This window comes from Diabrotica undecimpunctata, chromosome 11, assembly GCF_040954645.1.
Source record: "Diabrotica undecimpunctata isolate CICGRU chromosome 11, icDiaUnde3, whole genome shotgun sequence".
Classification (NCBI taxonomy): Eukaryota; Metazoa; Arthropoda; class Insecta; order Coleoptera; family Chrysomelidae; genus Diabrotica; species Diabrotica undecimpunctata.
In genome coordinates, this window is record NC_092813.1 from 21,672,686 (window position 1) to 21,734,092 (window position 61,407).

Sequence of the window (61,407 nt, forward strand, 5' to 3'; positions counted from 1 at the left end):
CGATTCTGCTGGCTTAAGGTTTAAGCTAGCAGAATTCAAAAAAAAACTTTTTGTTGATGGCATATTTTTTCACGCATTTTTCACTAATTTATTACCACCCTAATATTTTTTTACCATCAAACCACCCTTAAGGGGAGCGATTCTGCTGGCTTACGGTTCAAGCTAGCAGAATTAAAAAAAAATTTATGATATACCACAGTGTTCTGCTAGGTTTTTACGAATTTATTACAACTTTAGTAATTTTTCACCCGTTACTACCCCTTTAACAAAAATTAAATAAATTTGTTTTTTCAAAAATACTTCAATACATTTACACGGTGTGTGTGTGTGTGTGTGTGTGTGTGTGTGTGTGTGCGAGTGTGTGTGTGTGTGTGTGTGTGTGTGTGTGTGTGTGTGGATTGGAAGAGGTCCGTTAGCCACATATTTTTATTTGTTAGTTTTTAGCATAATATGTTAGGTTCCTTATATCTATCACTGTTCCATTTAAATGGCAATATTTATTTTTTTTAATCAGTAATTTAATTATTCTCGTATCACGCAAACCAAATAAATACTTTATACTGATTGAAAAACATTCTTGTTGTAGACTGTAATATAATTGGTCTATATATCTCCTGTTAATTTTGCATTCGGAAAATATGATACAAATCCCTAATACACTTAGAAACATTACCACAAAAACAAACTAGTGAATTCACTATTTCTAATTTATGCAGATGTGTCACATATTTTCTGTGTCGAGTTTTTAATCTCACAATAGTAGAAATATCCCACTTTGGTAGGTTATATTTAATTACATATTCAAGTGGCGAAAGGAGTTGTTGATGCAAAGAAAAATATAAATTTTTTGACATGCTTGAAATATTTTTCCATTGTTCTTCCCATATTTTATATATTCTATTTTTAAAGTCATTTATTGCATAATTCAATAAAATCTAGGAACTCACCCTTTGTTATTCCATCTTTAGCCAACCAGTCTACTTTATCATTACCTATTATACCGGCATGTCCTAATACCCATATGAATACCACTTCCACTTTAGACGGATTATTTTTTATACTACATAAAGTTCTAGATTGGTATGAACTGAAATCTGTATTTTTAATTAACGTCATTTTAAAGATTATTTTGTTCACAATCTGGCATCCGTATACAGGTTTGCATTAACTATGAGACAGGTAAAAATATACTCGAATAGAATCCTGCAGAGAATTAAGTTTCTGTTAATAGTTTTTTAAATTTATGACTAGAGGCCACCACATGACGGCAGAAAAAAAGTCAACCTTTTGTTCCATAAGGATTGTCTAACTAGTCCTATTTAAACAATGCCTATATACTGCACATCATTTATAGACAGACCTGAACTTGATTTTGCAGAACCATCAAAGACTACTCGACATATAGTCGTCAAACTAGACTGTTTTCCCACAGCATGATGCGGTAAAAAATATCCGTTATCATTGTTAAAATCCGTTTCAGACATATGTCCTAATTCTATATATTTATTCACAAAATTAACATACATATTTTTCAAATCTGTATTTTTGTTTAAACGTTTTTCCAATAAGTCAAATCTATGCAATGCCATAGTTTTAGAATCCCCTAATTTATTTATTGTATCCTTAAATGGTATTTTAAATACATATTTCCCGAACAATCCTTTTTAACCGTTTTCTTAAAATAATTTTCGCAAAACATTTCTTCGTTTGAATATATTTTCTTTTGCGAACCGAATTCTTTAACTTTCCAGAACTTTACTACTTGATTATTTATTGAATCATTATTAGTATTATTATAAGTATTAACATTAATTTTTATACTCTAGCGAATTAAGATATAAATTCCCAGCAATTATTCAACCAAATTCTGTATTTTGCAAAATTGGCATATTTGAACCCAAAGTTTTTCTACCTGATAACAAAACAGACCAAAATACTCTCGATGCTAGCAATTAATCTATATCATTAGACACACTAAAATCTGGATCTGCCAACTTTAAACATAAGGAGATTTTTAAATCATTTTTATTAAAAGACCTAATCGGTAACATTCCCGTAATATTGGGATTAACCAAATAATGAGTCTCCACAGTGAAATATCCTTCGCAAGAACTTAGCGTGACAATAGCTTCATTATTAATTTCTGCTAGCGCCTCTCCAACACCCTTAACCAAATGTTCTATCCTTTGACATTTTAAATCTAAAAGTTTACAAATTACTCTGAGAACCGCTATCCAGTAATCCGCGGCAAACAATCAGTTTAACAATGCCCGTCGATAATAAAACCTCAGAAATCTCATTAGAGCTGACAAATGGGTGGAAACGTGAAGAGCAGAACTTAGATGACGCTGACCGCTGTCTGAGCGTTCAATACAGTTGTCGATGTTTTGATTAGATTGTGCCATTATCTCGGCATTTTTGTAGTAATATCTGGAGACCAAATAATGCCTCCCTTGTACCAAGCCTCATACGAAATCCAAATTGATTGCCACTCAGGTTTCTTTTGCATTCTCTGTATATTCGTTGATGTACAATTTTGAGTAAACTTTTCAGAAAATTGATCATCAGGCTAATTAATCTGAATCTATTTGCTTTATTTTTCTTTGGTATAGGTATAAATGTCGATCGAAGCCAGTCTTCTGGTAAGATTCCAGTGGTATATATTTTGTTAAATAATAGTGTTAACCTCTGAAGATTTTCTTTATTGATAAGCTTTATCATCTCTACGTATATTTCATCTGGACCTGAGGCTTTTCGTGGCTTTGTCGTATTGATTGTTTTTGTAACTTCCGATGTTAATATACCAAGTATTGTTTCTTGTACTATATTCATTTGTGGTTCTGTTCTCTCGTCATCAAACAGATCGTTGATGTATTTTTTCCATATATCTTCTACATTTTCTGGACTAGATACTATTTGGTTGTTATCATCTACTAAAGTTGTTGTAGTGATTTTTTTCTTCATACTTGTGACTTCCTGAATCGTTTTGTATGCATTACAGTAGTCATGCTTTTTTAGTAAATCTCCGAGTTCCTTACAGTTGCTGCTCATCCATTCTTCTTTGGCTTTCCTGATTTTGTGTCGGATGATTTTCTGGGTTTCTTTGTATTTTTCTTCATTCCAATTTTTGGAAGATTTCCTTATGTCCATCAGTTCTAGGACTTCCTCTGTCATCCATGTATTCTTTGTTTTTCTGATGTTGTCTTGTAGTTGTTCTATTTGTATAGTTGTGATTGTTGTTTTGAAGGTGTGCCAAATACTTTCTGTTGTTTCTTCCGCGGGTGCTTCATTGAACTTTTTTTTGAGTATATCATCGAGTGTTTTCTCTATTTCTGTCTGTACTATTGGATCTTTAAGTTTTTCGAAGATAGGTTTTACCAACAACAGGATTGTGGTCGGAACCGATGTTCGCCCGGGATATGTTTTAACTCCCCCAAATCCATTTCTATAACGTTTGTCGATTAATATATAATCTATCTGGTTTCTTATTATGCGGTTTGGATTATCGCCACGTGCTTTCCATGTATATAATCTTCTTTTTGGTTGTTTAAACCAGGTGTTTGCGATCATTAGATTTTCTTTTTGGCAAAATTGGACCAGTAATTCTCCTCTATCATTTCTTTGGCCAAAACCAAAGTTTCCTACTACGTCTTCGGTCCGCCCTTCACCTACTTTGGCATTAAAATTTCTTATAATAATGTGTACAGCATTTTTCTTTGTGATCTTCATTAGCTGTTTGATCTCTTGGTAGAATTCTCGTACTTCTCTTTCTGGTTTTTCTGCTGTAGGAGCATATACTTGAATAACTAAAGTTACTATTACGAGGAGTGGTATTAACATGCAGCATAGCTACTCTATCAGATATAGGTATAAAGTTTTTTATACCTTTACTGCTTTTCTGGTCAAATATAAATGCAACTCCGTTATAATGATGAGGATCGTCATTACCAGCATAGTATATTACATGGTTATCGATGTTTGTCTGTCCAGATCCAGGACATCTAACTTCACTGACTCCGAGAATGTTGACTCCCATTCTTTTCATTTCTCTCACGATGTTATAAAGAGAGATTTTGCATAAAGAGAGATTTGCATAAAGAGAGATTTTGCATTCCAGGTTCCAATTTTTAACTTGTAGTTTTTGTTTTCCACTTTCGGGTGGTTCCTAGCATTTGTCGTGGGGATTTTTAGCACCCCCTGACCATCTAAGGTCTGCCACGGACTAGGGGCCTTTTGTTTTCTGTAACTTGCCATAGTTACATTATCTTGAGAATATTTAGTGTGTTGGTTTCTCCTCTCCTTACACACCGCAGTATTATAACCGAATAAACCAATATCTGATTATCGGCCACACGTATCTGATTCCAAGCCTATTAAGAAGTCATTCTTCCCCAGCCTTGGAGTTAGTAATGACATAGCTACTGCCCTATACCATGTCCTCAGTTAATCCGCGGATGCTTATTTGGCGAAAGTTATTCGCACCTATCCTGTATAATATACAGGACGTCCCCTATCAGCCATATGGGACGCGCCGTGTCGGGGTTGAGGACCTTCCCGCCCAGCCATATTTCTAGAAACATTATTTGTGTTGTGATAATTTAAATGCAATAATGAATTATGCAATTTATGACATTTTATACATTTTTGTAGCTTGCATTTCCATGTTGGATGTGAATTCCTTAAACAATTTAAACACAAATTTAATCTTTTAGCAGTTGAGATTCTATCATTTACATTTATATCGGACGATCTTTTTGACAAAACTAACATTTGATATTATATTTATCTTTCAATAAATACAAAACTTCGAGAACTTACATTGCGAACCTTTGCATTATTGTTTGTATAACCAGAAGATATTTGAAGCATCTCCAACACTTCACATTTCTCTTTTAAAAATCTATTAAAATCGCCCATACTGGGTAAATCATTATCATGTTTAAAACATTCCCACTCCTTTCTGGTGGTAGCATCAAATTTAGAACACTTTATAAATATTATTATACTATCCCAACTTTTTGTATCTAAGCCTAAACTATTTAATGACCGTAAATGTTTAGTGATGTTATCAAAAAAATTTCTTAGTTCAATATAAGACTCGTTATTAATACTAGGATGATCAAAAATTGCTTTTAAGTGGTTGTGAATAAGCTTCTTATTCTCATAACTCTGTGTTAACATTTGCCAAGCTATTTTATAATTTGTTGACGAAACCTCTATAGATTTTATTATTTGCTGAGGATCCATTTCAAGAGAAGATCTCAAATAGTAAAATCTCTGTATATCTGTTAAAGATTCATTATTGTAAACCAATGCCAAAAAACAATCTTTATATTCGAGCCATGAGTTTTAATGACCATTAAAACTAGGCAGTTTTATAGGGGGTAACTTAACCAATGCCTAAAAACTATTATTATTAACCCCTTGATTTGATTCACTATAAACTGATGCATTCTCAGTATTATTTTCTATTTTAAAATTATCGCAAAGTGTTTGCATATCACTAACAAGTTCAAAATATGAAGTCTCAAAAGTATTAATTTCATTCATATTATCATTACTCTGCTCTATTTCATCAATTTTTTCTTAAATCTCATGAAACTCTTCATACAAGAGTGAAACCTTGCTTAACTTAAACTCTAGTTCTGGGATCAAATTTTTAGAGAAATAATTCTTATCAATATTATCAAAATAATTCTTGTAAGTTTTCCTTTAACTACTCCATTTTTGGATTTTAAACTCTTTAACTCTTGCTCAGCCATTGTTGCACAAATGAAAAATACAATGAATCAAAGGCACTTACCTTATATGGTTTTATAACCTCAAATCAACAGTGACTTCCTTGGCACTGAATGTCGTAGCCTTGTGTAACCTTTTCAAATTGACATCGGCTTACTGAATGTCGTAACCTTATATAAACCCTTTCAAACTAATTATTGTACACCCTATCGGCATAGACTTAAAACGGATGAACGGTTGCCTACTCCGACTAACAAATTATGAACATTAAGCCCAAAATTACGTCACGAGAGTACAGTAATTTTAATCGTAACATTGTTAATCGGCGTTTTTGTCTTTGATGTATGGAAAATAGTAAAGATAGTTATGAAATAAAGATGTTTAGTGGATTATAATACCTAAAATATGGAAAACTTGATTGTTGATATGTAGGTAGTTTGGTACTTAAAATTAATCAGAATAAAGTCGTAGATTTACGTAAATCTAAGACTTCAATCTCCATTCTACACTGAAAATTTGTCGCGTATATTGAATTTCCATCAATACTGGATTAACTATTGAATGGATTACCGAATTACATAAATAGTTTTTTCATTTTTTTTAATATCTTTCCTTGATTGATCATTAATGTCTTCATCTTGTTTTCTTTTGGCACTGGTAACCTTGCTTTTGGAGCAGTTATTAAAATACTTGATTAGCATAAATATCCTTTGTCTGCAGTATGTTTTTACGAGACAAAGGGGTATATCCGAACAATGACTGGAAACATACTCTGCAGTTCGATGTATAATTTTATTACCCCGATTTAGGTTTTCACCATGAAAATTTTGGAAATATTTTTCCATTGTCGTTACTTGGTTTACCCATTCCGATGATGCATTTATGAGTCCACCAAATGATAAGTGTTGTACCCAGGATGGTACAGAATAATTATGAACATTTATAGTTTGTTTCTCATAGGTATGCCTTCCTAAATGCTATGAAACCAGCAATATATATTAACCCATCTGTTTCGGTTTCTTTTGTTATATTAGCTATTTGTGACACGTCTGAACTACTGTTACTTTGACTTTGCAGATCCATGAACTCAGTATCTTCACTTGTGGGTACTTAAAGTAGAACCATATTTATCTTGGCTAGTTGAAAAGGTTTTGCAACGATACATTCTTCTTTTTCTTGATTACCATAATGAGAAACGTTGGTAGTTCTATGCGCCATACCTGGATTGTTTCCCAGTATTATCATTCGTACTCGGTAAAGGGTATTTAGAGGTGACGGATGGTCATGTAATCCACTCCATGTTCTCAACTAAAAATAAACAATAATTAAACATATGCTTAACATAGGTAACAAATTATTTCTTACCTGTGAGAAAAAGTTTTCCAGACAATCTTGGTTTAATTTGTGTGTTTATTAATAAGAAATTTTGTATTTCTCTTTCAAATCAGTAAATAATGACTGAATAGATTTGGAGGATATTATAATGCCTCTTTGGAAAATTTGTATGGATTTTTTTCCAATGCACACCATTCTAGTAACAGTATCAATTACTAGAGCCAATAACCTATTTTGTTCTTCCAAAAGGTCGTTTACATGTAGTTGTAGCAGATGTAAAGAAATTTATTAAATCAAACCAATTATTAATAAGGTCTATAAACTCCCCAAGTTTTTGTGCTGTGATTTTTTTTATCTCTGGCTGTATTTTGGAAATAATGTTTTAAGGCTGTTGCAGTTGTGTGAGATAGTAATTCTGCAGCAAGTGCAACGTTTTGTCTCCGCATTTTTTTACCTTTAAATGATCTAAAGTCAGCTTATATATGGAACTTATTTCTGTTGTTGCAGTATTTTCAATGAACTTCCATCTTCAAGTTCAAATCCTGTGTCGACTAACCAGTTTCTTGTTAATTTTAGGAGATGGAGAGCATCATGAAACATGTAGATATTTGCTTTTGTGACTGGATGTATAAAATGTGTGATGTCAACTGAAATATTTAATTTTTTCCAAAGTCCTTGATTGCCTCCCCGCAATCAGACACGCATGCAACTACATTATATTTTACATTGTGCAACTCAGTTATTATGGTAGACAAAATATTTTCAGTCATACTTGAATCAAAACCAATGTAGACTGGTTGCTTCCATTCATCAAAAAGTTCTCTTGCCATCACTGCTTGCATGTACCTATGAGGGTCAATCACTTCATCCTCTTTTTGGTCATATTCATACCGTGCACAGACTTTCATTTCATCATATGACAAGACGGTTACTCTTTGTAGTTCAGTTTTTTGATTTTCCAGCAATATACATCACCTGAAGTACATCTTATAGAAGACCATATCTAAGATTAATGTGTGCAGCCCATTTTTGTAAAGTTGCTATTCCAGGTAATGGGTACTTAAGGGTCTTCTTCTTCTTAGCCTTCTGTCGTCCATGTTTGGACATAGGCCTCTCCCAACTCCTTCCATCGGTCTCTATCCTGAGCAACATATTTCCAATTTGTTCTGGCTATTCTTTTAATGTCATCAACCCATCTCATCTGCGATCTTCCTCTTGGTCGTTTACTTTCGTAAGGTCTCCAATGTTCTATTGTAGTATTCCAACGTTAGTCTTTTTTTCTAGCAGTGTGGCCCGCAAAGCTCCATTTAAGTTTGGCAATTTTTGTTGCTATGTCCTCAACTTTTGTTTTGGATCTTACCCAGTGGTTTCCCTTTTTATCTGACAGTCGTATACCTAACATTGCTCTTTCCATTGTTCTTTCTGTTGTGGCTAGTTTATTTATGTTTACCTTGGTTAGGGTCCAGGTTTGACATCCATATGTCATGATAGGAATGATGCATTGGTTGAACACTTTGCTCCTCAAGTATTGGGGTATTTTGCGGTTCTTAAGTATCCAACTAAGTTTTCCAAATTCTGCCCATACTAGTCTTGCTCTTCACGTGCAAAAGCACGTGATGTCTGATGGTAGTTATGTGGTAGTGATCCATATTCATTGCTATCACACACGAGCCTTAATTTTTTTAAATGGGCCAAAATGAGTTAGAATTGTATCAGATACTAAATGTCCCTTTGCAGCCTCGAATACCTCATTGCATTCCTTTATCCACATAAATTTTGTATCCTTTTTGGTTAATTCATAAATGTAAAGATTTTAAAATTTGTGACAAATTTGGATTAAACCTCGAATAATAATTTGTCATTCCTGCAAAAGCTCTTACCTCTCTAATATTTTTAGGTGCTGGAATCTTTACTGTTACTTTCACTTTCTCTTTACTCTTTTTTAACTCTTCCGATGATATGATATGCTCTAAATATTTGATACTACTTAAAAAAATCTACATTTACTACTATTTAATCTAAAACCTGCTTTATCCAATCTTCTTAAAACTTTGTATAAATTTGCAACATGTTCAACATCATCTCTCCCTGTTACCACTACATCATTTAAACAATTCACTGTCCCTGTACAATCTTGCAACACCTTCTCTACTGTCCACTGGAAAATTTCACAAGCTGGCTTGGTACCATAGGGTAAACGGATAACTTTAAATATACCATACGGTGTGCTCCAAGCAAGAAGTTTTGCTGTCTCTGGTTCCGCATGTAATTGATTGTACGCATTTAACAAATCTAGCTTTCTGAAACTGTTTCCCTTCTTGCAACGCTGCAAATTGCGTTAGGCACTTGCTCTATCACTTTACTTTCTTTTAATTTCTCAATTTTCTTTAACTACTTCTCTCCTAAATCCAAGATACTCCAATGTCTCCTAGGTGATTGTGATTGTATAAAGGTTTTCTTTCATTCTCACACAGAAAGATTTGAGGAGGACAAACACACAGATAAACAATCAACTCTTCTTTATGATTTACAAATATCACTGACATTATTATGTCACTTGTTTTAGCAACTTCTATTATGATTACTTTTATTTATCTATCAGCAATTACACTATTTACAATCTATTCCTAATGGTACTTTGCAATACATAAAACAATTCATATTCTTCACCTAGTTATTTCACCCTTTGTTCGTTTCACCTCATCTCTTAAAGGCAAGCAATTTGTGCTCTCCTTCTTTTAAGCGAATCTACCATGTCCATACTCTTACCTGCAAGACTGTTATGATTTCGAGACCCATCCTGATTTTTCTTACCTGTAATGGTATTTCCCTGAAATAGGCTCCATCGAAACTCCGAACGAAGGATCTGTTTGCTTGACTCAGGAGATACCATCATTTCAGTATATTTTTGATTATATTGAAGAAGACCTTTAATATAATGGTCTGTTGTAAAGATTTTCGTAAATATGATACTTACACGAATGCGTTACAGGCTAGGATCCCTACACCTTGTACCTATTACATAGACTAAACACTTAAAAACTAGAAATACCACAAAGAACCAAAATATTACTTAATATTAAATTAACTGCACTAATAAAATGTAATGTGTGAAGAAGAAGAAAGCGACCAAGAATGTATTGGAAAGGCAACCGACAACTGACGAAAAAATTAAGTAAGGAAAGACTACCTATACACTGTAACGATGATATGAAAACTCATGAAACTAAGAAACTCAGAACATTAGAGAATGGTTACTTTTGAGAAAGCAATCTCTCATTATCCAACTAACTTAAAAATATTTTTGTTATAAGTAAGCCATATATAATATATGTAAATATATTATGAAGTAAATCGTATCGGTTTGAAATATGGAGACATAATTTTGGATCAAATTATACACGAGTTATTTATTTGGTGGAATTAACCCTGTTCAACATCAAGGTTTTGAGTTCTCAAAATTCATAACGTAAATAAAACATTTTCAGAATAAACAATATCCACGTATTCATTGTACCATGATATCCACGATATAACTAACTAAATAAAATTAGTCGAAAATATACGGATAAAGTGGACTGTTGTGATATAATATTCTTAAAAAACGTAGAGGTTTTTATATAATTAAATCAAGAAAATAAAAAAGAATAGTAGTTCTGAAGTGAGGAAAAGTGTCATGATAATTTAAACCTGTGTATTATTTGTATTCTATGTCTAACGTCAAAATATCCACGTATCCAATAAAAAAAAAAAAAAAATTAAAACGTCATGTGACCAATCTAGAAAACGACATAATACGATTACGATGTTAAAGTTATAATTCCAACAAAGTCACTCCAAACTCCAATCGACGGGAGCCGAGGAATGGAAGAAAATATTGTTACCGAATTCTAAATGCTTTGCTGAGGGTATTTGTAGTAATAGTCATCTGAATTTTGGGTCAAATGAAGGCAAAAGTTTCATGAAAAGAATATATCACCTAAAGTATCAATTGTTAGGAAGTTTTTACCAGCAAGTATTACCGGCGTTCAGTAAACGACGCTACTGGTCCTGCTATGAAAATGCTGATGTTTTTTGTGAAAGTAGAAGCTTTACCATGTTTATTTCAAGGTAGGAGTTTGTGCTTGTGGTACATAAAAGAACACACGGAGTATTAAGTAACAGGTAAGTGAAATATTTTCTATAGCTTATTTTTAACAGTAATTAATACATATATAACTTTGTTCCTGCTATTATATGCCACCGTCTTGGAACGTAACACTTTTATTAAGCATCATTTTCTTACTGCATTATTTTCCTACTGCAATCATAATCATGTACCTATTAAGCGGCCCCTAGGCAGTCAATAATAGCGTCAATATTATCGTACCATATATTGCATAATAATTTAGTAGGCCAACACAAACGAATCAATATTATTGTACAATAAATTAGTTCCCGACTGAAACTTGTGATATTAACATGTGGAATTAAAAAACGGCGAGTTGAGTGGCTATCGCATTAGTTGTACATAGCTTCACAAGAGATGAAAAGAAATACACGCAGGTGAATGAAAGAATGGTTCAAAAAAAGAAATAAGTAAACTCATGAAAATTTATTAGGTAAATGATTTAAGAATTAGCGAACCTAGTGGTTTTGATGAACTTTCTTCTTTGATGAACTATTAAGAATCGTTATACTTGAAATTCAAAAAAGGGATACTGTTATGCGAGATGCTATCTCACCAAGTTAGCGTTTATCAATACCATTACGTTATCTAGCTACTGGAAATACCTTTGACGATTTTAAATTCACAAGTGCTGGGTTACCACAATCCACAGGAATAATTGTAATGGAAACTTGCCAAGCTATAATAAACTACCTGAAGGATTACATAAGGGTAAATAAGATTATTTCTTTCTTTCTTTCTCCCCTTCCTTTTACCCTATCAGGGTGTCGGATTTGGGCTAGCTATTTTAATTTTCATTTACCCACCTCTTCCATTCTTTTCTGTTTCCTGCCATTATTTTCAATTCCTCGAATGATTTTTATTTAAGTTTTCCCGCCTCTACTACTTGCTGTATCCATTTTTTTCTTGGTCTGCCTCTTTTTCTTTTTCCGATGTTTTTTGCTTCATAAATTTTTCTTGTTATTCTATTGGATTGCATCCTCATCAGATGCCCATACCAGTTCATTTGTCTCTTTGCTATTTTGTTCATTATCGGTTTTTGGTTGGCCATTCTCCTAATAGTCTCGTTGCTTAATCTATCCCATTTTGTCTTTCCCTTAGATGTCTCATCTCCATTGCGTTTATCCTGCTCTTATGTTTTTCCAGAATTGTCCAGTTTTCACTTGCATAGAGCACAGTCGGTATCACTATTGTGTTATATATTTTTATTCTTGTTTCTCGTGCAAGTTCTCTTTTTCCCATTATTGGGGCTAACGCATAATATAACTTGTTTGATTTCTTTGCTCTATTTGTTATTTCCCAGTCTATTTTTCCGTCATTAGTTATTATACTTCCCAGGTATTCGTAAGTTGTTACTATTTCCAATTCTGAGTTTTTAGATTTTATCTTTATTTGATTATCTTCCTTATCTCCTTTGCCGCTGATTATCATTATCTTACTTTTTTCCTCGTTTATCTCCATTTTAAGTTCTTGTATTTGTTCTACCCATATATCCATTAGTTTCTGCATTTTATTCTCGGAATCTACTATTAGTAGGTACTATGTCGTCTGCATACATTAAGGACTCTATTGTTACCGGTTGTAATCTGCGGTAACCTATTATTGTCTGTAGTTGATTAGTTCTGACTCTAGTGTTTCTTATCAATTCGTTCATTACTATTATGAATAGCAAAGGCAAAAGCAAAGACTATCTCCTTGTTTAATACCTCTCTTCCAATTAAATGCTTCCGATCTTTCCCCTGTTATTTGTACCCTTCCTTTTACCTCTTTGTAAGTACTTTCTATAATTTTTATCAATGCTTCTTTCTATTAGGTTTCTAATGATATATATGTTGTCATTTGTCTGTCTTCCCGGTCTAAATGCCGTTTGTTCTTCTCCAATACCATTTCTACTTCTTGTCTCAGTCTCTTCTCTATTATTTTCGTATATATTTTAAAGCATACCGATGACAGACATATTGCTCTACAGTTGTCGCAGTTTACATATTCTCCTTTTTTGTATATTGGCACGAAGATATTGTTCTGCCAGTCTTTAGAGATCGTTTGTTTTTCCCACGCCTCTTTATGTATTTTCCATAGCCAGTTTATTCCTTCTTCTCCCATGTATTTTACCATTTCCGCTTAAATTTCATAATCTCCACCTGCCTTGTCTGTTTTTATATTTGATAATCCTTCTATTACTTCTTCTCTACTTATTTGCTCTGGCTCTGTGTTTTCTTTGCCTTCATTGATTATATTGTCTTCCTTTATCACTTCGGTATCAAATTTTTTCTCATAATATTCTTTCCATACCCTCGCTATTTGTTCTGTGCTTATTTGTATGTGGTTTGAAGTATCTCTTACTGCGTTTATTTCCTTTCGTTTTCCCTGCCTTATGTTGTCGTCCAAAAGTTTATATTATTTGTTATATATTCTTCCTGAAGTTCTTCTCCAAATTCTTTCCATGTTTTTGCTTTTGCTTGTGTGACTGTCTTTTTTGCCAATCGTCTCTGCCTATAGTATTTTTCTTTATCTTCTTCTAATCCCGTTTCGATGAATTTTTTCCATGCTATTTTCTTCTTTTTTATTTCTGTCTTCACTTCTTTATTCCACCATCTTGTCCTTTTCAACTGTTTATTATAGTTTTTGATTCCACACACTTCAGTTGCTGTTGTCTTTAATACTTCACTGTATGTACTCCACCTTTCTTCCATTGTCCATGTTTCTTTTTGGTACTCTATTTGTCTCAATCTTTTGTTAGTTTCCTCCGTGTAAAATTCTCGCACACTTTTTATCTTTAGTTTGTTTACATTTACTTTCTTATACTCTTTTCTTTCCACTTCCTCCATTTTTTCATCCTCTAGTTTTGCAGTGACCATCCTGTGTTATGAAGACAGTTCGGGTTCCTTTTCCGTTAAGATGTTTTTTATTTTGTTTTAGGTTTCTCGTATAGACTATATAGTCGATTAAGCTTTTCGCATTTCTCTCTTCAGCCACAAATGTATATTTGTCGTTAATGGTTTGTTCACTGAATGTGTTTCCTATTATCAGGTCATTGGTTTGGCAGAATTCCAGAATTGGAATTTTAGTTCCATTTCTATTTAATGTTTCTTCCCCATATTGTCCAATGCATCCTAATCCCCTGTTAATATCCTTACCTACTCTTGAATTCCAATCGCCTAAGATTATTATTTTTTCTCTTGTCTCTCTTAATTTGTTCAATGCGTTTTGGAGTTCGTTGTAGAATTATATCATTATCTCTTCTTCATTACCTTCTGTTGGTCCGTATATTTGTATTATTCCTATCTTGTCTTTTAGTTCTATTTGGGCTGTGATTATTCTAGATAATACTGCTTCGTGGTTTGTTATTCTTGATTCTATTCTTTTATTCACTATTATACCGACTCCTTCTTTTGCTCTGTGACCCTGTGGTACTCCGGAATAATATAGACTATATTTCTCATTGATATTGATGTGTCCTTTCCCTATCTTTTTTGTCTCGCTTATTCCCATTATTTGTACCTTCATTTTTTCCATTTCTTCCGTAGCTTCTATTTCCTTGCCGGTCAGAGATGTCACATTCCATGTCGCTATTCCTATATGATTTGTCTTGTTAAGATGTATTTCCTTATCACTGTATTCTTCTTCTCCATTATTGGTGTTAACGTTGATTTCATGCTCCCTGGTTTTTGTATTAACATTATATCCGTTATTTATTTTATTACCGTTTTTATTTTTAATGCTAATATTTAATTTTTCCCTACCTTAATTACTAATGCTATGCTCATTTTTGATATTCCCCCTAACTATAATATTATCACTACTGTTAGTATGCCTAATACCCATATTCCTATCACAAGTCATATTTCTATCACTCGCAACTCACAACACTCGCTAAGTGTTTTAAATGCAGTATTAATCCACAAATTAGTTTTGTTACTAACCATTAGTACATCATATAACTTATTTTAAAATTCAACAAAATTTTTTTTTTTTTTTGTTAATTCAATTACAATAAAAATAATTGTGTTTTAGAATAGCTGACTTCATAAAAAAAAGTAAAGGTGAAAAATTTTTCTAAATACACACCATTGTATTGTACCATGGACAATTTTTTCTCACTAAAGGAAGCTATTTTTCATTTAAAAACAACCTACGAGTACTAAATTTCAAGTAAATACGTTTATTGGTTTTAAATTTATTGTTGTTATTAACTAAAAGAATTTAATTTTTTTTAATTTTAACACCCTGTATCTCGAAAAGTAAATAAGTTTGACCCCTCATTAACTATATCGTTTTATTCAATTTTTAGAGAAGTATCTACAGTCAAACGTTGTAAGTGTCATTTGGAAACACCCTGTATGTATGAAATATTAGATATTTAATAGAAAATATTAGATACTTACAATTTTGCCACAGACTGAACAGTAGATTTTTCCCATATCCATAGACAGCTCTTTATAAGGTTTAATCCAAGTTGAAGCACTGGTGGTTTTAGGCATTATAAAATCACAATCTTCCTTTTTGTTACGCACAACGAGTGTTTACGCTTTGAATATCAAAACAAAAATGATTTACAAACCTGAGCATCAAATTAGAAATGTTTAGGTACCTAATTCAATAAACTGGGAGATTTTGGAAAATCCCTAAATTAGGAACAAAACTATTAGCCGTTTACCTGCTGTTAAGTTACAATAAATTGTAGATAGATTTGTGGATTAGATCATAAAATGCAAATGAGCGAACCCTTAGCGATTATCCAATAAGTGAATGCCTCAGTGACCGAGACTTTCTAAGAATTGTTGAGAGCTACTTAAATTGATCTTCTTTGAAATTGTAAATGTTTTGTACCTGTAGAGATTACGTACTTAGATCATTTCTTAATTAAAATGACTACAAAATTTTATACAAGAATTGAAATAAATTGGTATGTTTAAAAATTTTCAAATACAGTATAAAAATCTGAACTTTTATGCACTTTATGAAAACTTTTATACAAATATGCCAAAATATGAAATATTTGCATAAAATATGCACAATACGCAAAATATGCAATATGCATATTTACCGAAGTCTACTTATCATTTACATTTCTAATCCTATTCCTATTACTACTTAAAACTAAACATTTATAATCATTGTCCAGTTTATTTTGTAATTCTTCTTTCTTTATTCGTTGCTTGACCTCTCCTTGGTTCTTTTTACGTTGCTCTGGTAGTTTTTTTTACTCTCTATTTCCACTACTTTTTCTTCTTTATAGCACCATCTCCATTCCTTGCCGTCTACTGTGATTTTATTGTATCCTATTTTGACCATTTTTTCATTTTCCCTCATTTCTCTTGCTTTATCTCTTAAAGCTTTCATTTTCTCTCTCTCTCCTTTTGTGAGATCCTCTGTAATCCATATTTTTTTGGTCTTCACATTCTTAAGTTTGTATTTGTTTCTTAAGATTGATGTTTTTTCTTCTTCGCTTTCTAGTTCAATTAGGCATGTTTTTGTGCCTATTTTTTGTGCTCTTCTAATATTAGTTTTGACTTCAAGATGATTTTCTAACATAGTAGTCATTCCTTCTTTTAATGTTTTTGGGTCTTCAGAGTCTATTATTGCTCCACTAATGATTATATTCTTCTTTCTTTTTTCTTTGTCTAATCTTTCCAATGAGTGTTTTAGATCCTTTAATTCTTCCGTTATTTTTTTGTTATCAGTTTTGGTTAGTTCGTTTTCTCTTTTCAGTTCTTCTTTCTCTTTTGTCCATTCTTCCTTCACCCTTTCTATTTCCAGCTTTATGATTTTTATTTCTTCATTATTTAGTTTTATCTCTTCTTTAACTTCATTTATATATCTTCTGATCTCCTTATTTTCTTCCTTCATTTCTGTTTTCAGCTCTTTTATTTCCGTTTTAATCTCCTTATTTATTTCTTCTAGTAGTTTCTTTAGTTCTTCCATTTCGCGATTTTTTATGTTATCCTTTTGAGGTGTTCTTAACGTAGCTTTGCTTCTTTTGAAGGCTTCCTCCTCGTCGGATGAGTTATCGTGTTCTGGTTTATTTCTTTTGCTGTTCATTCGATTTTGTTACCTTCTATATTAATATATATATTTTCTATATTAATATACACCAATATAGTATTTTATTATATTAATTAACCTTTTTTATTACAATAACAATTAATATTTATTATTTTAATTTAATTTAATTCTAATCCTAACTTTAAACTAATTTATTCTAAGGCCAGATCTGGATTTTTGTAATAAACTTATGAGGCTTTTATTTTAATATTTAATTTTTGTCGGCACTAATTAGTTTCTTATCTGCCAAGAAACCAAAAAAACGCGTAGGAATGCCTAAGCGGGTCGACCCCTCGGACTTAAAACATTCGCCAAAACCAGTTTCTTTAATCTTTCACACAGTTACACATATTATGTCCAAAAGTTTGGAATATTGGAATATTTCATCTTTTTATTGATTTTTATATATAAAATCTTCTGAATATTTAAACATCATTTTGTTTCAATTATCAACAATACTAAATAAATCTCAAAACCAGATAAACGATATGCGAAAAAAATATTTATTTTCTTGGAGTGAAAAACTTACAATGTACAACTTACGTTTAAAAATAAATTAGTATAGAAAAAAATAATTTTTAATAAAACTTATAATAAGTATTTCCTTCATTGGCCTGTATGCAAGCCTGTAGGCGATTTGGCATGCTGCCGATTAACTGGTCGAGCTGGGCTTGCGGAATTCTCTCCCATTCTTCACGAGCAGCATCTTTAAGCTCTCAAAGTGTAATAGGGGGATTGTTTCGCTTCTTGATGCGTGTTTTGAGAATGTCCCAAGCATGTTCAATAATGTTCATGTCGGGGGAATTCGAGGGCTACTGTAATGTAGATATTCCTTCTTCTTCAAGACAATTTTGTACTACTGATGTTCGATGAGGAGGTGCGTTGTCATGTATAAACACAAATTCATTACCTACTGCCCCTCGAAATAGACGTACGACAGGATTTAAAACTTCCTTGATGTATACAGCACCAGTGATTCTTCTCTCCAGAACCAGCAGTGACGTCCGTGTACCACTCATAATACCACCCCAAACCATAATACTGCCACCTTCAAATGGGACACGCGGTTTAGCTGTTTCTAGTGGGGCTTGTCGTCCTGGGGCCCTCCAAACCAGTGTTCTTCGCAAATCAGATACCAAGTCAATTTTTGACTCATCAGAGAACATCACGTTATTCCAGTTAGGATCATGATGCGCCATTTCTCTAGCCCATTGCAACCTTACTATTTTGTGTTGGTAGGTTAGTTTAGGAACACGTAGCGGTCTTCTACGATACAAATTGACCGCATTTAGTCTGCGTGTTATTGTTTGCCGTGAAATATTCAGTCCTTGAAGCCTAGAAATTTCTCTGGATATACCACTTGTAGATTCCAGACGATTTCTACCAGCTATAAATGTTATTTGCCGGTCTTGTGCTGCTGTTGTACATCGATTTCTACCACTTCTGAGACGATCCTTGACTTTATCTGTATCTTAAATTTTTTTTTTAATTTTCGATACAGCACTCTGAGTAACATCACGAATATTCACGATATAACTTTGACTAAAGTCCTGTTGTAACAAAGCAATTACTCTGGATCTGTCAAAATGAGATATCACGTTTTTAGGCATTTTTAAACGGCTCAATTCAAATTTAAACGAAGACTGAAATAATGTGTAAATACGCTAATCAGTTGAAAGTGACCAAAATCATACAAAAACGATTCAAATTTTTTATCATTTTCATTTAAAAACCCTCTAGAATGAATATCAACAACAGTTTCAAAACCACCATAGGCGTAGATATATTATTTGTACGTATTCCAAATGTGTGTATTTATTTACTCAAAACTTGTTAAAATTATTTAAAATGGTTATATCTTACTTGTCTGATGGTATTTCTTTTATTCACTACTATCACCTGTATGCACTTAACTTTTAACTCTTATTTTTGAACTTTGTTGAATTTTCTAACTTGTAATTCCCCAATTATTTGAAGTTTATTACGAAGCAAAAATCAACGAAACTACTGTGTCACTTGCAGGACCGTCTCCCCCATCAGATTATTTTAAACACAAAACAAAATTTATTTTAAATATCTCAGTTTACTGTAAAATTATATTTTTATTGAAAAGTTGAAAAATAGTTACAAACAGTAGGGGCCTCTGACTAGTTCATAGTCTGTTTTCCGATTAGTAGTTGAGGTTAAAAAAGTAGAAAAAGTATTAATTTGCACAGAATTCCTATGCAGTGTTCCCATTTAACCTTCAAATAGTATGTCGTTAATGGCCTTTTTCGCAAAAATTTTTTGCGATGCGTCATTTTTTCAAGTTCTACTGCCCAAGCAGAAGCAATTTTCTCATAATCAGTTGATGGTTTTTCAAGGTGTTTAAGGGCTAAAGCTATTAATTGTTTGGACTCATCAAGTTTTCTTGCCTTCGTTTTTGGTAATCCCTCCTATGTGCACTGCCGTAAAAAAAAACATTTATTAAATTTTTGTGTAGTAGTAATAAGTTTGTATATTAACAATTTAACTTGTAATTGTAGTTGCCAACAACAGAAGCTGAATGTAAAGCTATTGCCAATCGATTTAATGTTCAATGGAATTTTCCTAATTGTCTAGGAGCTGTAGATCGAAAGCACGTGGCAATCAAAAAACCTCCACATACAGTTTCATATTATTACAATTACAAAAAGTTTTTTAGTATTGTAATGATGGCAGTTGTAAATAGCAATTACGAATTTATTATGGTAGATGCAGGAATCCATAGACGAATATCAGACGGAGGTGTTTTGAATTATACTGCATTTGGAAAAGCATTATCAGATAATTCACTTAAAATCCCAGAACTTGATCTGTTGCCAAATAGTCAAAAGATACTACCCTTTGTCTTTGTTGGAGATGACGCTTTTGCACTGACAGAAAATTTCATGAAACCTTACAGCCAAACAGGATTAACGATGGGAAAAAGAATTTTTACTTATCGACTTAGTTGTGTCCGTCACATTGTGGAAAATGCATTTGGAATATTAGTATCAAAATTCGGTGTATTTCAACGACCTATTGCATTATTGCCTAAGAAAGCTCAAATCATTGTCTTATCATGTTGCTATTTACACAATTATTTAAGAAGAAACCAATCTCAGTCATACATGTACAATAATTCTGTGGATGTAGAAGATTTTGAATCAGGAAATATTGTTGAAGCAACTTGGAGAACAACTGGACAATCAATATCACTTTATACAACTCATGCCAGAAATTCAGCTACTGTAGCAAAAAGTGTCAGAGATAATTATTGTGATTTTTTTAATAACGAGGGACAGGTTTTGAAGAAAAAACTATGGGGTTGAAACACTTTTATTACGTATATTTTGATTACAATCGTTAAAAAGATGACTAATACAAAATATCGACCGACTTGGTCGAGTGTTGATGGCGAAGTGAGTCTTTCGCGCCAAAGCCGGTTTCTGCTTTAGCGGGCAAAACACAAAGCGTTACCATTAGTGGCGCGTATGTTTAAATAGAAATAAAAATGAATATATCACCACTGTGATAAATAATATTTAAAATAAATATAAATGCGAAACGGAACGCCGCCCGCCTTGAAAGGCTAAAGTCTTTCAAAATAATACAACAACTTAACAATTTCAAAAATGACCAAAATTGTTCAAAAGTCTAGCACTATTCACTGCATGGTAGAGGGCAGATGACAGATACTGCTCTCTTAATGATACCTCTCGTCGTCTTTATGGACACCACCCTGGAAACTCCGTCTGGACCTGGATGCAGCTCGACTACACGTCCCAACTGCCAAATTAGAGAAGGCAAGTTCTTTTCCTTGATAAGAACTAGTGTGCCAATATTAATGTCTTTGGAAACTTGTTTCCATTTTTTCCGCTGCTGCAGCTCTCCTATGAACTCCTTAGACCACCTTGACCAAATGTGCTGCACCATTTTTTGAAGGCGCTGGAAGTGGTTCAATCTATTTTCGTTTATTGACATCAAATCAGGTTCAGAAATGGCTGTCAAAGGCCTTCCAATCAGAAAATGAGCCGGAGTCAAAGGACAAAGGTCATTGGGGTCTGATGAAAGGGCAGATATAGGACGACTATTAAGGACAGATTCTACTTCTGTATTGTACAGAATTCCTCATACGTGAGGTGAGCATTGCCGACGACGCGTTTTAAATGCGATTTCATTGACTTAACGCCGGCCTCCCAAAGGCCACCGAAGTGCGGCGATTGTGGAGGTATGAAGTGCCATTCAATACTTTCGATTATTGAATGGTCTTGAATCTCACGCTTATTAGTCTTAATAAAATCATAAAACTCTTTTAGTTCACGATTAGCACCCTGAAAGTTAGTTCCATTATCAGAGTATATCTTAAAAGGCTTTCCTCTTCTGCTTACAAAGCGCTTAAAGGCTGCTATAAATGAATGAGTAGTTAAATCAGATACGAGTTCTAAATGAACAGCACGAGTTGTGAAACACACGAATAAGGCTACATATGCCTTTAAAAGTTTGCATCCACGCCCCTTTCGATCCTTGACTAAAAGATATCCTGCGTAATCTACGCCTGTGATATAAAAAGGAGGGGATGGGTCAACACGATCCTTCGGTAAATCACCCATAATTGGAGACAGATTTTTAGGTGGACTTGCACGACAACACCTAATACATTTATGGACGATACGCTTGGCTGAATTTTTACCATGAATAGGCCAAAATTCATTTCGAATTGTAGATAAAAGAAGAAGAGGACCTGCATGACAGAGTTTAACGTGCAGGTCTAAAAGAATTAAGTCAGTAAAATAATTATTAGATGGTAGCAAAATCGGATGTCTTTTCTCAAAAGAATACGATGAATTTTTTAATCTACCACCAACACAAAATATTCGATTTGAATCGAGAAATGGTTGCAACGAAATGAGTTTGCCTTTTGGGCTTACAGGCCCTTTTTTTGTCAAATTGCGTATTTCTTCCGAGAAACATTCATTCTGAACTATCCTTACTAGGTAAAACATAGCGGTTGAAATCTCCTGAGAAGTTAAAGCACCTGAAGCTCTCTCATGAAGGGAAGACTTGGATATTTTGCAATTATTAATGAATCTCAGAATGTAAGCAGTACATCTCTTTAACTTAATCAAACTAGAGAATTGCTTTATTAATGAAAAGTCTAATGTGGCAGACAAAGTAATGACCTCGGCAGTCTTTAACTCCGGAATGTCATCTGGAAGAGAAAATTGTGTAGGATAATCATTTAATTTAAGCCAGGAAGGTCCATGCTACCATAAGTCGGAAGACATGAGTAATAGGGGACTAATTCCACGAGAAGCAAGATCAGCAGGATTATCCTTCGAAACTACGTGGTGCCAACTTTTCCTTTCTGAATCTCAGCGACACGATTTCCTACAAACGTCTTTAATAGTTTTGACTGTGTGCGTATCCATGCCAGAGTGATAGTAGAATCAGACCAATGAAATACTTTATCGAAATTGATATCTGAGGACTTGATTACCCTTTCAAAAAAACGAGCAAGTAACAATGCGCCGCACAATTCCAAACGAGGTATACTAATCACCTTAAGGGGTGCAACCTTGGATTTTGCGCATAACAGACGAACCAAAACATGTCCATCAGAATCAACACTCTTAACATAGATTGCAGCACCATATGCCTTGTTGCTGGCATCAGAAAAACCATGTAGCTCACAAGAGATCGAATCCTTTAATTTTACGTACCTAGGTATTTCGATATTATTTAATCTAAGTAATTTCTCCTTAAAATGCTGCCACTGCGTAAAAATGATTTGAGGAACAGATTCATCCCAGCCTTGCTTTTCTTGCCAAAGAATTTGCATTATAATCTTGGCCGTAATTGTGCAAGCGCTAAGCAGCCCAAGAGGATCATAGATCTGAGCAATACGAGAAAGAATTATTCTCTTCGTTACCTTATTAGGATTAGGTAAATCAGCTACCTTATATGTTAGTGTGTCCGAATCACACATCTAATTTAGGCCAAGTACCTTTACCTTTTCCTCTCCACCGAATGATTTTAGATTTGATAGACACTTGGAACTTTGAATTTTATTAAGTACTACCGGATCATTCGATACCCACTTCCTCAACTTAAGACATCCGCTGTTTAAGATATTGTTGATATCCTTGCATACATTTGACAATGACTCTGCGCAATCTCCACCTGTCAGAAGATCATCAACATAGAAATCTCGCAAATATTGATGATCTTGGAAGCAGTAGGGTGAAGATCTTTATTCTCGGATGCTAACTGAAATAAGCAACGAATGACCTGAAACGAAGCTGAAGCTGTTCCATATGTGACCGTATTTAGCTGATATGTGCTCAGAGTATCAGAAGGAGAAGAACGCCAGAAAATTTGCTGAAGTGCTCGTTGTTCAGGATCCACGAGCACCTGACGATACATTTTTGTAATATCAGCAGAAACAACAAATGCATATTGTCGAAAACGCAATAAAATTAAGAATAGATCGTCCTGAATGGTAGGACCCGAAATTTGAATGTCATTTATTGATAGACCAGAAAAAGATGGAAAGGAACCGTCAAACACCACACGAAGCTTTGTGGTGAGACTGTCATCCTTTAAGACCCCGTGATGGGGAAGATAATACGAAAAGCTCTGTTGACTATCATCAACCTTGAACATGTGACCAAGTTGTATGTATTCTTCCATAAATTCGGTATACATCCTTTTTAGGACGTCATTTTTATGAAGTTTTTTCTCCAAGTTGAGAAAACGTTTTGATGCCTGTCGCTTTGAATCACCTATATTTGCAATGGAGCCCCTCAGAGGTATATTGGTGATAAAGCGACCTTCGTCATTTCTCTTCACCGTTGAGGAGAAGTGTTTTTCGCATATTAAGTTTTCCTCGGAAAGTACAGGTTCCGTGTACTTTTCGAGTTCCCAGAATTTTTGTAACTGAACATTTAAGTCAGAACTTGAATCATTTCTACTGAAGTTGCAATATGAAACTGATTCCCTTGTCATTAAACTGACCGGAAACTATCCAACCGAACCTTGTTTTTTGCATGACTGGAGCAGAAGGACCTAAACTGAATTGTCCCACACACAAGATTTTCCAGAAAGTATCAACACCTATCAGAATGTCGATTTTTGAAGCAACATGAAAATCTGGATCTGCTAGTCTTAAATGACGTGGAATATCTAAGTTTCCAATGTCGAAACTATATGCTGGAATTCTATCGCAGATACTATTGACTACGAGACATGAAAGAGATGTAGAAAACGAAGACTGCCTTGACTGAATCTTCGCTGTGCCCTTAGATCGAATGTTTGAGACTGCATGACCTATCCCTACAATAGAGATATTTATCTCGGACCTTGATAGCGCTAGCTTATCAGCTAATTCTCTCGTTATGAGATTTGATTGAGAGCCACAATCAAGAAAAGCCCTACATTGATGAACCCTACCGTTTTTATCGAATATTTGAACGACAGCTGTAGACAAAATTGATTGAGCTACATTCGAGTGAGCTGAAAGAGACACTTGGTGTTCAGGTTCAGACTCCAGCCGCTGATTAGTATCGGTAGTGTGAACGGATTGTTTATCTAAATGCAACAAACTATGGTGTTTTGCCTTACATTTTTTACACGCTCCATATTTGCAGTTGGAGCTAAAATGGCCAGAATAAAGGCAATTTGTACAAAGTTTTGAATCCCTAGCGTGTTTGATTCGCTCTTGGGTCGAAGCCCCCAAGAATTTAGCGCAGTTATATATTTTATGATCTTCTTTGCAGAACGTACATGCTTTTCTATTGAACGAGAGAAAAGATTGCGACTGCCTTGAGAATTTGGACTGCCTGTCCGATTTATACGTAACTTTCGATACTTCTAGCTTCTCTAGAAGATCAGCTTTGCCTTTCAAGAATGCGATCATATCTTCAAAGGTAGGAAGATCACTTCCGGATCTATATAATTCCCATTCCCTCGCAGTGAGGGCATCTAACTTGCTTGCTATCATGAATATTAACAGAGTGTCCCAAGAATGGACAGGTTGCTGAAGAGATTCTAGCGAACGCAAGTTTTTCGAAACATTGTCAATTAGTTGACGAAGATGAGTAGAAGATTCTTTTGGAATGGGTTGCAAATCAAATAAGGCCTTTGTATAATTGTAGATCAAAAGACGCGTGTTTGCAAACCTTTCGCATAGTAAGTTCCATGCTATATCATAATTCGCGGCCGAAATCTCTAATGAGCTGATAACCTGTGCAGCTTCTCCACCTAGAGATGCCCGAAGATAATGGAACTTCTGAATTGAATTTATCGAAGGATTTTTATGAATTAGACTATCATAGGTATCATGATACTCAAGCCACCCCCCGTATGACCCTTTGAAATGAGGTAACTCAATAGTTGGGAGCTTTATTTGAGAGTGAAGTGGACTGTATTAATTTGCTCTACATTTGTTAAATGAGTGCTACCTAAGTTCAAAGAAAATGATTCTACGGGACGATTGTTACATTCATGCTTATTTGAAATCGAATTTATTAATGCTTCTGCTTGTGATACAAGCGAATAATACAAATCTGAAAAGCTTTCCCTATTAACAAAATCCACAAGGAAAATAATTCCTGCAGCTGGCTGTATACCACGTATAACAAAAGAGGTTAGTCTTTGTATGTGGGTATATTTTATAAAATAAAATATACCCACATACAAAGACTAACCTCCTTTCCCTATTGTCTAATTTCTCAGAAACATTCTTCGAAATGTTTTCTATTTCGTATTGAATTTTTTCGAATTCATTTATAACAGGCTCTATATCTGCTAACCTGGTTTCTACCTCAATAACTAAATTGTCAGATTGTTTTTCAATCTGTTTATTAAGACATTTTTTGAATATTGTCAATCGTGATTTGAGTATACCCCTTTTTTTGTTTAAATCTTTTAGAGACATAATAAAATATTTTTTAATAATACTCGAAGTTTATTTTACGATGAAAAGATTTAAAATGTTTACCAGTATACTAATGAAATAATGAAATCGCAATTATAAGAAAAGGTTTTACCTGTCGTTATGAATAAGCAATAAAATTGTACAAAATGTTGAAAATTCTATTTTTTATCTAACTGCAAGTAAAACCGCATAAATTATATAGGGTTCGTTACCTGAAATGTAAGTAAGGCAATAAAAGGTTTTACTCGGCGATAAAAAATCAAGTATGTATATGAAATGAATAGTTGTTTTGTTTCGAAGCAAGACAGGTTTTTGTACCTTTTAACGAAATATTTGAGTAATAAAATGAGTTTAACCAAATAAACAGGTTTTTATAATTGACCCTAGTTAAACGACATTTAACTCCACGCAAGTAGAAAGAATATATGAAATAGAGATGGGAAAGGCTCACTTACTTTGATTAGGCGTGCTGTTGACCAGATGAAGTTCTATCCACGCACTAGATGAAAGACTACAGATGCTTTCTGCTACGGTGCTGGATGTAATGTTGGGTGGACTGCTAGCAGCTTGAATTGTAGCTCTACAGGAACCGCCCGAAGGTTGTAATCGTTACTTGTAACGGTTACTTGTAACCACTTGACTCCGCCCTCACGAACAGAAGAGGACGACTTGCCGGCTAGTTAACTAAATTTAGATTGAATCAAACTGCACAAATGTCTTTGATAACCACTGATATATACGACTCGAATGGACCATGAAGAAAAAACTATGGGGTTGAAACACTTTTATTACGTATATTTTGATTACAATCGTTAAAAAGCCGACTAATACAAAATATCGACCGACTTGGTCGAGTGTTGATGGCGAAGTGAGTCTTTCGCGCCAAAGCCGGTTTCTGCTTTAGCGGGCAAAACACAAAGCGTTACCGTTAGTGGCGCGTATGTTTAAATAGAACTAAAAACGAATATATCACCACTGTGATAAATAATATTTAAAATAAATATAAATGCGAAACGGAACAGGTTTCATGGCAACATAAATTTGCTTAAAATGTAAACTTGAATTATTAAACTTTATATGCTTACATTGATTTTTAAAACAGTTTTTGAAGTATCACTGTCCACATCGTTTATATTATTATCTGCTTCTTCCTTATTATTATTCCCTTCCTGTATAGTACTTTGTGAAGCACTAGGTTCGTCCTGACCCACGAGAAACTGCATTACCATAATGTTGGTTAAATTACATTGTCTGTCTCTGCACCACTTGTTTTAGAGTCCCTTATACGACGCAATTCTTTTCTAAAGTTAGTACGCAACGAAACTGCAACTTATCAGCATCTGGATAATATTCTCTATATTTTTGGAGCAATTGATACTACTGTTCTTTTTTTTTTATTTTATTACTCTAATCTTTACTCTTGACATTCCACAAAGCCAGTAACGACCGATACACATCGATGCACTCTATAATCTATAATAAACTTTCTTTCTGCCCATTTTTCCTTTGCGGACATATTTTTTGCCGTACCGCGATGTTTACAACAAGAGTGTTAAAACGAAACTGAACCAACATTGCGCAATATTACTCACAGACGCCGCAATATTTACAATATGCTCAATAAAAATGAAAGTCATGTTGATTGACACAATATATTGCTCAATCATTCAATGTGACCAACAGACGATCAATATATTGTACAATATAAATTATTGTCCAATATATTGACCATAATATTAACCATCTAGGGGCCGCTTTATACTGAATTTTATCTTTAACACTTCCATTCAGCATAATTTTTTCTTGTCACTTTTACATATTGCAATTATACCTGGTCACTAAGGACCACAACAGATCTGAAAAGGTCGTAGTCGAATAGACCAAAAGATACTATATGAATACTGTATTGTTGAGATAATACTTTGATTGGTATCGTTTTCTTTGTATTTTTCCATGTTGCAAATGCAACCAGCTCCTAATATACTGGACCTAAGCACAATTTCCTTTTGCTGTTTTCCATAGTGTGATACATGATTGAACTATATTTAGGACCCATTACATATTTTCTTTTGGTGCTTTTTCAATAAGGTTTAAATTCTGTTGCTTTTATAGTAGAAACCCTCAATTCAGAAGAGTGATATCATAGTTTAAACGCCGAATATCCTCAAATTTAAATGTACACAGCGGTCCTCGAAAACTGCCTGTTTTCTCGATTGAAATTTGCGTTTCCTCATAAGAAATTACAGAATATATAAAGTAGTATATTTATTTGTGCTTCTCTATAGTAGACTTGACCAGAAGTTGTCGTACAGTGTAGCCAAATCTTGTTCACAAGTAGTAATTATGGTCATACAAAACCTGTATTCTTTCACGCAGCGATTATTATTACCGTCATAAAAATACCAAAAAACATGATTTTTTCAATAGTAAAAATTAAGCACAAAATTGTAATAAAATAAATTTTATTTATATGTTCCGTTTTGTTACGTATTTAAATTTATAAAATAAAAATCGATATTTTAAACATTATTTTTCAATCGTTTGGCAATGTTGGAATTAGCGAGGGAACTCGGTTTTACAATTCGGATCCAGACATGCAGTAAAACTAGTTTTTATTATTAAGAAATGAACGAAGAAAACATTGGTGTTTCTATGGGTAAATAGTGCATGTATTTTTGTGAGTATATTTTATGTGATAAGTTTGTAAACTTATTGTTGTCAATACTGTTTTATCAATATTGTATTGTAGTATTGATAAAACGTGTTATTGATAATAAGAGTGTTATAGTTTGTCGTTTTATAGTAAATATTTAGTTATATTCTTTGAAATTATTGTATATATAGTATATATCCAGATTATTGAAATACAATGGACGAAAAACCGAGTTGTTCCAAGAGAAGACAGCAAAATTCTGATGTTGATTCCAAGAATGAAAAGCCGCAAAAGAGACGGAAAATGTTAACGTCCGAAGAGAAGGTAATGATACGAAACGTTTATAAAGGAATTGTCGGCAGAAAAATGGCATTAAACGTTAGCCAAGCGGTCGACATTTGTAGCAGTTTAACAAAAGTATCCGTTAGCTGTATTTATCGTGTACTTAAAAATACATCGGAAAATAAAAAGCAAGAAAAATGTAAAACTAGAGGTAGGAAAAGCATTGTTTTGGATGACGAGACAAGGAATATTATACGTCGAAAAATTCATTCATTTTATTTTCGGAGTGAAATTCCAACACTGAAAAAAATTTCTCAAGAGCTCGAAAATGATGACTCTTTACCCAAGATATCTCGTAAGGTCTTAATTAGGACCATGCACGAAATGAACTTTTGATACGTAAAACGCAACAGAAAAAGTATGCTATTAGAAAAAAATGAAATTATTCTGTGGAAAAGAAAATATTTAGAAGAAATACGAAAAATTCGCAGCACTGGATGCAAAATATATTATTTGGATGAAACCTGGATTAACGAAGGTCATATAGTTGGAAAAGTTTGGCAAGATTTAAATGTAAAAAGTAAACGCGAAGCATTTATAGAAGGCTGGTCTACAGGATTAAAGGCTCCATCAGGAAAGGGACGGCGTTTAATCATCACCCATATAGGAAGTGATACAGGGTTCCTTGATGATGGTTTGCTTCAATTTGAGTCGAAAAAAACAGGTGATTATCATGAAGAAATGACTTCTGAAGTATTTGAGCGCTGGTTTAAGAGAATCTTACCAAAATTGGAATCTGAGTCTGTGGTTGTTATGGACAATGCGCCATATCATAGCCGCAGACTAGAACAATTACCGACTACGGCATGGCGGAAAGGGAGAATTCAAGAATGGCTTACAGAAAAGGGGATTGCATACGAAAAATCAATGCTCAAAATTCAACTACTTGACATTGCACGGTTAAGGAAAAGTGAATATCTTAAATATGTTGTGGATGAAACTGCAAAAGATTATGGTGTTAAAGTTCTGCGTCTACCACCTTATCATTGCGAACTTAATCCCATTGAACTTATCTGGGCGCAAGTGAAAGGAGAAGTAGCACGCAATAACAAAACGTTCAAATTAAACGAAGTTAAGGAACTTTTGATTCAAGCAATCCTCCATGTAACTCCAGAGAAATGGGCTAAATGTATAGGCCACATAATTAAAGAAGAATATCGTATGTGGGAACTTGACACTCATGTCGAAGTTTTACTAGAGCCAATTATAATTACACCAGGTGAAGATAATGACAGCGATAGCAGCACTACATCTTCAGATTTAGACAGCGAATAATATTTTCTAATAGTTTAGTAGGAACATCAGCATAAAAAAACCAAAAACAGAAAAAAACGAGAAGAACATAGTAAGTGTGGTTAGTGTTTGTGTTAGAATAGAACAATGTTTTGTTACATCCAAAATTATTTTTATTTTGTTTTTATAGAATTTTATTTTGTTTTATAGGATTTTATTTTGTTTTGTTTTATACTGTTTGAGTGTTTTGTTCATTTTATTTAATGGGAAAATATGGCTCTTGGCGAACACCCATTTAAAAAAAAGTAACGCGCCACAAGACATACCTCTCGGGTGGTGTGGAAGCTGTCTTAAAATTTGTTTTAAAAACATTTCATTGTGTAACTCTTTAAGGGCGGGTCACGTCAAAAGACGTTTTAGCGTAACTTCCGCGGCAACCGGGTGGCATCAGTAAGCTTTCTGCAAAATTACTTGTTTTTTATAGCTTTTTGTTTGTGGCATTCTGTATTTTTAGGAGACAGTAGGGAATAAGCCACAAAATATTTATTCATAGGTTTAATTTACTGACGTTTCGATCTCTATATAAAGAGATCGTTTTCAAATATACAAATGATAGCAATATTTATTTTTTTTTGTGGCTTTTTGCTTGTGACATTCAGATAAATATATTGTGGCCTATTTTGAACAATAATATTTAAACATTATAATATAATTAACGTTGAAATAAAAGTGAGTGAACGCCACTGGATTTTCATACGTCTTTCCCCACTTCTACGCCTTCAAACGATGACTCACTCTCCCAAATAGTGAAACTAGAGTTTAGTTAATTTTTAAAATATGTGATACATAAACACTACTTACCTGTTATTCCAGCTACTTTACTAAAGGTGGGCTTCTTTATATTTATTATTGAAACAATATTTTTAAACTGATTTTCAAGAACTGGTTTATTAATGATTTTAATTTATCTGCTAAAAGTAAACTAAATTCTGTGTTACCATTGTTTAAATAGGACTAGTTAGCCAACGCAATGTACAAATTTGTTTGATTCTAATTGAGACAGTCACTAGATGTCACCACTCTTTCTGTCTCAATAGATTTTAATATACCATTGTTTGTTTGATATACATTATACTAGATGGTGCTATGTGAAAAAGTTAAAGACTAAACTAAACGTCCATTTTTGATCCCCTGAATTAAATTCACCAGCGTTGCAATATTTCACTGACATAGTAGCAACAGGTTTACTTACAAATAAACATGTAACAAAAAACATACCTTGAATCACTTAAGCTATTCATTTAAAATAGAGTTATTACTATCAACTAGTAAATATCGTGTCAACTAAAATTGTACATAAACGTACTGTGGCTTCTAAATCTTCCTATATCTAAATAAGTTTAAAGAATTTAAATATTTATTTTATTTGGAAGTGTATTACAAAAATTTGGTCCGAGGTAAGTAAAACATTTTAATTACATGTGTGTAAAACATAAAAAAACATTGTATGATAAATGAACAAATTAGGTATTTAGAAATAAATTTTACCGGATAATACATACATTCGATAATATTTGAAACAAGTGATTTTAAATTAAAATAATGTTACTTCCCTAATAAATAAATGGTTTTTTACAGATGGCCGGAAATATTTGTTGTTATTACAAATGTGGTTTATCACCATACAAAATTCATGGATTAAGAATGTTCAGATTTCCGACAAAAATCCTTCGCCTTGTCAAAGATGGATATTACACTCTGGTAAGTAAATAGAAACATTTTTTATATTCTTTTATTTTACACCGTTTCCGTTACGTAATTAACTTACGTTTTCGTTGGTATTATAATTATGATATAATAAACTTCGGAAAAACAAATTAGTGAGTAAAATCAAGTTAATAAACATAAACAAAGTATTAGATATTTAAATACTTATGTATTTATTTAGCTATCTTTAGTTATTGTATTGAAAAGTAGAAATAAGTTCATCTTTATCGTAGAACTAATTTATACAAAGGTCCATCTGGGAAAAAATTATTGGTTTCACGTAAAAATTTTATACAGATATTTGAAGGTTCTAAAAGATATATGAGGGTTAGTTAATAATAAATCTGTGAAGACATACAGGTGATTTTGGCTATAAACGTTTTTTATCCAGTTTAGAGAAAAATAGTTAAAATAAAAATTGTAGATTCAAAAAGTTCTTCCATTTGTGAGTTTCTAAATTAAAATATATAAATAATTCATCAAAATAATTACAAAAAACCCTTGATTTTGCAGAAATTTATAAATTTTAATAACTTTGTTTTTGCATAATGGTATGTAATGTAACTAATAAAAATAGTGACGATTTGTTTATCGTAGAAAGCGATTATGTAAACAACTTTTTGTTGACCTATCCCAGTTTAAAAAAAAAATGTTTTACAGAAGCCAAGATATTGCAAATTTTGCAATCGCGCTTCATTTTGAAAAAGTTCAAATCTAAAAAAAAACCGAGCTCAAATGTTTCTCTATTCTACTTTTCCGAAGCGGTATTTTACGAATACCATCATTTTAACGCGTTATAAATTTTTACTTCTTTACCTCATATGCCATGTTGGAACGCACAATTCAGATCTTCATTTAGGGCCCCTTCAATTTTCAGCTCTTACTGTTAATAGACAATGGAAGTATGATTTTAAGAATAAAATGCTTTGGTTTTAAATATAAAATGCTCTCTTGCCTAGTAATGGTCATAGAAGATTCTGTTTTTTTTATAAAGTGTGTTTTTCACCAGTTTTTCATAAGCCTCTAAATAAGTTTGTGGCATAAACGATATCAACGTTATTATAAATGTTTATAAACAGAATAAATAACCTATAAACTATTTGCTCTGATTGATATTTAGCGCACTTTATTAGTTATTATAATTTATAAATAACTGCAAAAATAAGGTTTTTTTTGCAACTATTTCGGTTAATAGTTTTATGTATTTTAATTTGGATACTCTCAAAAATTACATAAGTTTTTATGATCTACAACTCTAAAAAAGCTGAAAAAATCTTAAACAGGTATTTAAAGTCTCTAAAAGGTAAATGAGGGGTAGCTGATGACAATTATGTAAAGACTCCAGCTAATTTTGCTTTGCTTTTTTATTAAACAATCGTAAAAAGTGAAAAAAGTTTATGCGCATAAAACGTTTCTTATTCATGTTAGAGATATATGGTTAAAATAAAAGTTATAGATCATAAAATGTTCTCTAATATTGAGATTTTTATAATTAAAATACATAAAGAATTGACCGAGATAATTTAAAAACCCTTATTTTTAAAGTAAAATTTATAAATGTTAATATAAATATAAATAATATAAATATAAATAACTTTCTTTTTTGTATAACGATATGTAATACAACTATTTAAAATTATGGCAGTTAATGAGTTTTTAAAGTGTGCTAAATATCATATAGAACGACCATACAGTTTATTATGAGTTATTCAATTTGTTTATCCAGGAGACCGATTATTTAAACAACTGTACTTGTCCAAACAGTCACTCTAGGGTTATTTTGTAAATAGATATCGATTTTTATGTCTTCGTTTTAAATTATTAAAAAAAAACATCAAGGTTATATTAAATTTGTTTTTAAAAATCAGTTTGAAGAATAACAAATTTTTAGCATATAAAAATTTCTAATAACTTTGACTTTTTTATGTCATACACTTGTATGTAGGCTCAATATAAAGCAAATAAAAAAAAAACATTTAAAAAAAATCCAAAACCTTCTATGGCCCAGAGGAAATCACATAGCATTTTTTTCTTGTTTAAGAAATTGCAAATATTTTCATTGTTTATTAACATTAAAAGCTGAAAATTAAACACATTGTAAAAGAATATCTAAATTTTATAATTCTATTTATAAATGGCATACACAGTGAAGAAGTAAATTAGTTTTGAAACATTAAAATAATGGTACTCGTAAAATATCGCCACAGAAAAATGCAAGGTAGATCTGTCCGCTGCAATATCTCAGCTTGTTTCTTGTTATTGGTTATGGACATTTCTGTTTTTTTTTAATTGTGCTTTTACACCAGCTTTTTATTGAGCCTACGTACAGCCGTATGACATGAAAAATATCAAAAGTAGTATAAATGTTTAGAAGCTAAAAAGCACTTTTTCAAACTGCATTTTTAATAAAATGTTGAAGTTTATAAATAAAGCTTCAAATAATCGATTCAAAAAACGTCAAATAACTGTCAAAGGTTAAACACCCTTTTTAAAGTTCCTCACGGATTTTAAAGATTTAAACAGTGTTAAACAGATAAAGTAATTCATCGACGAGTTAACAATACGAAGCGAAGTTCTTTAATCACAATGTGATAAGAAAACGAGTATCAAATTTGGTTTTATATTTCAATAGTCGAATTTAATTGCGGCTATATTGGTGTAATTAAAAAAAAACCAGTGAAAATCCCAAGAAATAGGTGAGATCCTTTTTTTATTTCTTTACAGTTTGGGAGAGGGTCCATTAGGTACTCACATTTAGGTATTGTGTTACGGTCTGGGTAACCAGGACTACACATCATGAACAGCAATTAAATATTTACATTTACACTAAACAACTTCAATTCCATCCCAAAATCATATGTCGTTGCCGCAGTCTCTAGACCTCCTTCCCGTTCGTTTTCTAAAAGGGGACAAGTTATTGTCGTGCACTCCATTTTGAATACTGTTTTATTTAAATATATTAAAGAAATTGCTGAAATAGTTTATCCAAAAAATATTACTTTACATCTCGCATTTCGAATAATCAAATCTGCATTTTCCTCACTTCTACCGACATCGTTGATCAACTAATACACCGAACGTCATAATTAATTCCACCGTCATCTTTATCTGCAAGCTTCTTTCTGCGACCAAAAGAATCCTTATTTCAAATGTATCTCCTTCCATCCCGCATTCACTAATCGAGCACTCCCTAAAAAAATACGGAACATCAGATGATCAATAGGCATATATTATGAGTTTTACTAGGGTAACATTTGTAATAGCTGACAAGGTGAACTTAGAAATGCAATCTTCTCTGTTAATTAACCATGAAAATACATCCTTTAAAATATTTTTATTCTCTGAGAGACTATACTGTTTTCTTTGTAAGCTTACGGGTCGTACCGTGGAGTCTGATTGCAAAGTCTCCAGTTGACTAGATCACACACTCATTGCAGCTAATGCTCCTCCCTCTTCTTCATTTTCAGCTGACTCTAAGGAGTCCTTAATCCTGAATCCTTACCTTCATCAAAAGAATTTCTATCTTCGGAAATTGAGTCCATCTCCGTTAACTACATACCCATCCTGGCTGCCATTATGGATTTATCCATCTCTCGTCGTACTAATTCAAAGCGCATGTTGGCAGTAGGACAAAAAAGGGGACACTTCAATGACAGTCCTCCTGATACTCCTACCATTCTATCTTCATCCGGTATTCTTGCTCTATTAAGTTCTTTTCCTCCTTCGACATTTTCGATGCCACCCAAACCAGCCAAAAAATGTCCAAATCTAATCTTTGATTGGATTACTCGATGAAACCTTATTATATTTCCGCTATCAAAATGATTTACAAAGATAATCCGACTAATTTTACATTCAATTCCATGCAACTTATTACATTTCTTGAGAACTCTTTTGTATGTATCACCCCACTACAAGAAGCTTAAAAATCCTCCAACATAGATGGTATTCAAAAGGACTTATCGCAGCTCTACATAGGTACAAGGAAAAGGTCACTAAAAAACCGTATCACTAGAATCTTAAAAAAGTTAAAAGAACAGCCTTCCTCCGACTTACAAGAGTATATATAAGTGCATCCTCTGATAAATCTTCTGATGTCAAATCTAATCACAGCATACATGATAAATAGAATTTCTCTCTTTCTCTCGCATTTATTCATTTTTTCTGCTCTCTGTATATTTTTACTTCATCTTTTGCCAAATTTAGACACGATTTTATTTAATTAAGTAAGAAAACTTTATGTCCTTCAAATACTAGCCTAAGTCCAGTTTGGAAAAAAAAATGTTAATAAAAAAAAGAGACAGCCAAGATTCTGGCAGAAAATTTAAAATAAAAGTTTTGCAACAATTTTTTTTTTTTTTTTATTAACATTTAAGATTTTTACAATCTGTTTTGCAGTGAAAACAATAAGTAAAATTTTTTGTCTTTACACGACAGAGAGATGTAAGGTCCAGTGACCAAATCATCACGACACAAATTGGCTTTTTACCGGTAGGATGCGCACATACACTGATACGCGAGCACTAAAGCACTAAAAGCGGCACTGATCACAATGGCTGGGTGTTGTTGAAAGCGTAACTCCCACTGCTGTAGGCTCTGTCAGGATAGGTGAGGTAGGTCCAAGGGGTCATGTCGCTTCAATCTCTTCGCTTGTTGGTTGTTGAGAAGATTGTGTGCCAGGGTATTAGGATGCGCCCGCAACCTGTTTTGATATTGTTCAGAAGTTTTTTTGCACTCTTCAGAGACTGTTAGTACTTGAAGATCTCTATGTATTGCATCATTCTGGATATACCAAGGTGCATTAGCGATTGTTCTCAGAGTTTTTGATTGGAATCTTTGTATTATCATAATATTAGATTTGCTAGCTGAACCCCAGAGCTGTGAGTTATATGTCCAATTGGGTCCAGATTTGCAACAAATCTGGACCTAACCATATATACTCTTTTCTTCCTTCGCCCTTTCATTATTCATCCTCAGTTTCACAAGATACCAATTATCCAAACTCTCGTATAAACTATTTCGAACTAAAAGCTGCACTCAAATCCTATAAAAACACAAAAATTAGGGTTTTCTAGAATTATATTGAAAAATTTCTCGAAAATTCGTTAGGCACCAACGACCCTCTAAAGTCTAAATGAAGCCAGTAAATTTACCACTGACATACCGCTGACAATCGTTAATGAAAGATCTTGCTCTAATCTATACTAAGATAAAAGAAAGATCATTACAAAAAAAAATTTGTTCAAATCCTTTATAAAAGGTACATAAATTAAAAAACCCAGACGGGCTATGTCATGAAGACAAATCGTTTTCGGAATCCATATTCCATCATCAGTGTCTAGGTGTACATTTTTTGAGCCACTAAATATCTGGGTAAAAACCCGTTAAAAGTTATATGTTACAATTTAGTTTACTTTATTTAGTCTTATATATTAGGATGTTAAAGTTACCAGTGGATATGATAACTCCACTCTCATTTATAAAAAAAACTGTTTCACAAATCCAAGTCAATAAAACTAACCTTCATCCTATGAATTTAGTCATCCTTCATTCCTATATCCTAACTATTTCTCCTATCATCTTCAACAACACAGTTATCTCTGACAGTCAATTCATTTCCGCCACACTCGCTAATAGGGTTGAAGACAGATTCAATCAAAGTAATATGGCTTTTACTCCCAGTTCTTTACGCGCTCAATCTTTCTCCACCATCTCGTCAACTCCACACGATGTCAAGTTTATGAACGCCTTGTTTACCCTAAATAAACTAAAATTTACCTTGTTTTCATGTACAAAATCTGCTGATGATCCCGATGATATCCCTTATATATTTTTAAAAAATCTCTCTAATACATCTCTCTTCAAACTTCTCGAAATTTATAACCTTATCTAGAACACACAAAAATTCCCAGATGTTTGGCTCAATTCTATAATCATTCCAATTAAAAAACCTGACCAGCCCTCTATAACTCCAATATCTTTCGTCTGGTTTCTCTTACTTGTATTACCTGCAAACTTCTTGAAACAATGATCAATGAAATACTCACGTGGTTCGTTAAACAGTGTAATATTATTCCCGACGCTCAATCCGGCTTCCGACGTAATCGGTCTACTATTGATAACTTTTTATTTTTCAAACACACATTTCTTAAGCAATCTATAATCAACAAGATGTCGTAGCAACTATATTTAACGTTGAATGGGCATTTTATTCAATCTCCAGAAAAGCAATCATTGACAAAATCTTCCACTATAATTTAAATGGTAATATTTTCTCATTTGTAAAAAAATATCCAATTGAAAGAATCTTTAAAGTCCTTGCCAAGGGTAAACTTTTTCGATCTCTTTCTCAAAATTAAGGTGTCCCTTTAGAATCTGCATTAAGTTTAATTTTATTCATTCTTGCCATCAACGAAATTTGCCTCCCATCAAATATGTTCAATACGCTGATGACCTAATCATTTACTGCCATCTTAAATCTGTCCCATCCCCATATAAACTTATACAAAGTGTAGGTGTAGTAAATCTACTTCAAGATAGATCTAACGAACTACGATTGTCACTCTCTGAGAGCAAAACCAAATTAATAAAATTTTCCATAGGGATTTCCACTCCCTTACCCCAAATTTTATTTAACAATTCTCTACTTTCTGGTGTTAATTATTGTAAAATTCTCGGTTTTATGTTTGACTCCAGATTAAATTGAAAAGATCAAATCTCTGAACATAAAATCAATTGTTTTAAAAGGTTGAACATTTTTAAAACCCTCAGTCATCTTCGATGGGGTGCCAATAAAACTACTTCTAGGTCTGAGCGCTTTTCGCTTTAGTCCTATTGAGAGTGTATACCGTGAATCTAATGAACTTTCTCCTACCCTAAGACGATAATCACTTCTACTTTCGTATGCTGTATCAACATCTGCAAATCCATTTAATCCCTTTCATTCCCTAATTGCCACAATGCCGTCTTCTTCCACTAACAATAACCAACACCTTATCATAAAACCTATACCTCAATTAATTTGTCCACTACTTAAAAATATTGACCTTTTTCTGACTAGTTCATTTCCTCTACCTTTACTTCCCCTCTGGGCTAAAGATCTCCCTTCAATATATACCTCACTCACTATTTTTAACAAACTTGAATCTTCTAACCTTCTTATAAAGAAAGCATTTTTAGAATTTAATTCTCTATACAGATGCTTCTAAAACTAACACTGGTATTGATTGTGCAGTAACCACTAAACATGAACTTGTAAGATCATCTCGGTTACACTTAATATGCAACGTTTGCACAGGTGAACTATATAGTATTGTGGGCTTTTAAATGCATATCACATCAAAACAGACATATTGTAATTTGTTCAGATTAACTTTCATATATCCATTTAGTCAATACAATTTTCACTGAGCACCTATTAGTTCAAAACATTCATAACATATACCAAAATCTCTCTGCTTACGATGTAACAGTCTCTCTCATATGGCTGCCTTCTCACACCGAAATTACTGGTAATAAAACAGCAGATCATTTTGCCAAAGAAGCTACCAACCATGGGGTGACTGAAGTCACTCCAATTCAACTAGCTAACGAATCTCGAAATTCGTTTTTAAAAAGTCGGTAGAGGTGTGGCCGGGATATTATAGAAACACTCTTTTGACTTTTGGTCAAGCTTTCGGAATTCTTTTATTCCTTCTTCAAGACACTGTAATTAGAAGAAAGTATAAATATTTACAACATATCTCAAATTGTCATTACCACTTACTAGTCGTTGAGATTATTTTTGTAAAGCTACGACACTCAACATTAAAAACACACATATAAAATATAACATTTAAAATAATGGACAATATACATTTTAAAATTTAGTTGGAAAGTTAAAATTTTGTTAGTAACATCTTTTCATGGTGTGTTTTGACTGATCCATAGAGAACAGAAAAAAAAACAAAAATAGTGTGATTAAAAAGTAATTAGGAGTTCTTGCTACTACTATACTTCCATTAATATAATAGCAAGAACTCCTAATTATTTTAAAATCACTCTATTTTTGTTTTTTTTTCTGTTCTCTATGGATCAGTCAAAACACACCATGAAAAGATGTGAACAAAATTTTAACTTTCCAACTAAATTTTAAAATGTATATTGTCCATTATTTTAAATGTTATATTTTATATGTAGTTGCATATACATATAAAAATGTTATTTTTATATGTATATGTAGTATGTAGTTTATATGTAAGAGGCAACTGCATATGACAGAAAAAGATGGAAATTGGGGGCGGAGAAGCGGCGACAGCCGTAATAAATCCGTTATTATATATTATATATATATATATATATATATATATATATATATATATATATATATATATATTTTATATGTGTGTTTTTAATGTTGAGTGTCGTAGATTTACAAAAATAATCTCAACGACTAGTAAGTTGTAATGACAATTTGAGATATGTTGTAAATATTTACACTTTCTTCTAATTACAGTGTCTTGAAGAAGGAATGCTCGACCAAAAGTCAAAAGAGTGTTTCTATAACATCCCGACCAAACCTACTGACTGCAGCCCTAATAAACTGTGTTGTTTGTATATATATATATTATATATATATATATATATATATATATATATATATATATATTAAACTTAGAGCTAAGATTAATATTATTATAAAAATTAATATTAAACTCACCAGTCTTCCGGGTTGAACCGCGTCGATATCCATTTTGCCGAGCTTTCGACATCCTCTCTGATGTCTTCTTCAGGGCTTCCGAGGTCTCAGTCTCCCGAGCCCCCAGACACTACTACACTCACTAGTCACTTCTAGTTCACTCACTAGTTCACTACTACGACTGGGACCAGGGGACGGTTCATTTATACCGTCGATGGTGACGTGGCCTAGGTGGGGGTTAGGGTGGAGATTGGCGCGAGAGTTGGCGCGAACATTTCCGACAGTGGGATTTTGATTCGAAGATGGAGGGGGCGATATTTTGTTTATGAGAGGTCTCCATGTAGAAGGTAACCGTATGGCGTCATCTCTTTTATTAAGGCAATTTGGTCTTTTTTTTTTTTTTTTTTTTTTTTTTTTAAAGAGATGACGCCATACGGTTACCTTCTACATGGAGACCTCTCATAAACAAAATATCGCCCCCTCCATCTTCGAATCAAAATCCCACTGTCGGAAATGTTCGCGCCAACTCTCGCGCCAATCTCCACCCTAACCCCCACCTAGGCCACGTCACCATCGACGGTATAAATGAACCGTCCCCTGGTCCCAGTCGTAGTAGTGAACTAGTGAGTGAACTAGAAGTGACTAGTGAGTGTAGTAGTGTCTGGGGGCTCGGGAGACTGAGACCTCGGAAGCCCTGAAGAAGACATCAGAGAGGATGTCGAAAGCTCGGCAAAATGGATATCGACGCGGTTCAACCCGGAAGACTGGTGAGTTTAATATTAATTTTTATAATAATATTAATCTTAGCTCTAAGTTTAATTGTACTAACCGCGGAAATCTTTCCGAACATATATATATATATATATATATATATATATATATATATATATATATATATATATATATATATATATATATATATATTTAAACATATATTAGCATAACTGCCAAGTTATTTATATTGTTTTTTTACTTTATTGTGCAGAAAGTTGCTTTTTTTTCAGTTGTGTTAATAATAATATTGTTGTATGTAATGCTGCATTGGAAAGTCTGGAGCTACCCGATTAAAAAAAAATTTCCATGCAGTAAGCATTTTGACCAAAAATATCTAAATGCAAACCAAAAAAATATATTGAGGTAGAAGAGGAAGGTTTGTTAACGACACCACGCGTTTTTCATACGTATTCGATAGCAAAACAACCATCAACCAGTGCCAATAGTGTTTCGCACGTGTTTCGCACGTAAGTGAGGTATTTCTGGAGGACATTTTGGAGTCAAAAGAACACTGGCCAGAGTTTGAGACAAATTTTACTGGATTAATTGTCGCCGAGATGTAGAAGATTGGTGTAGGAAATGCGATTTATGTAATGGTAAAAAAGGCCCAAGAACAAGAAGTCGTGGTAGAATGGCACAATATCTTTCCGGAGAGCCTTTTGAACGACTTGCAGTGGATATTCTTGATCCACTTCCAATGACAGAGAGAGGGAACCAGTACTTAATGGTCGAAATGGATTATTTTTCAAAATGGCCTGAAATTGTACCCCTTCCTAATCAAGAAGCGACTACAGTAGCAGAAGCATTTATAACACACGTCGTATTAAGACATGGAGTTCCTTTAGAGTTACATTCTGATCAAGGACGAAATTTTGAATCAGAATTATGGCAAGAATTAATAAAAATCTTGGGTATTAAGAAAACTCGCACTACGCCTCTCCATCCTCAATCAGACGGAATGGTCGAAAGACATAATAGAAATGTTTGTCAATACCTTTCAATGTTTGTCTCTGATAATCAAAAAGATTGGGATAGTTTAATTCCTCTATCCCTGTTAGCCTATGGAAGTTCCGAACATGAAGCAGCTGATTATTCTCCATCAATGATGATCACTGGAAGAGAAATGAAGCTTCCTCAAAATCTTATTTTCGGAAGATTTCCTCCCTGCGAAGAAGAACGTTTATCCCCGACCTACATTGATAATTTGAAAGAAAAATTGGAAAAAGTATACGAATTTGCTCGTAAAAGTTTGAAGCTTCAAAGTGATAAAGCCAAGGCCAGGCTCGACATGCATGCTACTGGTACAACTTTCGCAAGAGGTGACCCAGTATGGTTATACAATAGTCAGTCTCGTTCGAACCTTCGTGTTGGAAACAAGCATCGAAGAAGTACTTGTGTACAATTATCTTATCTTTTTGTAATTAGTACTTATAATTAGTATAAGCCATTTGTTATCAAGAAAGTTAAAAACAACCGAAAAAGTGATTGTGTTCAATGTTATTATAATTATCCAACAAAGAACTAATACAAGTTTAATTACTACATTTATTAACATAAATACAAATAAAATAGTCCGGTATATTAACAAAATATGCCGGAATGTCTTAACAATTCCTAGTTGTAATTAGTGGAAAACTATGGATCACCAACTAGATAACCAAGAACCAACTAGCTACCAATGCACTGAGGACATAAATCCAGCCATTAGAAAATCCTGCCTAGCTCGCACTCCTCCACCTGGAAGAAATCGAAAAGACAGTTACAACTCTCTAGATGAACAGCAGAAAAAATCTAAAATACGCAACATTGATCTACAAACAAAATTATCAAACTTTCAAATAGAGAAACCACAAAAAAATCTCACAGATGCAGAAGAGGTAAAAAGTGGTAGTGAATGGGTATCAGTCCACCACAAGAAACGTCAACGCAACGATGATAGTCCTGAATTGAAAAACACCAAACAAGCTACACTCAAAGATTATTGGCTAAGTAAAACTGTTCTTACATCTAACAGATACGAGGCACTTGAAAATGATAAATCTAATGAAGAGGATGAAATGCTGGAAGAAAAAAAGGATGTACAGCCACCACCTATATTTATCCAAAATGTTGAGTGTATCAAACCACTACAGGAATTACTACAGCAGATAACTCCAGGTAAATATACTTTAAAATGTCTTGCTAACAACCAAATTAAAGTTCAAGCTGACTCATCCAAAAACTATTCATTAATTGTAAAATCTTTAGCAGAAAAAAATACTCAGTACCATACATACCAACTGAAACAAAACCGTGGATTCCGAGTTGTTATACGTAATTTACATCCTTCAACAGATCCAGATGACATTAAAAAAGCGTCGCTAGCGCACGGACATACAGCACTGAACATCTCCAACATTAAGCAAAGAGGCACAAAGAAAGATCTGCCACTATTTAATATAGAACTGGCTATCCAAAGTAACAATAAAGATATATATAATATTACAAAATTACTAAACTCTATTGTCACAGTTGAGCCACCGCATCCGAAAAGGGAACTACCCCAATGTCAAAGATGTCAAAATTTTGGCCACACCCACAATTATTGCCACAGGAGTCCGCGCTGTGTAAAATGTGTGGGCGATCACCTATCATCTCAATGCCCAAAACCAAAAAATATAAAAGATGTTCAATGTGTAAATTGTCTAGAAAATCATCCTGCCAGCTATAAGGGATGCTCAATATACAAAGAGCTACAGAAAAAAAAATTTCCAACACGCGATAAAAACGCAAGTCAACCACCTCGTGCAGAATTTCCTTCAAGCACTCAACCAACTACAAGCTATGCGAAAATTACTGCAGGAAGAGATAATAGAAATACATCTACCATAGATGAGACTCCTCATATAATAGAAACAACAACTCCTCAACATATAAAAAAAATCTAGAACTACTAGTACATAAGTTAATGGAAAGAATGGATAAGATGTTTGATCTCATAATTTCTCTGATATCTAAGCTTAACCTTCAACACTAAACTAAAGATGTGCTGTTGGAATGCCAATGGCTTAACCACTCATTTCCACGAAGTTAAAGCATTTATTTACTGTCATAATCTAGATGTTATGTTTAATTCCGAAGCACACATGACTAATAAGAGCCATTTCCATATTCCCACATATTCAACCTATGTAACTCAACATCCATTAGGTAAAGCCCACGGAGGTACGGCAATTATTATAAGAAATAACATTAAGCATCATGAAACAAATAAAATTAGTAAAGTTAACATCCAAGCCACATCAGTGTCGGTCGAAGATTCACAAGGCTCGATTATTCTATCTGCTGTTTACTGTCCACCGAATAAAATAATTAAAGCTGATCATTTTACTGAATACTTTAAGATGCTAGGACACCGTTTCATTTCTGCTGGAGATTATAATGCCAAACATCATAAATGGAGTTCCAGAATCGTAACCTCACGTGGACGAGAAATATTAAAAAGTATTAATGAGAATCATGTAATTCCTTTCTCTACTGGAGAGCCTACGTATTGGCCTACTGATAGACAAAAAAATCCTGATCTTATTGATTTTGCTATAGTAAAAGGAATATCACATACCTACCTCCAAATTTCTCCTTCATTTGACCTCTCATCAGATCATTCCCCTTTCTTCATAGATCTACAAAGCCAAATTCATAACTGTTCTAAACATTTAACACTCTCTAATAAAAGAACAAACTGGAACAGATATAGAGAAGAAATAAAAACATCCATCAATCTAAACTTGCCTCTTAAAAGTGATAGTGACATAGAAAACGCAGTTGCTCACTTAACTACAGTTATTCAGCAAGCTGCTTGGACGTCCACCCCAGAAATTTATTACAAACACAATTCCGAGTCCTATCCTGCACACATAAATACACTCATATTGGAAAAAAGAAAACTGCGAAAGATATGGCAGCTCACTAGGCATCCAGAAGATAAAACAAATCTGAATAGAGCTTGCAGACTACTCAAAAGAAAACTGATCCAACATAAAGACAGTGGAATCAACAAATATTTAAAGAACCTCTCACCTGCAGATGATACAAACTATTCGCTGTGGAAACTAACAAAAAAACTTAAACACAACGAACAAATGAATATGCCAATCAGGAAACAAAATGACACTTGGGCTAAAACTGACATAGATAAAGCATATACTTTTGCAAATCATCTATGCGAGGTATTTCAACCGCATCAGAGGGAAGTCTCAGGTGAAGAAGAACAAGCTATCCATGAAGTCATAAATGCACCATATCAAATGGCTCCACCTATTAAACCTGTAAAGAAATCTGAAATCAAAGAAATAATTGATAATCTGGAAATTAAAAAGTCACCTGGATATGACTTAATATCTAGTTTAGTACTAAAAAATCTACCCAATGAAGGCGTAAGTTTAATTACTTATACATTTAATTTAATATTAAAAACAGGTTATTTTCCACTCCAATGGAAAGTTGCTCAAATTCTTCTGATTCCAAAACCTAATAAGGATCACACGGAAGTATCTTCATACCGTCCTATTAGCTTGTTGCCTATTATATCTAAAGTATTTGAACGGCTTTTTCTGAGAAGACTGGAGCTTATTTTATATGACAGTAATTTTTTACCGAATTATCAGTTTGGGTTTAGGAAACAACATGGTACTATCGAACAAATTCATAGGGTGGTAAAGACTATCAGAAATTCGCTTGAACAAAAAAATTACTGTACTGCTGCATTTCTAGATGTCTCTCAAGCATTCGACAAAGTTTGGCATGTAGGTCTTATCTCCAAAATTAAATCTATATTTCCTCATCCCATAAGTTCACTTTTAAGATCCTACCTGACAGATCGATTCTTTCAAGTCAAAAGAGGTGGGGAAATCACTAACCTGTTTCCAATTTGTTCCGGAGTTCCACAAGGAAGCATACTAGGACCCACCCTCTACTTAATATTCACATCAGATCTCCCAACGACGACCAATACAACAATCGCTACATATGCCGATGACACAGTTATCATGGCTTCAAATTCTACAGCAGCTGAAGCAGCCCAGGTATTACAAAATCACGTACTTAAACTAGAGAGCTGGCTTAAGCTGCGGCGGGTCCAAGTTAACAGTTTAAAATCAACACAAATAACGTTTACTTTAAAAAAAGGTGTCGCGCCACCGGTTTCTATAAACAACACTCCACTACCAGTTAATAACGTCGTTAACTACTTAGGAATCCATTTGGATAGCAAACTTAATTGGGGCATCCACATCTGGAAGAAACGCCTTCAACTCAGCTTAATCTACAGGAAAATGTATTGGTACATGAGTCGAAAATCAAATCTTAGCCTGGAGAACAAACTTCTGATATATAAATGTATTTTAAAACCGGTATGGCAATATGCAGCACAAATCTGGGGTACAGCAAGTAATACCAACATACAAAAACTTCAACGTTTCCAATCGAAAGTACTGCGCCAGATCTGTAATGCCCCTTGGTATATCACGAACCACAGATTACACCACGATTTACACCTACCAACAGTTTGCGAAGCAATATCTGCTGTAAACTCTGTATACAAGAACAGACTATCCTGCCATCCAAATCCGCTGGCCACGGATCTGCTCAACATTTCACACGTAAGAAGATTAAAACGACCAGACCCTTTGGACCTCTAGTAAATTAGGAAAAATAGAACATAGTGTCATGGTGCGGTGAAATAACAAGTTTCTATTCAGGTGTTTTCTAAATCTTTCCTTAATTTGTGTTTTTGCCTTGTAATTCTCATATGTGTGTCAGTGATGTTTACCTGTAGTAAACTCTGTTTGTTAAGTGAAAGTTTAAATTAGTTGATATATCATAGATTATATTTGTTATCTTTTACCTGGGTGCTCGCCACTGGGCAGCTTCCCACTATGTTATTGTACATATATTATACATATTGCTTATTGTTTATAATGAGACAGATTGCAATAAACATTGGATGTTAAAAAAAAAAATGGTTATACAATCCCACACGTAAGAAAGGACTTTGTCCGAAACTTCAACGAAACTGGGAAGACCCGTATACCGTCCTGCAGAAAATAAATGATCTAATCTATCGCATCCAGTTTTCAGCTAGAAGTAAACCCAAGGTAGTTCATATCGAGAGACTAGCTCCATACCATGGAACTGATCCACCCCGTTGGCTTCAATCGATCCCCGATAGTCCAGTTATTCGAGGAGAATAACTATAAAGGAGAAGGCAGTGTTACGAAAGATTTATCCCAAATAGGAAAAGTCCATTGACGAAAAAGAAGAAGTAGTTCGAGAACATTCAAGATGACATCGAAAATTCTTGAAATGTCTAGTGAAGTTTGAAACGTCGGAAAATATATATATATATATATATATATATATATATATATATATATATATATATATATATATATATATAAGAAAAAAGAAGTACTTGTGACTCGTTTGGAACAAATATATAACTGTTTTGGATGGGTTGGAGTCAATAATAGGGCTATTGGTTAACTATTTTTTTATTCTCGAGCTTTCAATTGTGTTTACAATTATTACTTACCAAACTAATTTTTATTTGGTAAGTTAACAAAAATTGTTTTTTCTTTTTAGTTCAACCTTGTAAGTATTTTGTCTTTTTTAGCTCTTGATAATAATTGTAAACACAATTGAAAGCTCGAGAATAAAAAAATAGTTAACCAATAGCCCTATTATTGACTCCAACCCATCCAAAACAGTTATATATATATATATATATATATATATATATATATATATATATATATATATATATATATATATATATATATATATATATATATATATATATATATATATATATATAACAGATGTTTTTGACAGTTGAGGGACAGTTGTATTTTTAATTTGGAATGTTGAAGTATATAGTTGTCAGTTAGTTAAAAAGTATTGTAATATTGTTAGTGTTGAATAAAGTTAATTTTCAAGAAGTGTAACAATATTATTATGTTGGGATCTCTATTTCATTATCTCTCATGTCTTACATTGTGCAATATATAATATATATATATATATATATATATATATATATATATATATATATATATATATATATATATATATATATATATATATATATATATATATATATATATTGATACGATTAGGGTTTATAGAAAATAATTTATAAGTTATATACTACATAATATTAGATATTTGATTATTTTAAATAAGTTATATACTAGAGAAATTTATAAAAATATATTTATGTGAGGGCATTTTAAGAAATTAGCATATAATAATTGTAAAAAGTTGTATTTTAGTAATTATAATGTGGTAAATAGATTTAAGTGAGCCATGTGCCTAGGCAACCAACTATACAGTAAGTAATTTGACAGATAGAAATTAATCATAAGGAAATATAAAGTGGGGTTATAATAATATATTGTTTGAAATGTGTATTTTATTAAATTAGAGTGTTAGTTACTAATTTAATTATATATTCTGATCTGAAAAGCCTAAATGTAAACAAAATTATCAATAAAAAATGAACGAATTCTCCAGAATGCAGAATTTGACCATTGTTTACGGTCGAACATTCTCGAAATAATGATTATGGCGGTGGATCGAACAGATATTTTTTCGAGAACATCTATATAGAAATAATGGAACAAATTGGAACATGATCTCTTACCAGATGGTTCTAGAATATCCAAAAGATATAAATACCCGTGATTTGGATTCAAGATGGCAGTTTTTGGAAGTTTTTAGTCTGAAGTCAAGCAGTCAGAGCAGTTTTTAGTCAGAAGTCAAGCAGTTTATTATGAAAGTTAGTAGATTGTTCACAGTTTTAGTAAGTCAGTCAAGCAGTTTAATAAGAAATATGAAAGTTAGTTGGAGATAGTCCAATTGTTTAATATAGTGAGTTAAATGAAGATTAAAAATTATGCATATATTTAATGCACATTTATAATTATACACAAATAATTATTGAAGATTATAAAAGTATATTAGAAGAGTATTGGATGGACATTGGAAGGAATTAAAATTATATTATGATTGGAGATTAGTATAAATCAACTTATAATAATTGGATATTGGTATATTCAAAAGAAGAATAAATATAAATGGTGTTTGCTGGTTTGCTTGGTGGTATATAAATGCTGGTGAAGAAAAATATATCTTAAATTGGTAGAAGCTGATAATTGGAAAAAGAAATTTCACAAAAACAAGGATAACCGAAGTACGAAGACTTTCAGTGGTGATTAGAACATATATAGTGGAAAACAGTTCATTTAGGCATTCAGTGAAAGAAAGGTACAAAATTTTGTTAATATAATTTAGTTAGTGTTATAACAATTTCAATTTTGAAGATAGTTTGTTTAAATTTAACATTGTCTATAGAATTTAATTAGTTTTATAAGAACATCAGTTTAAAGATAGTTTATTTTAAATTTACATTGGCTAGGTTAGATATATATGTGTGTTTCATAATAGTTATAATAAAGATAATTTAAAAAAGTACTTACAAGCTAATTCTTTGAGAACCGCGATAAAAACCCTATATATTATATTATTAAAAATACTCATTGCTCATCATTCAAACAAAAAACACATCATAACAATATATATATATATATATATATATATATATATATATATATATATATATATATATATATATATATCTATTAACGACTCTTATTTTGTTTAATTGTAAATTCAAAATGTTTTATATAAAATGACGTTTAACAAACGTCGAAAAATGGGAGTCCGTTAGAAAACATTATTAAAATTTCATTTAATTAGCTTATATATATATATATATATATATATATATATATATATATATATATATCTATTAACGACTCTTATTTTGTTTAATTGTAAATTCAAAATGTTTTATATAAAATGACGTTTAACAAACGTCGAAAAATGGGAGTCCGTTAGAAAACATTATTAAAATTTCATTTAATTAGCTTCACGAAATACATAGTTGGAAGAGTACATATTTAACGTTAGTTATTAATAAATTCATCTCAAACCATTCTTCATCTTTTGGTCCTATTCATTTTGAATATTGGCGATCATTCTGGCTATAATTATTTTATTAAGTGATGCTTTAAATAGATTAGTTGTTGTTGTGGAGAACCATTTCCTCTGGTTTGTAACCATAATATTCTTCTTCTCCCAATTCCTCGCTTTCCGAATATTTTGCCTTGAAGGATTATTTTCAGTAATCTGCATTTAGTGCCGTTTCTCATTATGTGTCCGAGATATTCTAACTTTCTTGTGTTGTTAAGTGCATTCCTAGCCTTCTCTATTATACATTTTACTTCTTGTGAGTGATCCTATTATTCGTTTACTATTATTCCAAGATAGATAATAGGTAAACTATTTTATTCGGTCCACTGGTGTATTCTTGATAGGCAGTTGGACGTCAAATCTTTCACTTACTTAATTTACTTTGTTTATTAGTTGTTGTAAACTGTTTAAACTGTCTGCAAAAATAACGGTGTCAACTGGATAGCGGATGCTGTTTAGGCGTTCTTCACATAAAAGGATTCCATGTTCGCAATTTTCCAAAGCTTCACTAAGTATTTTCTCTGAATATAGGTTGAATAATATAAGTTAAGGTATACATCCTTGTCTAACGCCTGGCAGAATCTGGATCGCTTCCGTCGGTTTATCTTCAAGGTTTGTTCTTATTGTTGCTGATAAGTTCCTGTACAAATTTTGTATTATACTCCGGTCTTTATCATCTATTTGGGCTTTTGTTAGAAAGTCCATCATTTTTCGGTGTTGAACTGTGTCAAATACTTTTTGGTATTCCACAAAGCAGGTGTAGATATCACTAGTCATATCTCTGCATTTTTAGAATAATACCTGTACACTAAACAGTTCATCTCTCGTACCTACGCCTTTCATGAATCCAAACTGTGTGTCTTGTATTTTCTCTTCGCATAGCTTGAATAATCTGCGATGTATAATTTTAAGTATCTCAAACTATACTCAAATTTTATTTTAAACATCTTATTTCGTTTATATAATTAATTTTATAATATTATATTATTATTTCTGAATTAGTTAATATTTTTTATGTAATTAAATTTACTATCGATTGATATTTATTTATATTTTATTATTAACTTAATATTTCTGACTTTGACCGGCCTTTCAGAAGTAAAAGTTTTTTTATACCTCTGCCTTCATTTTCCCCTACAAACAATTACATCTCTATGGATTAAAATCACTAAAGCATTGGTTATCTTCACATTTATTTACTTTGCACACGAATGGCGAGTTAGACTGAATTGTTTTGTTTTTTGAAGTAAATACTTCTTATCGTTCAGCATACCTGTATGTTTTTGCACGGGCCGACATTATCATACATAATAATAATAATATCTAATAATGAAAAAAACATAAAATTATGTATAACATAAAACATATTAAAATAAAACAGAATAAAGAACAAAATACTACAAACAAATACAATACAAATTAAATTAAATTAAAATAGGACGCTCTATTTGTCAACTAATATGCGAATATTTAAAATGCTAAATTTTTAAAATATTGTGATTTGAAAAGTCCTGTCCCGAATTATTATCTAAGGAAATATTGTTGTAACAAGCCGTTTAAATGAATAGTTTTTCTTTGATACTATTCCTCCTAGGTTTCGTGAGGTTTTTGAATTATTGTAGTTAGTTGTGTGAGTGTGACTAGGATTTCCTCAGATCTCCTGTCGCCATATTTAGCTAATAGTGCTGGACGAACATCTGTCCAGACAGTTTTGTTTGAGAAATTAATGTACCCTCTTGGTTCACCTTTCATTTGAGAAAGGATATTTGCTTTCAGTACGAATGCTTGAACATCAGAAGGATTTTGGCGTAGTAGAAATTCAATTAATATATCGGATGATGCTATAAAGGTAGACAAATTTTAGCTTGTGTATTCAGGGTGTCTGATTTGGGCTAACTATTTTTCTTTTCATTCGCCCTTCTCTTTCAATCTTTTCCATTTTTTGACATTATATTTAATTCCTTGAGTGATTTTTCTTTAACTTTTCCCACCTCTACTACTGACTGTATCCATTTTTTTTGGTCTGCCTCTTTTTTTACGATAGTCTTTGCTTCGTATACTTTTTTTGTAATTCTATTGGGATAGATCCTCATCAGATGCCCATAGCATTCATTTGTCTCTTGGCTATTTTATTCATTATTGGTTCTTGGTTGGCCATTCTCCTAATAGTCTCGTTGATTAATCTGTCCCATTTTGTTTTTCCAACTATTTTTCTTAGGTGCCTCATCTACATTGCATTTATCCTGCTCTGTGTTTTCCAGAATTGTTCAGTTTTCACTTGCATTAAGCACAGTCGATATCACTATTGTGTTATATATTTTTACCCTTGTCTGTCATGTAAGTTACCCTTTTCCCAGTATTGGGGTTAACGTATAGTATAACTTGCTTGATTTCTGTGCTCTTTTCTTATTTCCCAGTCTATTTTTCCGTCGTTAGTAATTATACTTCCCCCGTATACGTAAGTTGTAAGTTGTAAAGAGTTTTTACACTTTATTTTCATTGTATTATCTTCCTCATCTCCTTTGCCGCTGATTTTCACTATCTTAACTTTTTTCCTCGTTTATTTCCATTTTTAGTTCTTCTATTTATTCTATCCATATATCCATTAGTTTTCGCATTTTAATCTTGGAATCTGCTATTAATACTATGTCGTCGACATACATTAACGACACTATTATTATGGGTGGTAATCTATGGTGTCCTATTATTGTCTGTAGTTGGTAGGTTCTTACTCTAGTATTTTTAATCAATTCGTTAATTACTATTATGAACAGCAAAGGACTGAGACTATCTCTTTGTTTAATAAATGTCTTTCAATTGAATTTTTCCGATCTTTCCCCTGTTATCTTTACTCTTCTTTTGCTACCAAAATGTATTTGGTACCATTATTTTCCTCACGAATTTTACTATAATTTGTATTTATTTCGTGTCCAATTCTGTTCTTAGGTCTATAAATGCTAATACTAGTTTTCTCCTCGTGACTATACTTGTTAGTTTTTTCCACTTTTCTTTATATATTTTCATAGCCAGTTTATTTCTTGTTCTCCCTTGTATTTTACCATTTCTGGTTCAATTTTATCATCTCCATCTGCCTTGTCTATTTTTATATTTGATAGTTCTTCTATTACTTTTTCTCTAGTTATTTGCTCTAGCTCTATATTTTCTTCGCCTTCATTTATTACATTGTCTTCTGAATGTAGTTAAGTTCTATGAGAGAAGCACTCACTCATAATTGTTTGTTTAGGTGCTGGCTTAATTTTAATATGAAAATAAGTTATATGTAAATTTATCCATTAATATAAATACTATGTGTGTATGCAATCAAATTACGGTACCTGTGATGTTGATGTATACTTCTTCTTCTTCCTCAGTGCACTGGGCTGGTTCGGGAACAGAAATCTTCTCAAAAGGGTCGCGTGGTCAAGGTTACACAAAATACTGGAGTGTTTAACGCGCCGATTTATACAGGACTATATCTAAACTCTAGGACAGGGTCAGAAATGAGGAAGTACTCAGAAGAGCGGGCTTACAGGATAGGGAACTTTTTAATTGTAATGTAAAAAGTAAGAAGACTGCATACTTGGGGCACATTATACGAGGAGAACGATACACTTTTCAGCAACTGATACTCGAAGGGAAAATAGAGGGTAGGAGAGGTCTCGGACGTAAAAAAATGTCATGGCTGCGCAATATTCGACAATGGACAGGAATCCACAGCTATGAAATGCTTCGCAATGCTGCTAAAAACAGAATTATTTAATCCAGAATATTTAACATCTCACCTGACAAGACGATGTACGGTGGACGCCTACGCAGAAATGCATGGCACCTTAAGAAGAAGAAGATATCTCAGATTGAAAATGCGTGTCGTCCCGTAGCTTGCTCCCTTAAGACTAGGGGGGACTGTACAGGTCCGTATTAATTTACGATGACAAGACATACACACACGTTAAGTAAAGAATTAAAATATAAAAATAATATAATAAAAATTATTAATAAAAACTGAGAATATATGTGGAGGGACGTAACATTCCCACCCACCAAAATGCATGTTTGCATTTTTAGTCAATATAAGGCAAAGGGCATAGCTTAACCAAAGGTCGCCTAAGTTCACCTTTCGCGGTTTGTACGATAGCTACGCGAGCAATATCATCTTGACCGAAAATTAAAGTTTTAATTCGACCCATTTGCCATTGTAAGGGAGGCTTGGTCTCATTACGTATTAGTACGAGTGTACCTATATTAGGATTACTCTCATTTTTATGCCACTTCGAGCGTTGATGAACGCTCGAAGTCTGCATGTAATCGTTGCAGCAATTGCCAACGACTTAGTCTATTTAAATGAACATCACTGTAATCCCGATCGGGAATTATCTTTAAAGGCTCTAGTGTAAGAAAATGACCAGGTGTTAACACTGAAAAATCATTTGGATCATTACTGACAGGACATAAGGGACGGCTATTTAAGACAGCCTCTATTTGTATGAGTAATGTATTGAATTCTTCATAGGTTAAAACCTGTTCGCCTATGACTCTAGACACATGCGTTTTTACGCTTTTTATACCCGCTTCAAACAATCCACCAAAATGGGAAGCTGCCGGAGGATTTAAATGCCATGTATTGACGTCGTTTTTATCAAAATGTGACTTAATGTCTTCTAAATAGGATTTTGCTCCTACAAAATTTGTTCCGCAATCAGAATAGACAACAGAGCAACGTCCTCGGCGTGCTATAAAACGTCTGAATGAGGCTAAAAATGCCTCGGTACTAAGTTTAGATACCAATTCTAAGTGCAAAGCCTTAGTGGCAAAGCATACAAATAGGCAAATATAGGCTTTCGTTCGTTTAGCATTTTTAAGCTTATTGGCTCGTATCAGAAAAGGACCGCCAAAGTCGACGCCAACGCAAAAAAATGGTTTGGCCTTGGATATCCGTAGGTCGGGAAGAGCCCCCATAGGTGGCTGATAATTTTGAGGTTTTAGTCTCCAACAGGAAAGACATTTTGAAAGAACACTACGAATAACACGTTTGGATGAAATTATCCAAAAGTTTTGTGACAAGGCGAAGTGCGTACCTTGAATGCCTGCATGTAGATGTACAATATGAATTTCCGAAATAAGTAATTTGATAAAATTATCTTTAGAAGGTAAAAGAAGAGGAAAGCGCTTGTCATACGCTAATTCTGACTGGCTAAGTCTTCCGCCCACTCTTAGGAGATCATGTGAATCAAAGAAGGGATTTAATTTTTTCAAATATTTGAATTTTATAGAATTACCTTTAACCTTTTCTATTTCCTCCTTCAAATATCTTTGTTGCACTAATCTAATTAGTTGATTAGTGGCGTTACTTTGTTCCTGAATAGAAAGCTTTCCAACTGTTCGTTGATTGACTGATTTTAGGTTACCGACAAATCTAAGAACATAGGAAAAGATACGTTTTAATTTTGAAAAGGAAGAAAATCGATTACAGAGATTATCGACAAATTCATCAGATGGAAAAGACAAAAGACAACTTTTCTGTTTCAATTCTAAGTTATGTTTGATAGAATCGGTCAAGAAGAATGACCAGTTATCTTCAGTAGTGCGAAGAAACTCCGGACCCACCCACCAAGCAGGAGTATTTAAGAAATCCTCAGGGAAAAGTCCACGGGATCCGTGATCCGCACTATTTAATGAAGAAGGAATATATCGCCAGTGTTTTGAAGCTATCCTGTCTTGAATATAAGAAATTCTGTTACTGACGAAAGTTTTCCATTTATATGGCTGTGAATTAATCCAATGAAGAACAACAGTCGAATCTGACCATGCGTAAATTCTACTAAACGGTATAGTGAGAGTCTGCAGTATGTAAGATAATAATTTGCTAAGAATTACTGCTGCATTGAGCTCGAGACGAGGAATAGTTTGCACCCTGGTAGGAGATACCTTTGTTCGGGCTAAAAGAAAATAAGTTTTGATGACTCCTGTATCATAACACACACGAAGGTATGTAACAGCAGAAGATCCACGTAAAGAAGCGTCGCAAAAGCCATGAAGCTCACAGGAAATAATTGCATTTAAAGAAATATGACGAGGTATAGTAAACTTAGACAGTATAGACAGTTCAATTTTAAATTGTTCCCACCTTGAAGTAATTTCCAAAGGTGGAGTTGCATCCCAATCTAAATTAAGTAGCCAAAGACGTTGAATAATAGTCTTCACTATCAAAGTGACAGGATTAAGAATACCGTAAGGATCGAATATGCGAGCTATTTGGGATAAGAGATTTCGCTTTGTACAGGAAGCTTGAAGAGGTAAAATTTTGTAAAAGAAATCATCAGATGATGGATTCCATCCAAGTCCTAATACGTTCAACGAAGATTGATCTAAGTCAAATGAAAAAGACTGTTGCAGAATATGATCCAAAGGAATATTAGCGAGATAGAATAACTGAGGGGCATTACTTGCCCATTTTCGTAACTCAAATCCACCACGTTTCAATAAAGATATTAATTCTTTTATAGCAAGAACACTATTTTCTAAAGAATCCTTTCCTGTCACCACATCATCTACGTAAGTATCTTTTAGGAGTAAAGATGAGGCCACAGGTAAGTCCGGTTCGTCGAGTGCTAGTTGCCGTAGAGTACGAATTGCAAGATATGGTGAGCTCGACACACCGAAAGTAACCCGAGTAAGTTCGTATTCAGCAATAGATTCCTGTTCCGAAAAACGCCAAAGTATTCTTTGAAATCTTGTTGCTCAGGAGCAATAAGAATCTGAGTAAACATGGATTTAATATCTGCAGTAAAGACATATTTATAAAACCTGAATTTAAGCAATAAATTTACAAGATCATTTTGTAATTTTGGACCTGAATATAACGTATCGTTTAAAGACGGAAAGTTAGGGGCGTGTGCGGAAGCATCAAACACAACGCTCAATGGAGTAGTACTGGACTCCTTGTAAATACAATGGTGTGGTAGATAATAAGCATTATTTATTGCCGTACTTGGCTGAATAGGATTTAAATAATGATTATCTATGAACCTTTTGATAAAGCTTGAATATTGAATCTTAAGTGATTCATTTTTGGCAAATCTGCTCTCTAAAGAACTAAATATTTGTAAGGCTAAACGTTTTGTGTCGCCAAAAGAAGGTATTTCGTTTTTGAAAGGCAGCTTTACTACAAATCTGCCCTCGGAATTTCTATAAGTGGTATGAGTATACAGCTTCTCACAGAATGAGTCTTCCGGAGAATAAGATTTATTTCTGGTACTTCCTCAATGGCCCAGAATTGTTTTAATGTCGCATCTAATTGCTCAGAATCATTAGCAGAAAATGACGTAAAAAAGGAATGAATATTTGTTATATTTGTAGGTGGAATATTTCCCATCAAAACATAACCGAAACTTGTTTCAAGAGCTGAAAGCTGATCATTACGGGTTTTAATAATTCCTCCTGTTAAGATGTAAGAAAAGATATTTGCTCCTAATAGAACATCAACTATACCTGGAATATTTGCCATTTTATCAGCCAACCTTAAATGTTGAAGATACGGCAAGTTGTCTAAAGAAATTGGAACAGTTGGCATATTTTGACAGATTTGAGGAAGAATTATTGCATCTATCTCGCAATGAAAGTTTATGTCATAAGACGAAGAAATGTTCAATTTTACGCCTGATTTGGCTGGGGTGCACATTCTATCAACACCTTGTATCGATAAAGCCGCATTGAATTTAGGGAGACTTAATTTGTCTGCACATTCTTTACTAATCAAGTTAGCTTGAGACGCACTGTCTAATAAGGCTCTAACTTTCAAGGCTTTACCAAAACTATCGAGAACATAGATTGTAGCTGTAGCTAGCAAGACATTATTTGTCAAAGTATTTGATAAGGCGGAAACAGAGGGCATAGGATCGTTAGATGAACTAGCAACCTCGTTGTGAGAAGAAGAAGAAGAATGATCATTCGCATTGAGATTATTAAAATGAAGAGCAGTATGATGTTTTTTATTACAATGTGTACATCTTTTGGATGAAAGGCATTTGATCGTAACATGAGTTTTAGACAAGCAGTTTATACAACATTTATTCTGTTTAACAAAGTCAAAACGTTTTTGAGGTGATTCAGCAAGAAATTGATTGCATTTAAATAAAGCATGATCCGAACCACAAAATAGACACTTATTTTTGACAGAACTGGTCAAAAATGTAGAAGTTGACGAGATGAATACCTTACGTTATTAGAAGTATCGGAATTAATAGATTTAACATTTTTGCTGACTTGTCTTTTATATGACTCCAATGAAGTGCAACGCTGCAATGCGAACTTATAAACTTCCTCATAGGAAGGTACATTTTTTGAAGCAAAGTGTAATTCGAAAGCTCTAACTGTTTCTACATCCAATTTGTCCATCAGTAAATTCATTAGAATAAAGTCCCATTGAGCGGGAGAAAAAAGTAATTTTTCTAAAGAGGCTAAGTTTTCATTGAAAATATCTAATAATTTTCTAAGTGAAACAGGATCATCAGTTTTAACCACACTGGCATTTTGAATATTTTTCCATAATGCTCTAGATAAGTCTCGTTTACCTTCATAGCGATCAATTAAGGTGTTGTAAACAATTATATAATTAGAATCTTGCAGCTTAATGCTTTTAATTAAATTGTAAGGTACTCCCTTAAGTGATTGCAGAAGATAACTAAACTTTTCTATATTAGAAAGATCAGAATTATTATGTACAAGAGCATTATATAAATCTATAAATGTGGGGAAATCTGTAATATCGCCCGCAAATATACTTAAATTTAGTTTAGGAAGATTCACGTTAGTTTTTGATCTAATATGTGGATCAGCGGACACATTTTGAGTTCCACTAGAAGTATTGTTTAATAAAGAATTATGTTTAAAATAAAGAGAAGCTATTTTATTAATACTATTGGCAAATTCAAACCTAATTATTTCTTCCGTATCCAAATTTGCGTCTTCCTCGACAACAATTAAATTAATTAATTCAGTATGCTGGTTATTGAAACTATTATTGATCGCTTCGTAATCTTTTGCAGCAAAGAGAAACCCTGGAATTAATGAAGCATCAACCAACACTTCATCTGCCAGCTTTTCCATTTGTTTAATCTTACAAATGTCAACGTTTCTCAATGCACGCAAACGAACAATTCTATTTGAATTTCTGGAAGACATTGTTGTATATATAGAAAAAGAAATTTATGTAACACAAAGAACCTTTAAAGAATGATCTCAATAAATTCAGTATGCACTCGTATATGTAATATATGTAATACTTTTAAAGTTATGAAACTAAATAAGTATCAGTAAGAATAAATATTTATTATATATGAGTATGTATAATCGAGCAAACAAAAAAACACTCCAAGTATTATTTAAACAAAATCCAAAATATATTTATTTAATTGTAACTAGAAATATACGCATAAAATATTTTTAAAACCAGTGTTCAATTAATATTGCGTTTTTTTAATTTCCTAAGTTATATAAAATAAATATATAATCATATAACCCCTTGTATTTAAAGAATTCTAAATTGTAGATTGTAACAGAAATTGAACGTGTTTTTGGAAAGTTTCAACGGCTGTACTTCGATTTAACAATAGATCAGGTAGAGACCTTGCTTGGGATTATCGCATCCGTTGCCAGATGTGTACCGCTAGTGGAATTTTTTCAATGATTTTAAACGAATTTTGAGAGAAGCTATGCAGTATATTTTTAAAATTTTATATAATTTGATCACGTTTTTAATTGAATAAATTACTTTAAACTAATTTTAATGCGGACCTGAAGGACCAAATGAATGTGTTAAGTTCTATAAGAGAAGCACTCACTCATAATTGTTTATTTAGGTGCTGGCTTAATTTTAATATGAAAATAAGTTATATGTAAATTTATCAATTAATATAAATACTATGTGTGTATACAATCAAATTACGGTACCTGTGATGTTGATGTATACTTCTTCTTCTTCCTCAGTGCACTGGGCTGGTTCGGGAACAGAAATCTTCTCAAAAGGGTCGCGTGGTCAAGGTTACACAAAATACTGGAGTGTTTAACGCGCCGATTTATACAGGACTATATCTAAACTCAGATTGAAAATGCGTGTCGTCCCGTAGCTTGCTCCCTTAAGACTAGGGGGGGACTGTACAGGTCCGTATTAATTTACGATGACAAGACATACACACACGTTAAGTAAAGAATTAAAATATAAAAATAAAATAATAAAAATTATTAATAAAAACTGAGAATATATGTGGAGGAACTTAACATCTTCCTTTATTAGTTCGGTATCAAATTTTTTCTCATAATATTCTTTCCATAGCTAACATAGCTATTTAAAATTGACATTTTATCCTTTACATATTCTCCTTTTTTATGTATTGACGCGATGATCGTGTTCTATCAGTCTTTAGGGATTGTTAGTTTTTTCCATTTTTCTTTATATATTTTCCATAGCTAGTTTATTTCTTGTTCTCCCTTTTATTTTACCATTTCTGGTTCAATTTCATCATTTCCACCTACCTTGCCTATTTTTATATTTGATAGTCCTTCCATTACTTTTTCTCGACTTATTTGCTCTAGCTCTATATTTTCTTTGCCTTCATTTATTACATTGTCTTCCTTTATTAGTTCGGTATCAAATTTTTTCTCATAAT

The 61,407-nt window shown here is 33.0% G+C and overlaps 3 protein-coding genes across 3 annotated transcripts; all 3 read right to left on the reverse strand.

Moving 5' to 3' along the window:
* Positions 1 to 21,393: 21,393 nt before the first annotated feature.
* Positions 21,394 to 21,900, reverse strand: LOC140452753 (uncharacterized). Its single transcript, XM_072547078.1, has one exon. The coding sequence runs from the start codon at positions 21,898 to 21,900 to the stop codon at positions 21,394 to 21,396; it is 507 nt and encodes a 168-aa protein (XP_072403179.1).
* Positions 21,901 to 22,631: 731 nt separating this feature from the next.
* Positions 22,632 to 23,276, reverse strand: LOC140452754 (uncharacterized). Its single transcript, XM_072547080.1, has one exon. The coding sequence runs from the start codon at positions 23,274 to 23,276 to the stop codon at positions 22,632 to 22,634; it is 645 nt and encodes a 214-aa protein (XP_072403181.1).
* A 981-nt stretch (positions 23,277 to 24,257) lies between these two features.
* LOC140452755 (uncharacterized) lies at positions 24,258 to 27,454 on the reverse strand. The gene is made up of 3 exons (XM_072547081.1): positions 27,311 to 27,454; positions 25,986 to 26,144; positions 24,258 to 25,577 (listed from the first exon to the last, which is right to left on the reverse strand). The coding sequence occupies exons 1-3, from the start codon at positions 27,452 to 27,454 to the stop codon at positions 24,258 to 24,260; spliced, it is 1,623 nt and encodes a 540-aa protein (XP_072403182.1).
* Positions 27,455 to 61,407: the final 33,953 nt, after the last annotated feature.

What these genes read in the sequence shown, in the direction of transcription:
- LOC140452755 (XM_072547081.1), bottom strand. Translation starts at nt 27,454, where the DNA reads ATGGTAATGCAGTTTCTCGTGGGTCAGGACGAACCTAGTGCTTCACAA. An exon ending in AAACTGTTTTAAAAATCAAT is followed by an intron (nt 26,145 to 27,310) that starts GTAAGCATATAA and finishes CTTAATAAACAG; the next exon opens with ATTGAAAAACAATCTGACAA. An exon ending in GGGAAAGGAGGTTAGTCTTT is followed by an intron (nt 25,578 to 25,985) that starts GTATGTGGGTAT and finishes AATTCAATTCAG; the next exon opens with AAGTTCCATTATCTTCGGGC.
- LOC140452753 (XM_072547078.1), bottom strand. Translation starts at nt 21,900, where the DNA reads ATGGGTGATTTACCGAAGGATCGTGTTGACCCATCCCCTCCTTTTTAT.
- LOC140452754 (XM_072547080.1), bottom strand. Translation starts at nt 23,276, where the DNA reads ATGTGTGATTCGGACACACTAACATATAAGGTAGCTGATTTACCTAAT.